The sequence below is a fragment of the Vipera ursinii genome (genome assembly GCF_947247035.1).
Source record: "Vipera ursinii genome assembly, chromosome: 10".
NCBI lineage: Eukaryota > Metazoa > Chordata > Lepidosauria > Squamata > Viperidae > Vipera > Vipera ursinii.
Window position 1 is genome coordinate 7,515,584 of NC_139520.1, and position 68,154 is coordinate 7,583,737.

The following is a 68,154-nucleotide window of genomic DNA, read 5'->3' on the forward strand; positions in this document are numbered from 1 at the left end:
GAACGAGAAGTGGAGGTTTTCCCAAAAGGGCTGCTAGGAAGGCTGGTTGGTACCCTCACAAAATGGCTGCCAGGATGGGTATGGCCAGTTTCCATTTTTCCCAGAAGGCAAATTAGGTGAAATGGCTTCCTGCCCTCCATTCCAGCCATGAGGGGTGCTTTTTTAGTTTAATCTTGTTTAAATTGGTCTTAATTTTTGTATTAATGTTTTAAAAATTATACCCTGTAAACTGCCCTGAGTCCTTCGGGAAAGGGCGGTATATAAATTCAATAAATTAAATTAATTAAATTAAATTTCCTTCATTTTAATTTCCTGTTTTTTAATTGAGAAGTGGAGCCACTTACAGCAAATGTAAGGACGCACCCTATTATTATTTTTTTTGTGGTACTGTCTAATTTCTAAGATATATGTGGCCTATCCACATCCTTGTGAAGGAAAGCAACTTTTCCGATTTTATATACCGTAATAAATAATGACAAATGAAGAGGAGGTCTGCCAGTTTGCCTGAAATTATTGACATAATATTTCTGTTACATTGTGACCATATCTAGAAAGAGATTAAGCAAGATTCCCTTTATAACCCCAAGATGGAGAATTAATAACTCACAAGAAGGATTCTGAAATTGGAATGAAAGTTCCTCCACCTTCAGAGTATTTAGCTGCTTATTTATTTGGAAGATTTATAAACAAAATGTATGCACAATTCACCTATTTCTCTAAGTAGCTTGTTTGGTTCACTTAAAAAAAATAAGAGTTCATCGTAAGACATAAAACCAGAAGCTACAACAGTAGCAAAGCGTAGGATATTTATTATGTGTTTACTGACTTATTTAGACTCATATCACACTTTTCTCTCAGAACTGAAGGCAGGATATAGTGAGGTAGTGCAATGCTTCAAATTGGATTCTGTGTTGTGTCTTGTGTGGGATAGTACAAGTGGACCTTGCTTAACAGTGGTAATTGGGACCAGAAATTCTGTTGCTAAGTGGCTCAATCATTAAATGCAACTTCATATCACTGCACCTGTTAGCAATGGCAATTCCAGCAGTCTTGGTTGTCATTAAGCACATTTGCAGGTGGTCATTAAGCGAGGGCATCACAGGATCACAATTAACAACCTTCTGTGCAGGTTTCCGCTTTGATTTTGGTTGTAGGAAGCTGGCAAGGAAGGTCACAAATTGTGATCACGCGACTGCAGGATGTCATACAAATAGTCCTTGAGTTACAACAGTTCATTTAGTTCAAAGTTACAACAGCAGTGAAAAAAGTGACTATGACCGGTTTCACACTTATGACCATTGCAGCATTCCCAGGGTCACATGATCAAAATTAAGACGCTTGGCCACTGACTCATATTTATGACAGTCGCAGTGTCCGGGGGTGGGTAGGTCACAGGATCCCCTTTTGTGACCTTCTGACAAGCAAACTCAATGAAGGAAGCCAGATTCTCTTTACCACCATGTTACTAACTTAACAATTGCAGGGATTCACTTAACAGTTTGTGGCAAGAAAGGTGGCAAAAGGGAATAAAGCTCATTTAACAACTGTCTTGCTTAGCAACAAAACATTTGGCCCCGGTGGTGGTTGCAAGTTGAGGACCACAACTTACAATTGCCAAAATCACAACCATGTGGCTGTGGGGATGGTGCAACAGCCACACCTAAGAGGAACAATTGTAAATCCCACTGGATCAGCCCTGTTCTAACTCTGAACTGTCACTGAACAAGCAGGGGTTAGAGAGACACTTCTACCTGTTTGCAATTCTTCAAAGCAGTTGTAGAGGGCCCACTGAAATGGGGGCTGCTTTAAAGATTTCCATCCAGGTATTCTTTCAATACCTGTTAATTCCAGAGGATGTTTCTAGAATCTGATCTCAAGATTCATACCTTGAGGTATGAAAATTTAGCATAATCTCCTGCATGCAAAATGTGAATTTTTCCAAGGGGCTTGGATGTTCAGAGAAATGCAGGTCTAACTAGATAGGTTTTTGTGGTCTGTGGGTCATACAATGTAGCTGCTTTTAATAAAAACAGATTTTTCTGCGGGAATTTCATTTAAAAAGGGAATTGAAATTTAAACAGCCAACGGGTGTCCCCCCCCCCCCCGCAGACGTTGGTGATCTGCCTGCATTTGGAAGACTTGTCCAATCGGTCACTATTCTTTAGAATCTTGTTTTCCAAATATGGCAACTCTTAAGATGTGTGGACTTCAACTCCCAGAATTCTGGGACTTGAAGTCCACATATCTTAAAGTTACCAAGTTTGAAAAACCCTGCTTTAGAAGCCATTTTTTTTCTTTAACCCCAAAATGTTTTGCTTCTCGGTAAACCCAGAAAACCAGCCTTATAATTTGAGATTGTGGCTTTCGACTCACATCAGCAGGGACACTTCATTTTGTGCGGGTTTGGCACTGTGAAGGATCCGATTATAACTTCTACAGCTTTATGAAATGGACTCTTCACTTCAACAATTTTTGGCCATATTCCTTGAGATCCAAAGAGGACTGCTCCTACGTTTTTAGGTTACCGAAATAGGCAGGTGAGCAGCGGGGAGCCAAACACAAAATACCTGGAACCAAAAAGCTTGTCAGTGGCGGGATGCAAATATGTGAACCCCCGATTCTCTGTGTGGATGCTGCTTCTGGACGTCCATTCTGGTCCTGGGCAAGAAAAAAATTAGCTACCGGTTCTGCCGAAGTGGTGCGAACCAGCTGAATCCCATCCCTGGAGCTTGTGCATTTTGGACAGGAGTCTGCATTCCACCTGCTGCTAAAGGACTCCTGAAATAGAGAGAGAGAGAGACAGACAGGGAGGGAGAAAAAAAAATCAGAACAGGTTAAGGCGCTTCCTGAAATTAAAGTTAAAATTGAGAAAGGGAGTTTTCTTCCTGATCTCTCTGTCTCCCTCCCTCTCCAACCAAACAGAAGACAAACCCAATCAGGTAGATGCAGCTGGGCGTGGATTTTATTCCAGCTCCCACCTCTACCTTTCCTGCAGGCCCAATGGCCTCGCCTGTTGGGAAATTGACTCAGGTCATGTGCTTCCACCGAGGGGCAGGTAACTTAGGAAAAAGAGAGCTAGGAAAAAAAAAGATTTTTTTTTAGTTTAAACCTAGGCTGGGTTCCTGCCATGATGTCAGAGGGAGACAAACGGACTGCTTGTTAAATTTTATCCCCCAGTTAGACCTGGGGAGAAAGAGTTCGCCTAAAATCCAGGTACAAAGGCAAATAGATAACACTTTTCCCCCCCTTTATTAGATGTTATTTGAATCTTAGCTACCTTCACCCTGTTCCCCTTCCCCATAGTTCTGGCTTTTCTCAGAGTGTCCTTTTTACATATTCCTTTTGATCACTTGGGGAAAGGGGTGCCCTTTATTTGTAAGTTTTTGTGTTTGGCTTGTTTTACACTTTTCTCTCTCTTTCTCTCTCCTTTTTTATTTTTTATTTTTTTCTCTCTCTCTTCCTTCTCTCTTCCTCCTTCCCCCCCTCCCCTTTACCTCTGCTTTTGATTGTAGCTGTTCCCCCCCCCCCTCTGTGGTCATGATGGCTTCTTCTCCGCACAGTGACTGTTTGGTGGTCTTGTTTGGGGCAACCGCTGGTGGAAATGGGGCTAAGCTGGGGTCCGATGAGAGGGAACTAATTCTGTTGGTGTGGCAAGTTGTGGATCTTCCCAGCAAGAAGGTATGACTTCCCAAACTCTTCATACACTGTTGGGCAATTTGCCAAAGAGAGGAAGAAAAAGGAAAAAGAGGTGAAGGCGTTTAACCGACATCTCTCTTCTCTCTCATTTCAGCCCATCCTACTGGGATTTCTGTCTGAGCAAACAGGGCTGGAATAAGCTTTGCTCTTCTCCCCCAAACTTGGCTTGGGGGTGGCGGGGGCTGGTGGGATGGGAGAAAGCAGGGAAAAACTATTTAAGTTTGGACCAGGGTGCAATTAATTAAAGCTCAGTTCAAATTTTCCCTTGAAATTGACGAGGAGAGCCAAATCCAGATTACAAAAATCCAGATTATTAAAGAATTAAATCCCCTCCTTCTCGGTCAGTAGAAACATTTTCATGTTTTAGAGACTCTAAAGACTTCTTGTAAAAACTGACCTTTTAATCATGTTTGGGATATTGGATATGTACCTTTTTGTTTCTGGGTTTGAAATCAGGACTGCATGTTTGCTTGGGAAACCTGCCGCTTGATACGGGAATTAAACTGGACTGGGAGGAAAATCTGTTTTTATGCAACCCAAAAGAACTAGGTCCAATCCCTATGTTTACTTTCTTCCTCGCCCCCTCCCCCACCCCAAAGTGAATTTCAGATGAATAATTTGAAAAGAAAACAGAGGGAGGGTCAAGGGCTGCCCCGGGGATCCCTAAATCGAGTCCATTCTGATGGGATCATCTGATTCTTTTTTCCCCACTAGAATGATGCGAGACTTGCAGCCGGGTCTCTTAAAAATATCTATATTTTTATGGGAAGGCTGTGAATCTGTTTGAAGGCAAGGCCAGGGGGTACCTGAGATGGGATGTTTGCGAAATTAGCCATCCCTTCCAATTTCAATGGAGCCAGCTGTGATTCTAGTCTCCCTTTAATACACATTATTTTTTACAGTCGCTCCATCCAGTTCCTGGAGTTTTACTTTTTTTTCCCCCTCCCCCTTTCCCTCTGCTCTCTTTGTTAAACATTTTCAGGTAGGGACGCTGCACAAATGCCTGGTGAAGGCAGACAATCTGGAACTCAGCGAGCCTTGCCGAGAGCTGACAGGGTTAACCCCCGAAAGCCTGGCCAAAGCAGAGCCTCTGGATCGGGTTCTCCAACAGGTGAGGGTTAACTTGTGAATGCAGGGAGCAGGGTTCCAAATGATGCAATCAAGCAAAGAGGAGACTTTCGCTTTGAAAATTGTCAAGCAACTGCAGTTGTTCACCCCTGCCAAGTAAAGCATGTTTGTTTTGCACCAAGGCTGGCTCGCACCATCTGCCACGTGTGCGGCCACATTGGATGGGGCCTGCAGTGGCTGAGTTCTTTTGAACCCCACCTTGGGGTTTGCAGCCAATCTGAACTGCAGTTAAGCCAGGGTTTGTGAATGTAGCCAACTTGACATTTATTCAGTAAACGGGGTTAAATCAAGCCTAGCTTAGTTGTGTGGAATGATCACTGTCGATAGTGTTTAGTTGACCGGTGACGAATGCTTGAAGTTGGTACAGCTAGAAAGTGCCAGTGTGAGGACAGTCCGTAGTTAAAACATCTCACCTTCACTATAAATTACTAGTTTACCATCATGTGCCCAGTCTTTCATCATCCGAGGGAGTGTCTCTTTGGTGTCTACCTGATATGTACCAACTCTTTGTGTTACCTGTCAACCACACCTCTATGACGTGTCCAGAGAATTTTTTTGTTGTTATTATTGAAAATCCTGGCTTGGTATTGTGTGAATGTAAACCAGTGTATGAGCTATTTTAAAAACATAAATGTCCTAAGAGTCATTGCTAAGAATGACTATGACTGGAACTTTCGGTTAGCAAGTTCACGTTGACCCATTTAGATATAGATGAATATATGAGTTGCGTAACGTTGAACACAGTGACCAACCTGCATGTGCGAATTCACTTGGAAATTTTTTAGATGAGTTGTGTGGCAGTTTGGTTTAAAAGCTTTCAAGGATTGCAATAAACTTCTGAAATGTGTAACAGAAATTTAGCATCCTTTTGTGCAGCAGGGGTCCTTCAACCCCTGGGTCACGGACCAGTACTGTTGTGTGGCCTGTTAGGAAGCGGGCTATGCAAGTGGCAGGCAAGCAAGTAACGCTTCAACTAGGTTGCACACAAAACCATCCTCTCCTTCCCCCTGCCCCCAGTCTTGGGAAGACTATTTTTCTTCTCAAACCAGTCCCTGGTGCCAGAAAGATTGGAGACTGCTGTTCTGCAGCAAAGTTGTATAGGAGCCAGACCACAGCAAGATATCCCAAAGCATACGGGAAATGCTTCATTAAGTTCAACACATTTTAATAGTGTCAGTTTGATTCAATCTCTTTTCTTTTAATGATGCCAGCCTTTCAAGGTAGGCCAGATTAGGAAAAAGAGACCAGGTGGATTTCCAAAATTTTACTCTATTGATGTGGCATTGAATAGCAGAATTTCAGGAGCTGACAAAGGTTCTCTCTGTCCCCAAATTGAATCAAGGAAAAGGCTATTCCAAAATTCTTGTTCACACTTCCTGCTTTCTCAGGAGTTAGTAGCTGTTTCCCATCCCTTAAGCCCAGGGGTCTTCAAACTTGGCCCTTTTATGACCTGTGGACTTCAACTGCCAGAATTCCTCAGCCAGGCACACGTGGGATTTGAGGTCCACAAGTCATAAAAGGGCTGAGTTTGAAGATCCCTGCCTTAACCCATCCTCAAGGTCATCTCTGCATTCCTTTACAAAATAGTTTCCATCCTCCAAAAACATTAAACATGAGAAATCAGATCTAAAGCCTTTGGGGACAGCATCTGTCCTGAGGACAATCACCCCATCTTTGGGGACGTTTTGGTACCTGTGATGTGTTTGGATCATGCTTTTTTGGGTGGGTGGGTGACAAGACTCCGATTTCTGAACAGCAATGGAGAAAGAAGGAAACGGCACCCCATTGGATCTGAAATACAAGGTGGTTTTCCTCTAGTTCTTTGCTCCAGACTGAAAAGTATACAGGGAGTCCTAAACGACAACAATTGCGCCCAAAGTTTCCGTCAATAAGTGGGACAGTGGTTGAGTGGGTTTTGCCCCATTTTCTGACCTTTCTTGCCACAGATGTTAAGTGAATCATTGCAGTTAAGTCAGTAACATGGCTGTTGAGTGAATCTGGCTTCCCCATTGACTTTCCTTGTTAGAAAGTCACAAAAGAGGATCACGTAATCCCAGGACACGGCAACCGTCATAAGCCAGTCGCCAAGCATCTGACTTTTGATCACGTGACCCTGGGGATGCTGCAATGGTTATAAGTATGAAAAACGGTCATAAGTCACTTTTTTCAGTGCCACTGTAACTTCAAACAGTCACTAAATGAATGGTTTAAACTAGAGGACTATCTGTATCTGTCTGGCTCCTTGTTGACCTATAGCTGATTCCTGACACTGAAGGCAAATTCCACTGCTTAAATTGGGCTTTCTGAAGTCTCTGTGAGGAGTAACCTAACCCCTCCAAAAAACCCACCACCCTTGCAACTAATCATAGATTTAAAAATTCTCAGTCCAATTCTTGACCCAGCTCTTCACCGTTTGTCTGAATTCCTCAAGGGAACTTGCCCAATAATTGTGCAGTAACTTCTCAAAGGCAAGGCTCTCTTTGCAGAGATGGCTGTTTTCTTACCCAAAAGCTCCTGGAAGATGTCCCTTCCTGGGTGCTTCTCATCATTGAAGAGAAGATTGTACCCCCCCCAAAAAAAGACCCCAACCATTCAAGACCTTCTGGCTACTTTGGAATAAAATAGATGCAAATCTCCTGCCTTCTTTTCTTGGATAGTTTCTCTGACATAGTTTTCTACTTTGAAAAAAAAAATTAAAAGCAAATTCTCTTTTGGTAAACTGAATGATAGGAAAAATGCAAGATGATCGTTAAGAAGTTGGCAAATGGGTATATTTCTTTGTGATCAGGATCCTCTTTTCTTCCATTTTCCTGGAAATCTGACATGTGGATTGCTGTCTTGAATTCAAAGCTTGCCTTTAGAAGTTGTGAATGCTCCATCACTGGAGGTTTTCAAGAAGAGACTGGACAGAGATATCTGAAATGATACAGGTTTCCTGTTTGAGCAGGGGGTAGGACTAGAAGACCTCCAAGGCCCCTTCCAACTCTGTTATTCCACATTCTGTATAGATTCTACATGAAATTGTCTTCTTCTCGCCCATTTTTCCAAACAATCCACCGAAACCATCTCTGTGATAATCCAGGTTTTATGCTAATCTAGTAACTTTACTCTTTACAGGGGCTGGAACTTGCTGTATTAAAATAGAATAAAAGCAAATTAAGCTGAGGACTGGATAGTGCCAGATGATATTTTTCCTAATTCCCCAGTAGCATAGTGGAGATGCCAATCTGGCCTTTAAAACAGGCCTCTTTCATCTGGCCTAGGGCTCTCATGTTACAATAAAGCCGGCTAGATGTTTATGTGGTAATTAATTGAATATGACGGGTCCTTGGTGCTCTCTGAGTTTGGTTGTTTTCTTGCAAACGTTTCATGACCCAAACTAGGTAACATCATCAGGGCTATCAGGATTAGCACTGATGATGTTACCTAGCTGGGTAATGAAACATCTGCAAGAAAACAACCAAGCTCAGAGAGCATCAAAGACCCCTCATTTCAACCCTGAGCTACGAGTGTTCTCCTTCATTGTTAACTGACTGTTCTTTTGTATGCTTTTCCGCCATCTTGTTTTTCATCCTCCTTTTAATTTAAATTTATTGCTTGTAGTGGTTTTTATAGATTGTTTTATTATACGTGCATATGAGATGGACGGCTGTACAAATCCAATCCAGTAAATCTTAATCATCTAGGTTCAAGAAGGCTGACTTAGGTTTTTAGGAAGTTGGATTGCATGCTTGGTAGTATACCACGTGATTCGTCTGTTCTGGCTTAGAACAATGTATGAATTACGCTTGGTACTTTTCTTTCTGACGTCCTTGCAGGATACCGTTGCTCCTTCTCTGTGTGTTGTTATAAACACGAGGAATAGCTAACTTAGCTTGGCTAACCTAGTTCAAATCACATGTGAATGTAAATATTTGCTAACCCTTTTCCTTCCTATGTGTCTTTCCATGCTTGGAGCTGGAAACCAGAGGAAAAAATTGAAAGTAGATAAATGCAGCTGCAAAGCTTTGTTGAATGTGGGATTATTATTATTATTATTAGTTAGCTTCTCCTTTGAATCACTGCAAGTGGGTTTGCTGAGGAGGTAAACCAGGTTAGTAGGTTGCTGTTTCTTTGACAAGTATCTGTGTGGAAAATAGACCTGAATGTGCTGTGTTGTTTCAAGGCTGCTGTTTTTTTTTCTTCTTCTTCTTCTCTTCATCCTGAGCTGAATCACCCTTAATTATAGGAGAACAGAAGCCTCTGGAAAAACTGAAGTATTTTTTTGGTGGGGGGGTGGAGAAGGAGGAGCCATTTGTTATATTTCTATTCTTTCACTCTCCAGTTGAATAAATTTCACGAAAAACCAGTTAAGACGGCACAGTGAGTGTTGGTGGCTTGGAAATTATTCCAAAACGAGTATTCTGGCTGCAAGTTAGATCTTGCCCTGCTTCTTTCAACCAAAGACAGCTGAAGCAGCTTAAATACACTTTGCCGTTCTTCTGCCTCCCTGCCTCTCGGTCACACTTCTTAAGCAACACAGCATAATTACGTTCAATACTTTTATTAGACAGTATCCTGTTATCACCAATTGCAACTTAGGTTTACCCACCCTTAGTGGATTTGCCCGCCTTTGCTTGGTGTACCAAGTTACGGATTGTTGTAATTGTGAATAATGGGAAAGGCCACAGTTGGCTGGGTACACAAATTAAATTATGCTACGATTTTTTTTAAAAAAAACAAGTTGTACTGCACAGAAGAAGCCCCAGTGAATAAGCTAATTAATGCATGATGAAAATCACAAACCATAAATCATTCTTCCCCCCTACCCCACTTCAAAGGTTAATGCAGTCTTGGAAAGCTTGCCTTCTCTGGCCCCTTGTTTCGTAAGGCCACAGTGACTGAGTTCACACATTTAAGTTCTCAAACGTAGCTTGTTGAATCAGCCAACTAGCTTCACAAATCGTTCCATCTATAGGTTCATGATTTTTAAACCCAGATTGCTGAATTCACATGAACTGGTTAAGCCAAAACCAAACTCCAGGCATCTTCGGGTACAATGTGATATGTACACCAAGGTGATTCAAGACCATCTATTTTGTAACAGAAATACAATGGACGTTCTTGACCGTTTCAGGATTCCTTTGCCAAATCTGAAAAGGAGGTTGTGCAAAGTCAGTGTGCTAAAGTAAGGAGAGCTTTTAGGAATACCGGTAGTCCTCCTGTTACAACCACAACTGAGCCCAAAATTTATGTTGCTCAGTGAGACATTTGTTAAGTGAGTTTCGCCCCATTTGACGACCTTTCTTGCCACCGTTAAGTGAATCACTGCAGTTGACAAGTTAGTAACCTGGTTGTTAAGTGAATCTGGCTTCCCCATGGAATTTGCTTGTCAGAAGGTCGCAAAAGGGGATCACATGACCCTGGGATGCTACAACTGTCATAAGTGAGTCATTGGCCAAGCATCTGAATTTTCATTACACGATCACGGGGAGGCTGCAACGTTCGTAACTGTGAAAAATGGACATAAGCATAAGTCACTTTTTTCATAGCCTTTTTAACTTTGAATGGTCAGTAAGTTAACTGTTGTAAGTCAAGGACGACCTGGACCAATAGAAGACAATATTTGTACCTCAGGGTTGAACAGTGACATCCTTGGTGCCCTCTGAGCTTGGTTGTTTTCTTGAAGACATTTCATGACCCAACTAGGTAAGATCATCAGGGCGAGAAGGGAGTGGGGTTTGCAGGAAGGAGGAGGAGGAGGAGGAGGAGGATGGGATCCTTGGTGCCCTCCGAGCTTGGTTGTTTTCTTGAAGACATTTCATGAGTCAACCAGTTAGCATCATCAGGGCGAGAAGGGGCCATGGTTTGCTCTCTGCTAGAGAATGAATGAAAGGTTTGCCAAAAAAAAAACACCCAAAAACCCCCAAGCTCAGAGAGCACCAAGGACTCCAGACTTTTCAAAAAATGTTACTGTTCTTGCCAAGGGTCCCGCAAAAGACCAAATACAATGCATGACTTTGGATGGGGAAAAAAATGACATGTATCATAACCACGTCTGGTCCTGCGAGCTGGGGTTTAGAAAGGGAAAGTGGGCCTCCCGGCGATTTAAGTGAGCAGACCTTGGGCAGACTGAGGAAAAGCAGTCAAATGAGCCCCACCCTCTGCAGGGTGTTAGCAGATTGCTCTTTGTCCTGGTGAACGAAGCCGGATTTTTGTGGAATTAGTTAACCTGAACAATGGGAGTGACACTGTATACTTTGCATTGTAAACACACAGGCTCCTTCAGAAATACTGTGAACCTTGAGATCGGCAAAAGTATCCATGGGAATGCACAGTCCGAAGACTTGCAAACGCATTTCTTTGTTTTTATCAGAAAGAAATACAAGGGCACCTCAACTTACATCCACGCTTTCCATTGCTAAGCACAGCAGTTCTTAATGATCTTTTCCCAATTTTATGCCTTTTTTTTTTTGAACCACTATAGTTGTTGAGCAAATCCCTGGGAAAGTTGCAAGTGTGGTCGCATGGGTGCTACAACCGTGGCCGTGGTGGGATTCAAATAGATGAACCACCGGTTCTCTGCGTGGATGCTGCTTCCGGAAGTCGGTTCTGGGCCTGGGCAACAAAAAATTAGCTGCCGGTTCTGCCAAAGTGGTGCGAACTGGCTGAATCCCACCACTGAACCATGGTGAATATATGCCAGTTGCCAATTTTATGGGTTTTAATCACATGACTGTTTCAGGATGGTCATCAGTGCAAGAGAAGGGCTGTCAGTCATTTATTTCAGTGGCGATGTAGCTTCCAAAAGTTGATTCATGCATTGTTGTAAGTTGAGGACAACCTGTATGGAGTTATTATTATTCAGTGTTAGCCTGAAAAGGAGCCATGCTGAGGAAGGTCAAAACCATTTACAACCATACAGTGACTGGTTGAAGTTACAACAAGCACTGCAAACAAGTGATTTAGGACCAGTTTTCACACTTACAACCGTTGCACCATCCCCAGGGTCACGTGGTCACAATTTAGGCGCTTGGCACTGTATTTATGACTGGCATGTATTTACGGCAGTTGCAAAGTCCCAGGGTCCGCGTGCTCACTCTTTGCAACCTTCCTAGCTGGCTTCCGACAAGGAGAGTCAACGGAGGAAGCCGGATTCACTTCACAATTGCAGTGATTTGCTTAACAACTGTCGCAAAAGTCGTAAAACGGGGCACAACTCACTGAGCTTTGAAAACGTTGGATTCCGTTGTTCGTAGTAAGTCGACAATGTATTAAGGAGGCTTTGCTTAGCAGCAAGAGCAGTTTGATTTATGCAAGGTAGTTCTAGGCTGGTTCCCTTTCCTTGTTTCTATCCACACTGAGTCTAGACCAGGGGTAGGCAACCTCGGCTCTTTTATGACTCGTGGACTTCAACTCCCAGAATTCCTGAGCCAGCCATGCTGAGGGGAAAAGGAGAGATTTCCATGCAGAGCCACGCCGGCTCAGGAATTCTGGGAGTTGAAGTCCACGAGTCATAAAAGAGCCGAGGTTGCCTACCCCTGGTCTAGACAATCGTCTGTCTAGGCATCATCTGTCTCAGCAGAGTGATAGAAAATGGCTAGTCTCTATTTTGCATTGTTGGAAATGTTTTCTAGTGTTATCTACGGGCCTATGTTTATTTAGAGATCTTCAACTTCCAAGCTGGCTGTGAAGACGCTTGTGCTTTTTTTATTGACCGTGTATACTTTATTTAAATGTTGTCAGCTAACTCTCCCTGGTTCTTTTAATCCCCACTGAGGATTTTCTTGTCTGTTGGTGGATAATTGAAAACACGGAAACCTGTTTCAAAATAGGAGTTGATGTAAGGTCAGGTCCACGTTGGGAGACGTTTCAATATATAAGAGACGGCTGCTTTATGCTGTCAAGCCAAGTGCACCATCTCTCAAAATAAGGTGTGGGTTGCCCTGTTTTATGGTGTATCCTGAATGGAAGGGGTGAAAGCATCGAGATGTTTCTTTGGGAAGAGGATTTCTCTGATTTAAAGCAAAAAAAAAAAAAAAATCTTTCATATCCAGCTTGATTCCTGCTGTCTACCTGGACAGAGCCAGGCGATTCTTTGGCAACAGTAAAACGTCGTGTGTCTCTTGCCAAGAGTTGTGCTTTGCTTCATTTTGCTTCTGTTTTTTAAAGTTTAAAGTGCTGACCTGGAAACCAGAAGATGGTGAGTTCTAGTCCTGCCTTAGCCATGAAAGCTGGCTGGGTGCTTTTGGGCTAGTCCCACTCTTAGCCCACCTTACCTCACAGGGCTGTTGTTGTGGGCAAAATAGGAGGAGGGAAGTGTGTTGGATATGTTCGCCAACTTGAGTTATTTGTAAAGATAATAAATACCAATAAATAAATATAAAATAGGAGGAAAGGGTATTAGATATGTTTGCCATCTTGAGTTATTAAAAAAAATAAAGGCAGGAAAGGAACAAAGAAGCAAATTAATAAAACGTTTGTTAGAATCCTCGTATTTCTTTGTAATTCTATCCAGATGTTGTCCAGCCATGCTTAGCTTTTCAAGCTCAGCTAATAAGATTTTAGGTGCAGAAAAACTGCTCAGTAGGTGGGGGTGAGCATCTCAGCTGCAAAGTTCTGTTAGTGGAGAAAAGAGGCAGAGTTGTAGGTGCAGACCAATGGGACGTATTTGACTGGAATGGTGTAAGTTCTCCTGCTTTGAGCAGGGGGTTGGACTAGAAGACCTCCAGGGTCCCTTCCAGCCCTAGGATTTTTTTTTTAATCCCATTTATATCCCGCCCTTCTCCGAAGACTCAGGGCGGCTTACAATTTAAAGCACAAATCAATGTGCTTAGCAATAGCCTTCATGTCCATGTTCTCTGGACAAACGTAATGAAACATTAATCTCAGGAGTCATTTATACCAAGTACAGTAGCTTAAAAGAGAACGTTACTTATTTAAGTGTATTAAAAATAAAGAAGCTCTTGAACAGTGTTTAATTTGCATTGTAACTGTTTACTCTTATAAAGATGTATCGTACAGGTGGTCCTTGACTTACAACCACAATTGAGCCCAAAATTTCTGTTGTTAAGTGAGACATTTGTTCAATGGGTTTTGCCCCATTTTACGACCTTTCTTGCCACAGTTGTTAAGTGAATCACTGCAATTGATAAGTTAGCCAACCCGGTTGAAAAGTGAATCTGGCTTCCCCATTGACTTGGCTTGTCAGAGGGTCGCAAAAGGGGAATCACATGACTTTGGGAGACAGCAACGGTCGTAAATACGAACCAGTTGCCAAGCCATCACATGACCCTGGGGATGCTGCAAAGGCCGCAACTCTGAAAAAACAATCCTAAGTCTCCTTTTTCAGTGCCGTTGTAACTTTGAATGTTCACTAAACGAACTGTTGTAAGTCAAGGACTGCCTGTACTGGGTTGTTTTTCTTTGTCGTATTTTTTTCACTTTTTAAAGTACTTTCCATGTGGGGTGGGTTTTCTGGGGGGTCTGTTCACCTGTTATTCTATCATAATTATCTTTGTTTCATTCCTGTTTTTTATTGGTTTTAAATAAATAAATAAAGGTAAATTGATAAAGTAAATAAAATAAATTACGGTAAGTAAATAAATAAGCAAGGTAAATCCCCAATCGTGGAGCTGAGGATTGAGGCTGGTCTACTGGGACCATTTGTGATGTGGAATCCCTGAAGGACCTGGGCTGTATAGACTTATTTTCTGCTTGGCGTGGTCTACGCCTGCCTTATCTTTTCCCAGTCAACACGTCTCTTTACCGCCTCCTCAAAGGAGCTCAGGTTGCTACACGGGGTGTAAAAACATATTGAAGAGGTTGGTTGGACGGCATTCCTGTTTCTCAAGTGCCTTTTTGCTCCTTCCTAAGCCTGGTGCCATCTAGACGTGTAGGGTTACATCTGCCAGAACGTCTAGTCAGTACAATCATAGAGAGTCGGTACAATCATAGAGTCAGTGCAATCATAGAGAGTTGTTACAATCATAGTTGGTACAATCATAGAGAGTTGGTACAATCATGGTACAATCATAGAGAGTCAGTACAATCATAGAGAGTCGGTACAATCATAGAGAGTCAGTGCAATCATAGAGAGTCGGTACAATCATAGAGAGTCAGTGCAATCATAGAGAGTTGGTACAATCATGGTACAATCATAGAGAGTCAGTGCAATCATAGAGAGTTGGTACAATCATAGTTGGTACAATCATAGAGAGTTGGTACAATCATGGTACAATCATAGAGAGTCAGTACAATCATAGAGAGTCGGTACAATCATAGAGAGTCAGTGCAATCATAGAGAGTCGGTACAATCATAGAGAGTCAGTGCAATCATAGAGAGTCGGTACAATCATAGAGAGTCAGTGCAATCATAGAGAGTTGGTACAATCATAGTTGGTACAATCATAGAGAGTTGGTACAATCATAGAGAGTTGGTACAATCATGGTACAATCATAGAGAGTCGGTACAATCATAGAGAGTCAGTGCAATCATAGAGAGTTGGTACAATCATAGTCGGTACAATCATAGAGAGTCGGTACAATCACAGGCCATGCTGTCCGTGAAGGATAGGAGTTGATTATAATTAGAAGATGTAGGTTTGAAAGGCGACCACAGCAAGTGAGCTTTTGATTTGTCTGTCATCAGACTGTACTTTTAAGTAACCGAATAAGAGAATAACAGAGCTGGGAGGGACTTGGAAGTCTTCTAGTCCAATCCCCTGTTCAAGGAAGAAGACCTATATACCATTTCAGACCAGTGGCTGTCCAGTCTCCCTCTAAAAGCCTCCTGGCTCTCCCCCACTGAACCCTTTTGCATCTGGAGATGTTGAAACTTTGCACTTTGAAACCGTTTTTAGTGGGACTTGATGCAAGTATTGCCCATTTCTGGTTTTTAAACTGTATATACAGAGGTGTGTCTGTACACGTGGGATGGATGTGGAGTTTAATAACACAAAACAAAACAAGTGTCAACTGTTTTCCCTTGTATGTTACTTCACTAGGACAGGGGGTAGGCAACCTTGGCTCTTTTATGACTCGTGGACTTCAATATCCAGAATTCCTGAACCAGCCATGCTGACTCAGGAATTCTGGGAGTTGAAGTCCACGAGTCATAAAAGAGCCAAGGTTGCCTACCCCTGCCCTAGGATGACGGCTTAACACTCAAGAGTGGCTGGGCGAAAGTGCTCTCGGTCATGCATTACAAGCTGAGGCTTCATTGCCCGTGTGACCATAGCATTAGCGAAAGGTGCTTCTTATGAGCACAGGGAATACTACTACTGACCGTTTTTCAGGGTTATGACCTTTGCAGCATCCCCATGATCAGGTGTTCAATATTCAGATGCTCGGCAACTGGTTCGTATTTGTGTGGTGGCGCAGGGGTTAGAATGCAGTAATTCAGCTCACTGTCAGCAGTTTGATCCTGACAGGGGTCAAGGTTGACTCAGAATTTCCATCCTTCCCAAGTTGGTAAAATGAGGAGTCAGATTGTTGGGGGGGGGGCGAAATTCTGACTCTGTAAACTGCTTAGAGAGGGCTGTAAAAGCACTGTGAAGCAATATATGTCTAAGTGCTGTTGCCATATTTTGTGATTTTGGTGTGCATAGCTATGGCGAGAGGGTGGTGTTTATTATAGCAAAACATTTTGAGCACGTGTTCCCTCTTTTTGTTTTTCCAACTTCAACTCATCTAATATTCACCCTTGCACCTGCAGCAGATCGTAGCTCTGAAGGGGGAAACGGGCACTCCAGATGTTTCTGAACTCTCTCCTGTGCTATTTCTACAGCTGCTGAGAGTTGAGATCCAGGAACATCTGGCATGCCACAGGTTAAGTAGGGTCTCTCCAAAGACATCTTTCAATTCCCACCAAAAACAACACAGAAAGCAGGAGTCCATGGCAACTGAAGATGATAGGAACTGAATTAGAACACTTCTAGAAGGGACCAGACTGGAGAAGGAAGAGATAAACATACTTCAGGTGCCAGATTAGGATATTGTCTTCAAACAACACAAAATAACATGCTTTCTTTGAGTTTACCAGAACGTTCCATCAGGTAGCAATGGATAGTGTTGAAGTGAAAGAGTAGTCGTAGACATACTGTCTGTCCAACGAAAGAAGATTGTAAGCATCCAAATTGTGTTTTAATGATTTGGCTCAGGTGTCACTTTGCAACCTGGATTCTATCTGAGAATCTCAAGGATGATGAGAGCACAACGCTTGTCATGACTGATCCTCAGCTTACAAAACAACGAAATTATAGGTTTCTATCTTTAGGGAACAGATGCATTTGGGAAAACTAAAGTAAAGCAAAATGGAGTAGTTTTTATTATTATAAAGGAGGAGATAATTTTAAGTAATTGATAGGATTAAAAACAAAATGGAAGATAGATTGGGTAGCTTCAGCTAGATGTTGGAGAGCTGTATACCTAAGGAATAAAGTTTTACATTCAAGTATTAGAAATATCTGAACATTCTTCAAGACTCACAGATAGCAGAAAATTGTGTTCTCTCTCTCTCTCTCTCTCTCTCTCTCTCTCTCTCTCTCTCTCTCTCTCTCTCTCACACACACACACACACACACACACACACACACACACACAGAGCCACACACAAAAGTACTTGTCCTTTATATAAAGGTAAAGGTAAAGGTTCCCCCACACATGCGTGCTAGTTGTTTCCGACTCTAAGGGCCGGTGCTCATCTCCGTTTCAAAGCCGAAGAGCCAGCGCTTGTCCGAGGACGTCTCCGTGGTCATGTGGCCGGCATGACTAGACGCCAAAGGCGCACGGAACGCTGTTACCTTCCCACCGTAGTGGTCCCTATTTTTCTACTTGCATTTTTACGTACTTTCGAACTGCTAGGTTGGCAGAAGCTCACTCTGCTACGCGGCACTCGGGATTCGACCCGCCAAACTGCCGACCTTCTGATCGACAAGCTCAGCATCCTAACCCACTGAACCACCGCGTCCCTTGTCCTTTATATGTCTCCATGCGAAAGAAGGATAAATAACAAAATCTTCTAATTATGAATTCTCTTTACTTAACTTGCAGGATTTATCATCTTTCCCTCAAATTTTTTGAAATGGGTGTACACTAAATGTTTACAACATCACTAATTAAAAAGCAGAGGTACTGAAATGGCAGACAGGCTGGTTCTTAATAAAAAAAAGGGGGGTGCGTTATAGCAAGACAGCATTTGAGTTAATGGTTCTTATAAGAGACATCAGCTTGTGAATGAACGCCATAATCATCTCACTTATGAACAGATGATTGTATTGCATTTGCCTCTTAGCATTTACCAAGGTCCAAGCCCTACCTGATTTTTTTAAAAATAACTCTTTAATCAAAAATAAGTACGGTAAAAGGAAATGGCTATGCTACAATGAGCCATTATCAGCCTAATGTTCATTTCATGCACTCAACAAAGCTTTGTGTATATTCTCATTTCCTGAAGCCAAAATGAAAGATTGCCCACCCGCTCAGAAATCAGACAAGTTGGTAGAAAGTATCCTGGGAGAAAAGGAGGAGGAGGAGGAGAAGGAAACTGTCTAGTTGGCCTCCTTATAAATTCTTGGCAAGTGTTCATATTCCAACACACCAGCCATTTTGTGAGATTGCCCCAAACGTGCTCTGAGAATTCCAGATGTGCTTTCTGTTCTCTAAAGATTGTGGCTCTACGATTGAAGAGATTGTACAACTTGAATTGAAGAGGGTCACCTCCATGCCTGTCCAAGGCTAACCACTAACTCACTACCAGCTAAGCCTGCAGGAAATGGGCAGGAATTGGGGGTAGAGATGCAAAGTTTAAAACAGAAAGGTGTGTGTGGTTTCCTTTCTGAGATTCTGGCAAGCTGATTAACTAGTTGCAATTTCCTTTCAGGACAAACCTGTTCTGCAGCCTGTTTCTTCTTCCTCCTCTACCTAAGGCTGGTTTTTTTCCCCTTCTGCCTAGTTTTCACGGTCTCACAAAACTCTTTGCAAAACCATTTGATGGTGTTTGGGAAGGAGGACAAAAAAAAAAGAGCGAGCAGATATTTGCCACGACTCTTGGGAAAGTCTATCCCAATGTAAGAGCTGTTGTTTTCTCTGACATTTTTGCTTTTTGTCAGGGAAAAAAACAAACAAACAAGAAAAAAAAACAAACAACCAAGCAGGAATGCTAACTCTGCTAGATTCCTTCCCTTTTGATTAAAAAACCCGATTTGGTTTGGGCAAAAATGCCACCTCACCAGCTCTTCAGTAGGATGTAGGTTACTTGGATCGGGGCAGGTGGAAACTTAAAGTTGATTAGATATTGAAATTTTCCCCTTTCTCCATTTGACCCGGGGTGGTACTAAAGTCTCCTGCCTTGAACAGGAGGTTGGACTAGAAGACCCCCCCCCAGCCCTATGGTTCTATATTCCATGTTCTATGGATCGATGTTCTAGGGTTCTAGAGTTCTATAATACTATGGTTCTGTGTTACTATGGTACAATGGCACAATCGTACTATGATTCCATGATTCTACGATCTTGAATCCGTATTTCTTTGACTGGCTTGATCCTTAGAGAGTTTTGGGAAGAGGTGTGCAGGGATCCTAATGCTTTTGCAAAGAAGGCAATATGTATGCGTGGTCTACTTCCTTCCTTCCTGGCTCAGCTTTGCCCTTACAAAGAGTGGGAGAGTGTTGGGTAAATACGGCAGACGGGACGGTGCTTTGCAATCAATACCGCAGAGCCTGTGCTAAAGATCACATTGCTGCAAGGCCTTGTCCTTGAGGGGGCGGGGAGGTGGAGGGAGGGGCAGGCAACCGGCAAACAGGGGAGTGTACAACAAAGGCTTTGTGCCTGTGTGTACATGTGTTTCTGTGTAACTTGTGCAAAGCCCTTTCGAACCGGTTATTATGGGGTCATGGTGTTTTGCAAAGCTGTCTCTTGGGCTCCCACAGAGAGAGTTGGGGAAGATCTCCAATTCCACAAAGGAAATGATAAATAGGTTTCTATGTTTTCTTGCTTCTTCCTCTCCTGCCCCAAACTCCACCAGAGGTAAAAAGGGAGGCAGAGGATAAGACTGGGGGAAATATATATATATATATGAAAGGATCCTTTGCCGGCTTCTCTCATAACAATCCATGATCCAAATACAATCAGTATCCACCTTTTCAGAAAGGTCTTCCAAGATTTGATATTTTAACTTTGACATTCATTTGATGAGTCGACTGGGGAACGTGGCTAATTATGCAGCCGCTTAATCCTGTTTAGTATTTCTGCCCCTTTGTTGATTCTGCAAAGGGGGTCTTAAGGGAGTTTTGCTAAGTGTGTGCCTAGAAGATTTCTGCCTGCTGGAGATTTAAGGTGAGATACAAGAAAACAGCCTTCCTGTCTAGCCATTTTGTAGTTTCATGGCGGACTACAATTCCCATTCCTCAGAAGCATCATACGGGGGCTAATGAGAGTTGTGATGCAACACAAGGAGGTTGTTGGTTATGGAAGACTAGAACAGGGCTTTCTGCAAATACAGAATATGGTTTATATCAGAAGGGCCGGTCAGTTGAAGAGGATGGCTATTGTAAACACTACGCCAAAATGGTGCTGTTTATCATTATTTTTCTTCCTGATACCCAAATTGAGGCTATTGTTTCAAAATCTTGCTTTGGTCACACCTAAAAATCTGATAGCCAAAACAGGAAAATTGGGGTAATTCTTTTTTCAGCCTATCAACAACTCCTTTTTAGGGGTTTTTCTGTTTGGGGGAACAGAAGGGGGGGAAAAACTTTTCCTCGTATTTGAGTTTTCCTGAGATATTTGTATATGTCAAATCAGATGACAGCACTTAAGGGAAGGGACCTGGAACACGCCCACCCTATGTAATTGGTGGAACAGGCAGATACAGCCAGTCCTGTCTCTAGTGGCTAAGGCACCAGGCTATAAACCAGGAGACTGTGAATTCTAGTGCTGCCTTAGGTATGAATGCTAGCTGCGTGACTTTGGGCCAATCATCCGGAGATGGCGAGTTCTAGTCCCGCCTTAGACAGGAAAGCAGCTGGGTGATTTTGGGCCAATCACCAGGTGACAGTGAGTTAGGCATGAAGCCAGCCTGGTTAACTTTGGGCCAATCACTGGGAGAGGGTGAGTTCTAATCCTGCCTTCGGCAGGCAAACGGCTGGGTGACTTTGGTCCGGTCACTTTATCTCAGCACAACACACCTCACAGGCTTGTGGTTGTTATTGTTGCTGTGGGGAAAATAGGTGGAGGAAGGAGCTTCAGGCACGCTTTCTCCTGCCTTGAGTTACTTATAAAAATAATGAAGAGTGGATTTAAAAGAAAAATCTAAATCTACTGGGCAGTCGGTGATCGTGCAGATGCCCTGGCCCTGGACAATTCAAGGACCTTAAAGGGGATAACCCAGCACCTTGGATTGCACCTGAAAAAAAAAAAACCAGCAGGGTTGTAATCTGGGTGAAACCTGGAGCACCCCAAACTGCTTTTGTGTATCTATGATGACTGGGCAACCCCTGCCCACCTTGCCAGGAGCTCAAAGGGAAGCATGACGTCAGGTGGACAAAAGAGGCTGGTGGCAGGAAAAGGACAACTCTGCCAGTTGGGAGGGGGTCTTTTACTCTTAGCCGTGGACCCCGTGGCTATAAGGGTAGGGCTGCGTTCAGCCTGTCAAGAGGGGAAGGCACCAGGCAGACAATGGCAAGTAACCGCTTGCTGTTGACAAAAATAGGACTGGCCTCTGAATGGGGATTAGGCGATGCTTTGCTTGCTTGACAATATGGAAAAAAAAGACGGCCTCAAGTCAAGCACCCCTCCGCTCGGGATGACTTCACAAAATCGGCTGGGCATTTTCCTCCAGCAAAAAAAGGACCGGAGTGCTTTGCTGGCTTCTGGGATGTTTTTGCGGGGTGACTTCCCATCTCAATATGAAGTCAGTGAGAGGGATTCTTGGTGCTCTCTGGGCTTGGTTGTTTTCCAAGGACCCCACAGTTGGCCTTCTCTCCCCCCTCCCCTCCCCTCCCTCTCCTCCCCCCTCTTCTCCAACTGCTCTCTTTTTTAGCACTAATGATGTTGCCTAGTTTGGGTAATGAAAAGTCTGCAAGAAAACCACCAAGCTCAGAGAGCGCCAAGGACCTCCTCCTTCTCCTCCTCCTCCTCCTCCTCTTCCTCCCCCTCCCCCTCCTCTCCCTTACCCCACTCCTTTCTGGCATGATGAGGTTACCTGTTCTGAGATTCTGGGAGTTGAAGTCGACCCATCTACAAGTTGTCAAGATTGAGAAACGCTGCTAAGCAATTCTGGGGAGTTTTATTTCGCAGTTATGTCTACTTCTACAAATCCCTGTTCCTCAGCACCATCCCGTTTCTCCCTCTTTATCCGTGTGATGTCGCTTTGGCTGCATCAGCCACAGTGTTGAAGTTGCTTTCATCCCATACTAAATAAAGGCAGTGCATCTCCTGGACTTTCAGATTTTCTTGAGTCAGAAACCCAGCAGTTCTTGCCACAACAATGTTGGCTACAAGGATGGAAATTCCAGCCCAATTAAATCACAGTTTATACTATCACATTAGTAGGAATAAAAAAGGAATTTTGCATGCTTTGCTTTTTTTCTTCCCCTGGACATAGATCAGGGGCTCAGAAATCTTGCATTGAGCTCTCATTGCTTTCATATGCAGTTAGTCCTCGACTTACGATCATAACTGACCCCCAGAATTTGTGTTGCTAAGTGAGACACTCAGTCACTAGGTGAATTTTACCCCATTTTATGACCTTTCTCGCCACAGTTGTTAAGTGAATCACTGTAGCTGTTAAGTTAGTAACCCTGGCTTCCCCCTTGAATTTGCTTGTCAGAAAGTCGCAAAAGGGGACCACGTGACTCCAGGACACTGCAAGTGTCGTAAACGTGAGTCAGCTGCCAAGTGCTTGAATTTGGTCACATAACCGTGGAGATGCTGCAACGCTTGTAAGTATGAAAAACGGTCGTAAGTCAGTTTTTTTCAGGGAGGTGGTAACTTTGGTCATTAAATGAACTGTTTCAAGTCGAGGACTATTTCTAGTCCTTAAAAAAAATATTAGCTTCAGCTTCGTGCTGTGCATTTATTACATACCATAGCTTATCAGCACAAGATCCTGAGGCTCTTTTATCAACCTGGTGGAATAAGTTAATAGAGAAACTAAGGGCCAGGCTCCACAAAGGGAGAAGTTAAAAGATTACTTTGCCTTTCTTTATCTTGCCCAAAAATCTGGAGAACTCTAATCCTCTTTTCATATGGGATGAGCCTCCAGGCTAAATGGGTTGCAGATATAGAAACATTTTAAGCAGGGTTTTTTTTTAAGAAACACAGGAGTGGAACAAGTCGTTCATTGGAAACGGTGCTACCCAATCCCTTCTAAAACACGGAATAATTACTCTCTTTGGACATTGTCATAGCCGTAAAGATTACGGGTAGTCCTCAACTTACAACAGTTTGTTTAGTGACTGTTCAAAGTTACAACAGCATTGGGGGAAAAATGAACTTACAATTGTTTTTCACGCAACCGTTGCAGCATCCACGTGGTCACGCGATCGAAATTCAGCCGCTTGTCGACTAACTCATATTTATTACAGTTGCAATGTCCTGGGGTCATGTGATCACCCTTTGCCACCTTCTCAGAAGGGCCTGGCTGAGGAATTCTGGGAGTTGAAGTCCACAAGGCATAAAAGGGCCAAGTCTGAAGACCGCTGTACTAAGTTAACAACTGCAGTGGTGGACTTAACAACTGTGGCAAGAAAGATGATAAAATGGGGCAAATCTCATTTAACAACTGGGTCACTTAGCAACAGAAATTTTGAGCTCAGTTTAATTTTAATTTAATTTAATTTATTAATATTTCTATACCGCCCTTCTCCCGAAGGACTCAGGGCGGTGTACAGGGCAAGAATAAAACACAGAGTTACAAAAATTAAAAGGTAATTAAATACATGCCCATAAAAACAGTTGATACATAATAAAAACCCCAATAAAATGATAGTAAAAACCCCACCAATCCCCCCTCAGGCCAGGCCGGCTTGTTCGAACAAGTATGTCTTAAGATCGCGGCGAAAGGAGCGAAGATCGGGCGCTGTCCGGAGCTCAACCGGTAGCTGGTTCCATAGCTCCGGGGCGCCCACAGAGAAGGATCTCCCCCTGGGGGCCACCAATCTACATTCTCTGACCGGTGGCACCCTGAGGAGTCCCTCTCTGTGGGAACGCACAGGGCGGAGGGAAGTTGATGACGGCAGCAGGTGTTCCCTAAGGTACTCCGGACCCCTGCCATGTAGGGCTTTAAACACCATTACTAGTACCTTGAATCTCAAGTTGTGGTCATAGGTCCAAGACAGCCTGTGCCATTCTGAAGACATGGGCTGAAACAGGTTTGCAAATCATCATCTGTGGTTTAAATGGGGTAACTGAATTAGCAAAGCCCAAACAGAGGTGGGAGGCAGCTGGTCTGGAGATGGGCATGCACAGATGATAAGCAAGGATCTGAATCGGTCTGCATCCCCTAACCTAGATGTGTTTGGAGAGATTCCAGACCTCAATAACTTTTGGCCAAACATATCTGAAGGGTACAGTATCGGATTAAGGAAATTTTATTTAAATCATAAACAAACCACTGCCAAAATCAAAAACAGCCCAAATGTGCAGATGATGGGTCACAGGAATAGAGAACTGCAGAAACAGTAGCTGCTGGACAGAGCCGCCTAAAGAAGCTGTATTTGTATTTTTCATAACTTGTAGGTACGTGTCTACATGTATGCAAATTTAATGAAGATCTGCACAGTTTGTTCTATATAATAGTAGTTACTTAATTCTGCAGAGAGTTTGCTGAGTAGGCACTACTAGTGCTAGTCTCTGTTAGGGATGAGCTACCTCTTATTTGTAATTGTCCTGTTCTTCCCATTCCTGAAATCAAGAAGGGCTCAGTCCTAAGGTTCTAGATTTGTTGTAGGAGGAGTGGCAGACCCTGTGGTAGGAGTCAAAAGGGGAATCAGCCTAGAGTTTCTACATAGCCACAAATGGACTAAGTCAAAGCCCTCTTGAACGCCATTGACTTTTATGCAGCATCAAAATAGTGCTGAGACTTGAGTAGATGACCTACATACGTGAAATTCCAATTAAACTGATGCATAATTACTCGTTCACAGGAATCTACTCAACTCACAGTTAGCACTGAATGAGGAACTGCCTTGGGAATACCAGGGGGGATGGCTTGACTGGAAAGTCAACACAACTTCCTCATCTTGAAAAGAAAGTGGTAGATGATCTCTGCAACATGCCAAGAAATGGTGATTGCTTGGAATTAGTCACTCAGAGTCAAGCTTGAATGAGGATGTCTCTATTATTCTTCTCCCTTCCCTCCTTCACATCTGTGGTCCTGACTTTTGTCTACTTCCTTCCACATTTATGTGTAGGTGCCCGATACTGATTGCTTAAACCAAAGATTGGGTGTAGCTTTTAGTCTGACATGAAAAGCCCCGTTTTCTCTTTTCTTCCTTTGTTGGCTGGCCTACGGACTAATCTTTGTACGTGCACAGTTAAGCAATAGATAAGACCTTAAAACAAAGGAAGAATATTATTGCTCCACTGTGAAATTATTGAACCCAAGTGCTTGTAGGATAGTCTTCTACAGCCTTAATTTCACTTTTTAGAACTGAGTTGAGTGACAATAGAATAACTTCCCCCCCATTGGCAATCCTTTTCACGGTTCCTCCCATTTTCAGCCCCCAAAATGGAGGCAGTTCCTGCCTGTAGGAACATAAGCATGACCTGTCAACACGCCTTCGGTGTCTTCTGTTGACAAGGCCTACCTTGGCTCAAACAAGAGACAGTCAAAGCCCAAGTTTTGGTGTCCATCTCCACGTTTACATTCGGTTGGCTGTAAAGCAACAACATACAATGAGCAGCAGAAAATGCCCTTTAAACAAGGCGAGGCAAACCTTTTGCAGCTGCTGAGTGGCATAAAATGCGTGCTATAGTAGCATAAAGAGTGTAACACAAGGAGTTGCTTTGCTGCAAAGGGAAAAAAGACAGGTGCTGGCCCTCCGCCAGTCTCTGACTGGCTAAACACGCCACACGGCTTCTCTACACTCCCACTAAATGGCCAAAATCTCGTTTAACTGGTTTTGGAATCTGCTGTTCCATCACGTTTTCTCTCCTGGGCTCAAGCCTTTCATGTAGCTTAAGCTTTTTTAAAAAAAAACAACCAAAAAAAAACAGCGCTGCATCTTGACAAATGTAAAGAATGTTGCACAGGATGTTGTGTTCGCACTGGCCACAGCTCAGCCGAAGCCAGCAGGTTAAGGAATGTTTTAATGTAGAGGTAGTCCTCGACTTACGACTGCAGTTGGGCCCCAAAATTTCTGTTGCTAAGTAAGATATTTGTTAAGTGGACTTTTGCCCCCGTTCTATGACCTTTCTTGCCACAATTGTTAAGTGAGTCACCGCAGTTGTTAAGTTAGTAACACAGTTGTTAAGTGAATCTGGCTTCCCCATCGATTGGCTTGTTGGAAGGTCACAGAAGGGGACCACAGGACACTGCAACTGTTGTAAATGTGAGTCAATTGTCAAGCATCTGAATTTTGATTCCTTGACGATAGGGATGCTACAACGGTCATAAGTGTGAAAAACAGTCGTAAGTCACATTTTTCACTGCTGCTGTAACTTTGAATGGTCACTAAATGAGCAGTTGTAAGTCAAGGACCACCTGTACAGGCAGCCTCAGTAAGTGGGTTAGATCCTAATTCATTGAGGCTTTTGGTGGACTGTCAGGCCAGATTTGCATTCAAACCTCCATTTGGCATGAACTTCACTAAATAATCTTTGGTTACTGACTGAGTTTCAGGAGGAGACAAGCTTAAAACAAACACACACACACACACACACACACAGAGAGAGAGAGAGAGAGAGAGAGAGTCCGAGAAAGAAAGAAAGAGACAGAGAGAGAGACAGACAGACAGAGAGAGAGAGAAAGAGACAGTAAGAGAGAGAGTCAGAAAGAGACACACACAGAGAGAGAGACAGAGAGACAGTCTCAGAGAGAGAAAGAGAGAGAGAAAGAGAGAGAAAGAGAGAGAGAAGAGAGAGAGAGACTATAAAGCCCCAAGTTGTGGGTGCTCCAACACTGGAAGTTTTTAAGAAGAGACTGGACAGCTATTTGTCCAAAATGGTATAGGGTTTCCTGCCTGAGCAGGGGGTTGGACTAGAAGACCTCCAAGGCCCCTTCCATCATCATCATCATCATCATCATCATCATCATCATTATTATTATTATTATTATTATTAATTGTTGCAGCCTCTCCACAGCCATGTGGTCAGAATTTGGGAACCTGGCAACCAGCATGTATTTGCAGCATCCCATAGTTATGTGACTGCCGTTTATGGCAGCTTCCGCCAGTGAAGGTCAACAGAAGAAGATGAATTTGTTTAACGGCCACGTAATTCTCTTCAACTACATTGATTCACTTAACAACTATGGTTAAAACATGAGGCGTGACCCACTTAACAATCTGTCTTGCTTAGCAGTGCAAATTTGGGTCTCTGTTGTGGTGGTAAATCAAGGACTATCTGTAGGTGTGCTGGTAAGACACATCAATCAATCAATTTATTATTACAACCAAAGGACAACACATAAATTAAACGTTCAAATAAAACAAAACTAAACAGAACCAACACAAGAAGACCTAGCAATATATTACAATTAATGTTGTAATCAATGGGTGACCCAGGTCTGCCTAGTTTTACAGACAGTATAACAAAAACTAGCTACCTTCAGAAAAACTGAATCATACTGGCCTGACAAAATAAAATACATTGAGTATAGTCTAATGCTGGATAAAAACACGTAATAAAATTAATTATAAAAGATTATTTAAAAGATCTAAAATGTTTGTTTATATTTCTGGCGAATTCCCAATGCTGCTGTGCAGAATCTAGCCACCTGCATCGGGATCACCGCCTGCTCATCCTTAAGCAGCCACTGGAGATAAATACTTTCTGAATGACCAAGATACCTATCAATTATGGGGAGGATATGGTTTTTCCGAATAGCTCTAGAGAAGGAACATCAAAGGAGTATGTGTCCCATGGTCTCCACCTCTCCTGAGCCACAGGAGCAGAGTCTTTCAGCCAATGGTGTCTTTTTATACTTGCCGTACAGGGCGGCCGATGGAAACGCATGGCACCGTGCAAGTGAGAATGCTTTCCGGTGATCGGTAAGACACATGAAATCCTGTTTTACTGGAAAGCAAACATCACTATTTTTCAGTCAGGACTGTTTTCCTTGTTTGTTTGTTTGCCTGTTTATTGGCTTGCTTAAGGCTTTGGTGCTCAAGTCAAAAATAATTCTAAGCCTTAGTAAGTATAGATAGATGATAGATAGATAGATAGATAGATAGATAGATAGATAGATAGATAGATAGATAGATAGATAGATAGATAGACGGACATAGACATAGACATAGACATAGACATAGACATAGACATAGACATAGACATAGACATAGACAGATATAGATATATAGCCAGAAAGAAGGCTGTGAAAATATCTACAGATCCTTCCTGGACATAAACTGTTTCAACTTCTTCCCTCAAGATAACCCTATAGGCATTGCACACCAAAACAACTACACACAAGGACAGTTTCCCCCCCCCCCCCCCATGCCATCACTTTGCTAAACAGCTAAATCCCAAAACACTGTCAAACTACTTAGTAAGGCTGTATTATTCTTCTCATCTTTCCTGTTACCTAACTTCTTATGATGATAACTTTGTTGCTTATATCTTACGATTTATATTAATTGTTTTATTTAGTACCCTACTATGATTTGTTGCTTTTGCTTATTTAGTATCCTATGACTATCACTAAGTGTTGTATCTTATGATTTATTTTATGATCATGATTTATCACTTGTTGCCTGTATGCACCACTTGTTTGCTTATGCACTGGAGACAAATTCCTTGTGTATCCAAACACACTTGGCCAATAAAGAATTCTATTTTATAATACTACGGTATGTGTAACATTGAGAGCAGTTGTTCCCCAGCTTTACTGCAAGAAAGGTGTTTGGATTTGTTTGTTTTTTTCAATCAGCAAACAGAACATGGTTTCCAAGTACCTTTTGATCTGGTGGCTACCCAATAGATTTGAAACTGCTACATGAGCAGAAGGTAGGAATGTGCACACTTTGTGGTTGATTTCATTTATGGCACTTGTGTGATCTGATGGGTTTTAGGATAAGCACCTTATGTGAGACCCCAACTGTTGCAGTTTGTAAATCATGGTTTATGGCTTAGCAGGCAGTTTGAGCCCAGCCTTTGTGGTTTATTCAATGAATCAAAGTTCATTAAACCAGAGCTTGGTACTGTGCAAACTGGGATAATGAGAGAAAAAGAATAGTTTTAAGAAAATAAATAAGATGGAGAAGACTCCCCATTTTCTTCTTCAGTTTGAAGAAACTTTGAATTTTATGTGCTATAGCCCTGTGTCAGCTTGACCTCAGTGGCTGACGCTTCAGTTCTGCTTTCCACAAATTTTTCTAAGTCATTCTGTGTCTGCACTTCCTTCCCAAAATATATTTACCCTTCATTCAATTATTCTCAAAGTGCAAATTTTATTATGGCTAGCAGTTATAACATCAGTTTAGATGATGGGGGCTGAGGGCTACACTTGGAGTGGACAGTGGGGACCAAAATAATGCAGAATCACCTTTTTTTTGGTCTTGTTCTTCTGCTACATGGAGAGATCTGGAAAGAAGTTCAGAAAATCTATGCAATTGTTCAATCCTGATTCAAGCGTCTTTTCCTTACAAAGGGAACAATTGATCAGTGGAACAGCTTGCCTCCAGAGGTTATGGGTACTCCATCACTGGAGGGTTTCAAGAAGAGATTGGACAACCATTTTTCTGGAATAGTTTAGGGTTTCCTGCGTGAGCAGGGGGTTGGACTAGATGACCTCCAAGGTACCTTCCAACTCCGTCGTTCTGTATTCTGTTTGAATTCTCTCTATCCTAGGTCCAATAGAAGAGACTTCCAAATCTGATTATTTAAGCAATGTATTTCCTTGAGAGGGAAAAACACACACACACACCCCTTAATTCAAGGTACTAGTAATGATGTTCAAAGCCCTACATGGCATGGGTCCGGAGTACCTCGGGGATCACCTGCTGCCGGCGTCAACTTCCCTCCGCCCTGTGCGTTCCCACAGAGAGGGACTCCTCAGGGTGCCACCGATCAGAGAATGTCGATTGGTGGCCCCCAGGGGGAGATCCTTCTCTGTGGGCGCTCCGGAGCTATGGAACCAGTTACCGGTTGAGCTCCGGATGGCGCCCGATCTTCGCTCCTTTCGTCGCGATCTCAAGACGTTTTTGTTTGTACAAGCCGGCCTAGCCTGATGGGGGATTGGTGGGGTTTTTTATTCTTGTATTCTTAATATTATCTTTGGGGTTTTATAATTGTAATAAATCAATTGTTTTAAAATCGGGCAATTATTTAATTTTCTTTTAATATTTGTAACTTTGTATTTTATTCTTGCCCTGTGAACCGCCCTGAGTCCTCAGAGAGAAGGGCGGTATAGAAATATTATTAAATTAAAATTAAATTAATTCTAGTCATGAATATGTCTTTGCAAAACCGTAGAAATTAGTTCTGCTTCATGAAAATGACAGCGCAAACTTTCCCCCTTCCTTATCAATTCCCATTCTGTCCCTGTGCTCAAATAACAGCCGTTTACACACCCACAAAACAAACTCCAAGAAAGTGCAAGAGCCCAAATTATGTTTCTGTCAATATTGGCATCCAGACTGCTTCTCGGAGGGGAAGACTGCTGAATTTCAGTGTTTTGCCACGAGGCAGGCATTGCAGTGCACCCTTTTAAAAACTTGCACACAACTTTCAACCCTTGTTTGCTTCCATCTGTGAATTACTGCACTCTTTTCCAACAGTGCAGGGCTGGAGACCCTTTTGAAAGTTAAACCTATAAGGGTTACAAGGTGGTAATAAAACTGCTCATGCCTGAAATGCTAAAGAAAGAAAAAAAAATTGGGGGAAAGGTTGGTTTTCTTGCTTCTATCCAGAAACTACCATCTTTACTCTAGAATGAAGCCTAATGTAATCAAACCGGTCAGTCCTAGAGGAGATCAACCCTGACTGCTCTTTAGAAGGCCAGAAGGCCAGATCCTGAAGCTAAAACTCAAATACTTTGGCCACCTAATGAGAAGGAAGGACTCACTGGAGAAGAGCCTAATGCTGGGAAAGGCTGAGGGCAAGAGAAGAAGGGGACGACAGAGAATGAGGTGGCTGGATGGAGTCACTGAAGCAGTAGGCCTGAGCCTGAATGGACTCCAGAAGACGGTAGAGGACAGGAAGGCCTGGAGGAACGTTGTCCATGGGGTCGCGATGGGTCGGACACGACTTCGCAGCTAACAACAACAACAACAATGTAATCCTAGATAAAAAGCTCCATTGCCTGGAGCTAATTTAGAAATTGCAACTGGATATAGATCGTTCCTTGACATATGACAACAATTGAGCCCAAAATTTATGTTGCTAAGTGAGACAGTTGTTAAGTGAATTTTGCCCCATTTTACAACCTTTCTTGCCACGGTTGTTAAGTGAATCACCACAGTTGCTAAGTTAGTAACATGGTTGTTAAGTGAATCTGGCTTCCCCATTAACTTCGCTGGTGAGAAGATTGGCAAAAGTGACCACATGACCCCAGGACATGGCAACCGTCGTAAATATGAATCAATTGTCAAGTGTTTTAATTTTGATCACGTGACTATGGGGAGACCGCCACAGTCGCACATGTGAAAAATGGTCAGGAGTCACTTTTTTTCAGAGCCATTGTAACTTCGAACAGGCACTAGATGTACTGTTGTAAGTTGAGGATTACCTGTGTTTCCAACCCTATTAAGTTGTGAGATGGGAACTTAGGTTGCAGACTTGTAAGTGTGAATATTTTTCCCTTCCCTTTTCAGTTCAGCCAACTGGTTTCCAATGACCTGAAAGTTCTGGGAAGGAGCTCATACACTTTCTGCACCGATGGCCAGCCCCTTATTCGACAAGTTCTCCATCCAGAAGCATCCAAAAAGGTAAGCTACGAATGCAGGGATAGGCAACCTCGGCTCTTTTATGACTCATGGACTTCTGACTCAGGAATTCTGGGAGTTGAAGTCCATGAGTCATAAAAGAGCCGAGGTTGCCTACCCCTGTACTAATGGGATCCTGGCTATAACTCAGGACAACCCAGGGCTTGCTGATTTTCTGCTGGGATTCCCGGTGCCCTTCAAATCTGAAATTAACAATACAGTGAAACTAGCATGGCTAATGGCCGTAATAACTTGAAAATTATGGGCTACCGATTACAACACATCCTCTTCCTTTGAGTTTTATTTTATTGTGAAATCAACATTCAAGCTCAACCCTTTTTTAAAAAAAAAATCCTCTATGTCAGTGTATCTTAACGTTGGCAGTTTGAAGATGTTTGGACTTCAACTCCCAGAATTGCCCAGCCAGATGGCTGGGGAATTCTGGGAGTTGAAGTCCACATATGTTCAAATTGCCAACATTAAGAAACACTGCTCTTCATTTTACCTTTTTCCCAACTGGACACAAGAACTCTAATTTCTTTAGATCATACAAATAAGGCACTACAAAAAACACACCCTTGACTCTTTTTTAATCTAGCATAAGATCATGACTTCTTCAAGTCAAACTGAAGAACTCCTTGTGACTTATGCAGATCATAAATCAAGGAAACTATGCATCCGAGGTTTGCTATTTCCTTCTTCTGGGGATATATATTTTTTTTCAACTTTTCAGTGTGGTTCACAGCCCTAGGATGTCCTTACAGGCCTGGAGTAGCACTTGAACAAGACTGACTTCAGTGAACTTTTCAAAATTACACAAGCACAGACATATTGGTAGAATCAGTGCTTATTTTGTAAAAGAAAAAGGTGCCGCAACTCACATGTGTCATACAACCCGCCTTGCCTACCCTACAAGGTTCCATCCAAAAAAGGTGCCGGAACTCGGTTCTGAGCGTTCTATGAGAAAAAAAGCCCTGGGTAGAATGTATAGATAAGTGCCCCCAGTCTGGCTAGTTTTAAGGCAATAGGATTAGCATAACTTTTGGCTAAGCTTTCTAATTTGCAAGCGAAAAGAGTTTTTGAGTTGAAGACTGGTGTTTCTATTGATGATCCACAGAAAAAACATCTTTGTTACTGTCTTCAAACATATTCTAAATACTAGAAGAATCCATGACACATTGCATCTAATGGAATCAGTTCAGTGGTGCTGATTTTGATTGAATTAAGATTCTATATTTAGTCTAATTTAACTAGCGTAATGGTCTTAATCTTCTCTAACATCCCTTTGTTTCCTTCTCCCATCCAGGAACACTTGGGAATTGCAGTTTTAAATTATTTTATTTTTTTTATTTATTTTAATTCCATTTATATCCCGCCCTTCTCCGAAGACTCATTCTATGTTTTATGTTTCTATCTTTGCTGATAATTTGACAAATTATAGTTCCTAAAATACTAATGGGCAGATCAGATTTATAATAGAAATGTGAGCTAAGCACCTAGAAAGCCTTACACAAACAGAAATTTGAATGCACCATTAAAAAAATTGTTTCCATTTACAGCTTTATTTTCATATGAAAGGCACCTGTAATCTAGATTTGTAGGAAAACTTAATTTAATCATTCTGACTTGAAATTAATCCCAAGCACCTTTGACTGAAACAATCATTATCTATCACTCCTCTGTTCATTCAACCATCCTTTTCCTTCCTCTGTTTCTCTGAGGTGCACACGATTTCACGTAATATTTTGAATGTGAAACACTTCGAGCTTGAAAGGGGCTCATCTGAACATATTGGAAGGGTTTGGAGAGAGAAACCAACCACCCCTTAGTAGCAAATTCAAGATGTTTTGCCTACTATTAAGGGCAAAGCTGCTTAGTCCTTTCCTTTTGCTTGGAGTAGAACATATTGGTTAATGATTGGCAAATAAATTGCAATGAAAGGGTTTCCATGTTGCTCACTTTGAAAGAGCTTTATGGGACAAACTTGGGGAGAATCAAGGTCCAGGTTCTGGAATGTTCCAAGGGATTTCCATGAATGCTCTACATTATTTTCGTCTATCTATCTCTCCATCCATCCATCCATCCATCCATCCATCCATCCATCCATCTATCCCCCATCCTGCCTGCCTTTATTATTTTTACAAATAACTCAAATAGGCAAACAAATCCAACACACCTTCGTCCTATTTTACCCCACAAAACAATCCTGTGAAGTGGGCTGGGCTGAGAACAAATGACTGGCCCAAGGTATCTATCCAAGTTTCATGGCCAAGGTAGGACTAGAACTCATGGTCTCCAGCTTTTAAGTCTTCTGCCTTAACCACTAGACCAAACTGGCTCTCTTTTGTAAAAAAAATTAAAATAAAAAAAATCAACCAGTAACACAACGAATGAATTCAAGTAGAGATTGGGCAACTCTGGAGGAGTTGAACTCACGGTCTCACAGTTTAGCCTGGTGTTAAACTGCTAGACTCAGTTGGTTCCAAATATTCATTATCTCCTTTTTATGTTACCCCCATTACAGAATCTTCTGCTGTCCGACTGTTTTTATTCATTTTATGATCTACGGAAAGAATTTCATGACTGCTATCCCAGCTCAGCCGCCGTGAAGGATCAAACTATACAATCTATGGCAGAATGTATCCTTTGCAAAGTTGTGTCATAAGCAAAGTGGGATTTCTGACCTTCCAGTAGTTGTTAAGTGACAAGCCCTTGGCTAGGCTGGTTGGCTCATGCTGAGAGTTGTAATTCTGTCATAGCCAATACACTCCAGCTTCTCTACTTCCGACCTCCCTTTTTTTTCTAACACAGGGATATTTTGAAGCATGAAGTGGGCTCTGGGTGCTACCAAGTCTTAATCCGAGTCTGTCAAAATGCAGATGCATTCATCATAAAGATGAAGTTGGTCTAAACATCAGTGCTATCAAGCGTTGTAGATAAATGCAACAGTACCTAGGAAAGCCTCAACACACATAATCTTTTACTCACAGTGGAAATCATTTTGTTAAAAATATGAAAAGAAAGCACAGATGTGCATAAAATACTCATAGGCAAGCTTTTTGTCTTTGCAAATCCTGGAAAGAAAGGATCCTGGAACTGTGGGATGCAGGGAACGCTGTGCAACGAAAGCTTCTTAGCCACATGAAGTCAGGATCACATCAAAGCAAAATCAAAGCCTACCAGAGAGAAAATCGTGTCAGACCAGGATCAGCTGGCAGATAGTCCCTTAGGGTCCCTAGCTAGTGAAGGCGAGGGATCTAGGGTCCAAACCATAAACATCCCTGTTTATTTTATTTTATTTATCAAATTTATTGGCTGCTCATCTTTCCACAAGTAACTCTGGGCGGCTTACAATATTAAAAAGTAAAACTATACAAATGGAACACTACAAAACTATAAAATGTAAAATGCAAAGTACGATCGCTAAAAGCTGGGGGAGGGAGCCCCTAGGGTGAGGAGGAGGAAGGTAGCAATCTGATATTAAACTATAAGCCCACCTCCAACATCAACCCTCTCCTTTGGAGCCCCAGGCCAAGTGGTGGAGCCAGGTCTTTAAGCTCTTACAGAAGGTGAGGCCGGTGAGAGAAGACCTCACTCCCAAAGACAAGATGTTCCAGATAACAGGCGCAATGCCAGAGAAGGTCCTTCTCCTGGAATTTCCTGGCCAATAGGGCCCGCACCATGCCTCCTAGGTCAGCAAGGGTGGGACAGGCCAGTTTCAGTGGGATGAGATGGTCCCTCAAGTCTCCTGGACCCAGGCCGTGCAGAACTTTAAAGATGTTTACCAGCACCTTGGCTTGTACCTGGAAGCAAGCTGGCAGCCTCTGTAGCTCATGGAACAGTGGTGTTTCATGGGCCACACTTGGGGCCCCAAGAACTGCCCACAGTTCGTAAGCATCTCTGTGGTTGGTGAAATCCTTTCCCAGTCTTTTCTTAAACTTATCACCTAGATGTCGGCTATGGGATAGATGAAAGCGAGGAGGACTTTGGAGTATGGCAAGTGAAAGCCATGGTAGCCATTGTTTTCAGCATGCTTCCCGATACGTGCAGTAAGTGAAAATCTGAGTCTCATGCTGGGCCTGTTTTTCTCCTCCATCAGAAGCATCTTGTCTCTCCTTGGTGTATGCCCAGGCTCTTTCACCTCTTCATTTCGGTCTGTTGCAGATCACAGGTTTACCACCCCAGAAACAGTGAAGTACAAGTACGAAACAGGACCCTGGTAAGTGTTTTTCCCCTCATAGGATGGCACCAAATGGAAGCTGGATGGGTGGTGGTGCTGGCGGCGGCTGAGATGACTCTGGAGTACCTGGAGCCTGGTTTTAATCTTGTTTCCAGCCTTTTATTCCTGGGAGGGGAAAAACCAAGGATAGCATGGAAACATCCCCACTTATCTTAAACTTTGTAGAAAACCCAAAGTTTTGGACCTTGGTCACCATTTTTCCTTCCTTCATATTTGATTTCCCCCACACACACACAGGGCTTCCTAAATGCCAAACATGATAAACGTATTGCTTTTGGGAGACAACACAAAGGGTGACCTTTAGAGAAATATGCAAGAATCTAGGCTAAGAGGCCAAAGCATTCTTTAAGCTCTGGGAAACAAGATAATAGCATAAAAGCAGTTGAGGGAAAGGTCTTCCTGATTTGTTATTGTAATCCGGCTCAATAAAGTGTTCTTCTGGTTTTCCTGTGGAGTTGATTTTCTGGTTTGGTCTACCTGGTTGGTCTGACACTTACTTGGGTCTTCCACTGTTGTACAACACATTGGGCTAAAAGTTTTCTCCAACAATTTTGGATTGGTTTCTGCCAAGGGCTGTGAATATTATTGCAATACAGGCTGTGCATGGACAAGAGTTCATATTTTCTCAGTTTTTTTGTTATTTTTTATCTGTTTATTTGGAATAGTGTCCAATAGAATTTTCATGAAAAGTATATGGAATAGGAATAGGAATAGGAATAGGAATAGAATAGAATAGAATAGAATAGAATAGAATAGAATAGAATAGAGAATAGAATAGAATAGAATAGAATAGAATAGAATAGAATAGAATAGAATAGAATAGAATAGAATAGAATAGAATAGAATAGAATAGAATAGAATAGGCAATGGGATATAGAATAGAATAGAATAGAATAGAATAGAATAGAATAGAATAGAATAGAATAGAATAGAATAGAATAGAATAGAATAGAATAGAATAATGGAACTGCCTGTTGAGGACTGCCTGTAGTATGGTAATAAAGAATTGTGTCAGATTAATTGCTGATTTGTATTATCCTCTCTTTCTTTTTGTAGTAGTAAATCAGAAGCAGTGGACAACGAAACGGTCATACGTGCCCGAGGGCTTCCATGGCAGTCTTCGGACCAAGACATAGCTCGCTTTTTCAAAGGCCTTAATATTGCCAAGTAAGAAAGTTGCCGATGGAGATTCTCGATCATCCAGGTCATGGTTGTCCCAAAGGTGTTATTTTTCCAAAAGGCAACTGGACTTTCTTGGTGTTTTCTTTGAAAACATTTCACTTCTGATCCAAGAAGAATTAAAGAAGCTTCTTGGATGAGAACTAAAATGTTTTCAAAGGAAACACCCAAACACTTTGGGACAAGTAAGAAGATTGGGTTAATGCTGTCTGTTTCTAGCTGGATATCAAGGACCATTTTACTCTTCTGTTGCTACAAGTCCTTGTGTCTTCTGCCTTGGTGATCTTAGATGTAGAGAATTCAGGGCGAGAGTTTCGTATGTAAAATTTGGGGACCCTCACAAATCAGTGTGGACAACAAACCTCTGAAAAACATGAAAAGTTGCTGGGTGATGTCTTTATCTAGAACCATTGATGTCAAGACGAGAATGTTGTTATGTTCAGCTTTCTGCAGTCAAGACAGACAAGGAAATAGCTGCTGTTTCTTCCAAAATCTGGAAGGAACAAGCTCTTTTAGATTAGGTATAATCGCATACCAACAGAACTAACTGACTCTGCATTCAGCCCACAAATTCTGTCTTGGGGCTGATTTCCAACTGCTGATAAGGTCATTGTGGTTTAACAATCTGGCTTAAGTTTTGTACTGTCTCAGTACTTTGCCACCCCCACATTTTTATAATCTGATGTCCTGAAGATTTCAACATTTCAAGTTGTTTTGGTTAATTCTAATTAAGCCAACGCAAAGCTGTGATCTTGTTCATCAGTTTCATTATGATTGCTTTTTATAGGCTTCTGGAAGTTCCAATTCTTTGTCCTGTCCCCCCACCCCCCCAGTACCCCCTCACAATGGTTTAAACACACTAAAAGCCATTTTTAGCTTTTACATAGTTGGAGAAGGACTATTTCCTCACAAAATACTTGAAATGGACATCTAGAGCTGAGAGAATTTCACTACAATTTAAACCCTATCTTCCTAACTCACATTCATTGCCTCCTCTTTGAATGAGATGGAAGTAATTTTAATTTGCAACCTCACAGCTCTTCCTAGTGATTTGAGAGCGCATCCCATTGATTATTAATATAAGAGGTACAATTTTATTATTTTTATTGCACCGTTATTGTGTGTGGCTTTGGAGCAGGATTGAAATCTTACCATCCAAGACCCAGTTGCCTCAATAAGCTTATCCAGATCTTAAAAAATGACGCCACTTTGGAAGAAAGCTGGACATGGTCTAGTTCATTCTCTCTGGGGGTGTCCTTGCTTCCCCTTTCTTTTAGAGGTGGTGTGGCTTTGTGCCTCAATGCTCAAGGAAGGCGAAATGGAGAGGCATTGGTGCGGTTTGTCAGCTCTGAACAGAGAGACCTGGCTCTGGAGAGGCACAAGCATCACATGGGAAGCCGATACATTGAGGTAGTTTACTTAGCTGTGATTGATTAATTATAACTAAATAATTCAATGTGATATATTGGGTGTGTGCAAAGAAGATGTAACAGTCATTGACTTGTTTCCTATTTATTGAAATACTTTACATGGCTGTCCATCTCACTACCATCTTTCTGGACAGCTGACAATGAATGAAGACTGAAATTATAATAAAAAAAATCAATGTCTTATATGCCAGGAGGCCAAATAAATCATTCCAGCTTATGATCAATAATAATCACAAAGCAAAAATGGAAACCAACTAAGAGACCTTCCCTATCATACCTGACCAATAGCATGAAGGAACAACCAAGACTTTATCATGACTAATTGGATAAGGGCCATCCAAATCTCCAACTACCTTCCCTTTGTATACTGGTTCTACTGCCAATAAGATCGCATTGAAGGGATATGGAGTGTGACCATCCTGTCAATTACTGGTGGGTCAAAGAGAAACATTCAGAGTGATCCTACAAATAATTTGGCCCTTGGCCATACAGGGCTTTATTATGATAGCTATAATCTTAAACTACACTTGGGAACGTGATGGAAGCTAATTCCTCTTCTTGAGCAGTGGTGTTATATGAATGTTTTATAGATGAATTAAATATACATTTACACGAGTACTTCTAAATCTACAAAATAAATGTTCTCAAGATCTCCTGATGTTCCATTTTCCTTATGGAGCACTGATCTGGTAGTTCCAGGTGGTATCACACACCACTTCTGGAAAGCTAGATTGGTGTGGTCTGGAGGAGAAGTATCCCAAGGTCTTCCCAAATATTATGTCCTAATAAATCTAGATTTATAAAGGGTATCTTGTGTCATTTTAAAGACAAATGTGTATATTATGCTAACGTAACTCATCAAACATCTTGATATCTGTCACAACTATTGTCTTTGCCTTATTTTGTTTCAGGTTTACAAAGCCATGGGAGAGGAATTCCTGAAAATTGCTGGTGGTGAGACCTTTAGAATAAAACCTATTAAGCTTGTGATCCAAACTGTATTGCGAGAAGATCTTTTTAAGCGGCTATAAGAAATAATATAAAAGCCGACATACCAAAATTCCTTTTTGGTTCCTCAACATGGACATCACCAGGTTTGGGCTGGGGGATGGTATACAAGTATCTTATTGTTAGCTAAATAGTTGGGAGTTGATTGAACAGATTCAGAGATGGAGAAAGTTGTTTCAAATAGACCAGAGCCAGGAGACCAAGTGTTTGATAATGGCTTTGTTGGTGTGACTTAATGAACTAGCCAACTATACTTTAGCTTACCATGCTGTGCAAACTCAGATTAATGATTAGTGATTAGTTTCAGAACCGGAAACTAATCACTAATCATTCATCTGAGTTTGCACAGCATGGTAAGCTAAAGTATAGTTGGCTAGTTCATTAAGACATGCCAACAAAACCATTGACTCAATTCTGTAAGCTAACCACAGACAGGTGTATTGTTTATTTATTAGATTATATCTCGTCTTTCATTTGTACGACCCATCATAGTACATGTTTTGTTCTCTTCTTCTAATATCCTTAGAATAACAACCCTGGAGATGGGTTGGGAGGATTGGCTCAAAGTCACCCAATCAGCTTCTGTGCCTCAGGGAGGACTAGAATTCACAGCCACCCATCTCCTCATCCAGCACCTTCACCATTATACCAAAACCTAGAACTAGAAAGAATTCTCAATTTCCAATTTAAATTTGCAATGTTTTCTTCCTCAGGGTTAAGTATAGGACATAAGCTTAATGGTCATCTCTTCTGCGTAGGCACCTCCAATGAAGTTGCCCAGTTCCTCTCCAAGGAGAACCAGGTTATCATCCGGATGCGGGGCCTCCCTTTCACCGCAACACCCGAGGATGTGCTGGGCTTCTTGGGCCCTGAGTGTCCCGTCACTGGCGGCAAGGAGGGCCTCCTCTTTGTCAAGTATCCAGATGGCCGGCCAACTGGAGATGCCTTTGTGTTATTTGCTTGTGAAGATTATGCGCAGAATGCTCTTAAGAAACACAAGGAGATCCTGGGCAAACGCTACATCGAACTCTTCAGAAGCACAGCAGCTGAAGTCCAGCAGGTTGTAGTAGATGCTGAATTCTGGGCCTTTGGGTCTCTTTCACCTTTCTTCATTGGGCCTCTCTAGGGCTAAGAGTCACAAGGAACTGGTGCAGAGATCCAGGAGGAATGAGAGTTGTTTAATCCTAGGATAGGACATAAAACAACCTTTGGAAGTTATCCACTGATGTTCAGGGCGATGAAATGAGTTGGATGATTTTTCTTCACTTCTCCAGAGGAGAAGTCAGCCCCAGTAGGAAAACCAAACCATGAAATCAGCTCCACAGGAAGACTTAACACTCCTTTTAATTGAGATTAGCTATAATAAGAGAATCTGGCATGTCTGATTATGTTGTACTTCCTACTGCTACCATTTATAATTCAGTGACAGGAAGACGTCTGTCTGAGCCACTTCTGAACGTTATCTCATAGTTCCAGAGTTAAAAGATGTTCCAGCCCTTTTGCCTTGCTAACAGTTCCTATGTATTTCCAGCAAGGTCATCTTCCCTACTCTCCAGAGGGGAAACTTCTGCCCCAGTTTATCAAGGGCAAAAGCTCTTCCCCTTCACATCACCAGGAGGAATTCCTCACGATGTCTTCACTTAAGCCACGAAGCATAGTTTCCAAGCCAGAATAGCTAAAGGCATTCATTGCAGTAGTCCATACACACAGTATCGTGCCTTAGCGTGATAACCTGGCCCTACTGTTTTGTTAGGATTCTTTCTGTTCACGCTTTTTTGCAAAGCGCTTCAAGCAGAGGTGGTGACATCATTTGATTTCATCCTTCTGATTCCAAATAGGGAATATAATCAACAGAGAGAGGGCCAATCAAGGATTCCCCATTCACAGAGATAGCAAATTAGTCTTCTCGGAAGAGGAGAGAAGGCAATCAAGGCTGAATTCCAGAGAAGGCAGTCATCTACACCTTTTCCAACAAAATTGCAAGCAAGGATCCCTTGGCACCACCTTAAAGCCTGGTTGGTTTCCTTGTGGCAACCGCCTTCCAGGCAGACTGGGGGAAGGTTGACCAGGTGGTCTGTAATCAACTTTAGGGCAATAGTGTCTCAGACAGCTGGCTGGTCTCCAGTTACTTCTCTCTGATGGTTGTCTGTTGGGCAAAGCCAAGAGGGACTTACTAGAAATATTCCCGGTGAGATTTGAAAAGCCAGGAGTTTGTTTGTGTGCGTGCGTGTGTGTGTGTGTGTGTGTGTGTGTGTGTATGCAGGGATTTCTCCAAGCTTATTATTTTAACCAGATGGAAGCTTTTGCTTGTGCTGCAAAGGAAAGTCTGAATGTCTTTGTAACAGAAGCAGAGACCTTCCTGAATCAGCTCGAAGCAGTCGCACAGACCAAAGGGGTGGGCTTTAAGGAATGGCTGCATTTGCACAGGGCTTGCCTTTGTGTGTGATCTCCAGGCAGGATTATTTATTTATTTTTTAGCTGCGGGTCGCTCCTTAAGATAACCCAAGAGCCTCGAAGTGATCCACAAGCCCCAGATTGCAGTCTACAGAGGCTTGTTCGTCTTGTTTATTAAATTTATATCCTGCCCACCTTGCGAGCTGGGGTGTTTTCCAAGTACAGTTTCTGCAAATTGCAGGGTTTCCTGCCATTTTAATATGGGGAAGAGATGACAGACTTAGGGTGAGCACAGTAATAAGCTTAGCAGCTACAAAACAAAAGAGTGCACACACAGAGACACACACATAATCAACCAGGGCCCGTCTGAGTGACGAAACCCCACAGAATGCTGAAGTGCTCAACCTCCAAAAGGACAATGCAAACTTCATATTAATACAGAAATAAAAGTGCTTTGATGTGAGATAGGAACCACGTTTGGGGGGGATCGCTGGGATAGGGGGTGAAGAGAAGAGGAAGGAGGCCCTGATTTTTTTCATAGCTTCAGCTTGCATTGTTCTGGCAAAACCCCTCCACACACACACCCCAAAAAAGCTATCTTTTGCACTGGGTACAAGGACGGCTGATGCAAATGGGGGCAAGAGGAGAAATCTGCCAGAAAACAATTGAATGGTGCAATTCCTTCCTGCCCCTGTTTTAATGATCCATCTGTGAAAAGTAGCTCAGGGTCCAGCGTGTATTGCCCAGCATCTAAGAAGGAATTCTGCACTAGGAAACACTATTTAAAGTTCTTCCCTCTCCCCTCTGGGTTAAGAATTAAACGTAGGCCAGACGGTTAGCCCATCTGGAAGTGTACTGCTAAGGAAAGCTGATCTGCTGGCTTCTTCAGCAATTAAAACAGTTACTGAACCAGCTCATCTTAATGCAGCAAGATCAGAGGCAGCCTTTTCACCTTGCGTGTGCTGCAGTTTTTAAGCCAGGTGTCTGGATTAGCCATTGCTGGCATTTGTTTCGGCTGGACCCGTTTATCCTAGTTGCCTGAACTGAGGTCACTCAACTATGAGCGGTTTAGTAACCTATTGATACAGGGAGCCCTCAGCTATTCATTTAATGACTGAAATTACGACCACACTGGAAAAGTGATTTGTGATCATTTTTCACATGACTGTTCCAGCATCCCTGTGATCACATGATCAAAATTTGGATGCTTGGCAACTGGCATGTATTTACGACGGTTGCAGTGTCCCAGGTCATGTGATCCCCTTTTGCAGCCTGATGAGCAAAGCCAATGGGGAAGCCAGATTCAGATTTAGAATAGAATAGAGCTGGAAGGGACCTTGGAGGTCTTCTAGTCCAGCCCTCTGCTCAAGCAGGAGAACCTATGCCATCTCAGACAGGTGATTGTCCAGTCTCTTCTTAAAAACATCCAGTGATGGGGCGCCCACAATTTCTGGAGGCAAAGCTGTTCCACTGGTTAATTGTCCTCACTGTCAGGAAGTTTCTCCTTAATTCCAGGTTGCTTCTCTCCTTGGTCAGTTTCCAACCATTGTTTCTCGTCCTTCCCGCTGGTGCTCTGGTGAACAACCAGGCCCCCTCTGCCTCGTGGCAGTCCCTCAGATTCACTGAACAACTGTGTCAATCACTTATCAATTGTGATGATTCCCTTATCGACCGTGGCAAGAAAGGTCATAAAATAGGGCAACGCTGACTTAAGAACTGCCTTAGCTTAACAATGGGGTTCAGTTGTGGTCATAGGCTGAGGACAGCCCTCGTCCACCTCCAAAGAGCTCTTCTGTTCTCATTCTTGGTGAACATTCTCCTTCCTCCAGGTTCTCAACCGATACATGTCGGCCCCCCTGATTGCTACTCTTCCTGCCCCCATCGTCCCGGTCATCCCTCCTCCTTACACCATCGCTGCTGGCAGCGTGCGAGACTGTGTCCGCCTCCGTGGCCTGCCTTACACAGCTGGGATAGACGACATTCTGGAGTTCATGGGCGACGCAACTGGGGACATCAAACCGCATGGAGTTCACATGGTCCTCAACCAGCAAGTATGAACATGTTCCATGTCCTCAAACTTTGGGAGCCGTTGGCTTCAAACAGGTGCTTAGAACCTGGGATGGGGTATCGCACAGAGGGGCTGTCCTAGGGATAGACTACAGCGCCCATAAACCAGAAGGTGGTCATGATGGCGTTTTCTGCCATCCCGTGAGCCTCAGCTTCCTTTTGTCCTTTTTCTGGACAGCTGGGTCCATTTTTTTAAGGAAGGGATCCATAATTGCTTCCCTCCTCCCAAAAAAATGTGTTGGTGAAGTTTATGAGATCTTCGAGGTTTTTTGAAATGATCAGCGCTAGTTTATCCCAAAGGCGCTTTCCCAAAGGCAAACGCAAGTAGATAAATAGGTACCACTTCAATGGGAAGGTAAGCACATTTCATCTGCCTCAGCGTATAATCATGCTGGCCATGTGACCACAGAAGTGTCTTTCAGACAATGTTGGCCCCTTCAACTAAGAAACAGAGATGAGCACCAGCCACTAGAGTCGGACACGACTGCGTAGAACTGCTTTCCCTTGATGTTAACACAATCTTGCAAATCTGAAAGTACGGTTTTCTCTCATCTTCTGAAGGTCCCTCTCGCTCCACTCAGTGTCCGCTGTGGGCTTTGCTGTCTCTTATCTGACCATGCACTTCTTCGCTCTATCTCTCGAGGTCTTTCTCACATTCCCCCCCCCCCACACACACACACACCAGCAGCATGGGCTACAGGCTGGAGATAATTAGGGTGGCAGGCCATCTCTTTGGAAAAGTGATTGAGCCAGTCTGGAATGCTGAATGTAGGTTTGTTGCTCTCTGCTTCGCAAGGCACTACTAGCCAATATTTTTCTTTCTTTCCTTCTTTCCAGGGCCGGCCCTCTGGTGATGCCTTTATCCAAATGAAATCTTCTGACCGAGCCTTTTTGGTAGCCCAGAAGTGTCACAAGAAAATGATGAAGGACCGTTACGTGGAAGTCTTCCAATGTTCAGGAGAGGAGATGAATTTTGTCTTAATGGGTGGCACTTTAAACCGTAGTGGCTTGTCTCCGCCCCCTTGTAAGTTACCATGTAAGTCTCCAGTCCTTCGCGTGCTGTGTGCTGCTCCGGGTTGACACGCTGGTAGGTGCTGTGGGGCAGCAGAATCTGGCCCATTTCTTTTGGGGTCCACCCCTCCCCCCCCGATCAGGAATCAGCTTTCTGGGGAGGGCAGGGGACCGCAAGCTGGGCGAAAATGAGATATGATTGGCTTTTCTCAAAGCTGTTCACAGTACGGAGGTGCCAATGTGGGCAATCAGTTCCAACACTGCTTTTCAAACAGGGATTGATTTTGCTTCCAGTTGGCTTGTGGTGTGTTGCTAGAATCACAGTGTTGCTTTCTTTTGGAGTGGAGGGGGGGGGGGAAAGATATTAAACTGACCAAAAAACAACAACGGAGGTTATCCGTGGCAATAGTAACGATGTTGACATTGAAGGAACAGAAAAAGAAAAGAAAAAAAGTGACCTGGAAAATTAAATCATATGCAGGTCTGTCCTGAAAGTTTAGACTAAATTGCTCGCAAGCCACGGGTTTCTTGCAAACAGACCTACAAAATCCTGGCTTATCAGTGGTATTAACCATTCAGGGTTGCAAAGCAAGTATGATTTTATCTTTCCTTTGTGATTGAATCATTTTTTTGGCCATCCACTATGAATGAGAGGTCTGGACATTCACGGTGTTTTCATAAACTCTAAATAAGAGGATCAGAGTTCAGATTATACACATTTTTCACACACCCAGTGAGAAGCCTAAAATCCTCTTAACAGTCTGATAGATTTTATACCTTCAAAAACGGCTTATTAGTTGAAAAATCTGCTATTTAAGGAAAAAGAGGGGAAATGTAAGGTCATTTAAAACCAAAGGGGAAAGATATATTTTATTAGTTTTTGTTTTTTTAGAAAATAAAATACAAGGGCACGATTCTCCTTATGGGTGAGATGGAGCGGCATATAAATTTTAAGAAATAAATAAAACATGACAGGTAGTTCTCGACTTACAACCATTTGTTTAGCAACCATTTGAAGTTACAAGGGCACTGGGGGGAAAATGACTTACAACCAATCCGTGCACTTATGAACATCACGGTCACAGGATCAAAATTTGGGCTCTTTGCACCCGACAAGTATTTAACACGGTTGATTGTTCTGGGGAACACGTGTTCGCCATGTGTGACATTCCCAGCTGACTTCCAAAAAGCAGTGGGGGAAAGCCAGATTTATTTAACTTCCATGCGATTCGCTTAACAATGGCAGTGATTTGCCTACCGGTCATTGCAAAAAGAGGTTGTAAAATAAGCCACAACTCATTTAACAACTGTTTTGCTTAGCAGTGGAAATTCTGGTGCCAATTTCTGGTAGTGAGATGAGGACTAGCTGTGTAAGAACATGCTTTAAAAATTTGCAATTCCCCAAGTTTCTCTTTTGTCCTCATTTCTTCCCTCTAAGAATCAAGAGGGTCTCTTTTTTGGGCTGCAGTTTTGCTAGTGCTATAAACGGATCAGTTTTAAATCCACTATAAATAAATGTCAGCTTTTGCCAACTTTCAGTAGCTGGGTTTGGAAGCCTTTCTGCTTTGTACTGCCCTGAGATTGATGTTATTTTAACCAAGGGAAGACTTAATCTACAGAGGCTGCAGATTGTTATTGAAGACCGAGGATCTCTCGGGACAAATCAAGAAGGAACCATGAAATCTGTTGGGTTTACGTAGCCTTGTAAACAGTGTTTCTGGTTGCGTTGAGCATCAAAGAATGACAATTTGTGATTTGGCTTTTGCGATGGAAAGAGGAAAGGGAAAGGGAAGGGAAGGGAAGGGAAGGAAAGAAGGAGAGGAGAGGAGAAAAGGAGAGAATAAGAGAAGGGATGGAGAAGGGAACAAAAGGAAAATGAAGGAAAGAAAAGGAAAGGAAAGGAAAGGAAAGGAAAGGAAAGGAAAGGGAAGGGGAGGGAAGGGAAGGGAAGGGAAGGGAAGGGAAGGAAAGGAAAGGAAAGGAAAGGAAAGGGAAGGGGAGGGAAGGGAAGGGAAGGGAAGGAAAGGAAAGGAAAGGAAAGGAAAGGAAAGGAAAGGAAAGGAAAGGAAAGGAAAGGAAAGGAAAGGGAAGGGAAGGGAAGGGAAGGAAAAGAGAGGAGAGAATAAGAGAAGGGATGGAGAAGGGAACAAAAGGAAAGGAGAAGGAAAGGAAAATGAAGGAAAGGAAAGGGAAGGAAAAGAGAAGGAGAGAATAAGAGAAAGGATGGAGAAGGGAAGGGATGGAGAAGGGAACAAAAGGAAAGGAGAAGGAAAGGAAAATGAAGGAAAGGAAAGGGAAGGAAAAGAGAAGGAGAGAATAAGAGAAGGGATGGAGAAGGGAACAAAAGGAAAGGAGAAGGAAAGGAAAATGAAGGAAAGGAAAGGGAAGGAAAAGAGAAGGAGAGAATAAGAGAAGGGATGGAGAAGGGAAGGGATGGAGAAGGGAACAAAAGGAAAGGAGAAGGAAAGGAAAATAAAGAAGGAAAGGAAAGGGAAAGGAAAGGAAAGGAAAGGGAAGGGAAGGAAAGGAAAGGAAAGGAAAGACATGGGAGGGAGAGAGCGGGGAAGGAAGGAAGACCGTTTTGTCAACCTAAATCTTGTTTTAAAGTTTCCTTTACTGAAAGCTCAGAGTAACATTTACACTACAGGAATCGTTTTGCAGCTTTCTGAGATAGAGGAGATTATACTCCTCTGTTTGGAAATTGGCACAGTGGGGACCTTCGGATCCTCGCCTTGCCATTCCAGCAAGACACTTTTGAGCCCAGAAGCCGAACACTGGGGACCGCTAAAAGGATTACTCAGAATAGACAAAGTGGGCCGGTGCGCTTTGTGGGAACTGTTGCTTCTCTCCTCTGGCTGACAGGTGTCCCCGAAACGACTTGTTCGTCCATTTCCTTCCGAGTCAACATCAGCTGCCCAGCAGAGCCTCTGTGGCTGACTTGCTCCCTGTCTGCTTTATCGTCCCTCTCCAGGCCTGTCTCCTCCCGCCTACGCTGCTTTTCAGACGGCAGCCACCGCCGTGATCCCAGCAGAAGCTGCGATATACCCGTCGCAAGCCCTCTTGCCTCCAACCAGGACTCAACAAGCTTCAGCTGCGGCTGCGGCCGCAGCAGCTGCGGCCGCTGTCACCCCAACTGTCACCTACTACCCGGCTCAGGCAGCTCAACTTTATATGAACTACACAGCTTACTACCCCAGGTACTGTGGGAGGCTGACGCATATTGGTCTGAGCCAGTAGTTACGCTTTGGGACCGCCCCCCCCACTCCCCTCCCAAACTCGAGCAAAAATCTTGCAACTCATTTAGATCACTGAGCGTTTCAATCGTCATTTGGGGTTGGTTGGTTTGTTTTTTTTTAACGTTTCTAGTCCTCACAGTATTTGAAATGCATTTTTAAGATGCTTAACGTTTAAAGATCTGGAGGGATGAGGAGAACTGACGTTGTTGATCAAGTGCCAGACAGGATGAAGTTTTACCTCTGAAGAACGTGATCAAGGACAAAATGCTGTATAAATCTGAAGCTGGGTCCTCAGTTTCCTGGATTATTAACAGAATAACAGAGTTGGAAGGGACCTTGGGGTGGGGGGGTGGGGGGGAGGTCTTCTAGGCCAGGGGTAGGCCACCTTGGCTCTTTGATGACTCGTGGACTTCAACTCCCAGAATTCCTAAGCCAGCCATGCTGAAGGGAAAGGGAGAAGTTTCCAAGCTGAGCCAGGCTGGCTCAGGAATTCTGGGAGTTGAAGTCCACGAGTCAACAAAGAGCCAAGGTTGCCTACCCCTGATCTAGTCCAACCCCTTGCTCAAGAAGGAGAGCTTATATGATTTCTGACAAGTAGTTGTCCAGTGTTTTCTTAAAAGCCTCCAGTAATGGAGCACTTGTTCTCTGCTTGAAATCCAGCTAGTTTTTGGTCATTTTGACTAGTTTTTTTTTTCTGCGCCTCCGATCTCCTGGCAAATGTTGAAGCCCACCCTTCTGTATAACAGCCAACATGGCCAATGTGCAGGAGTTTGAATCCTCTTCCTTGCTTTATCTTTGGATCTGGGCAGGTAACAAACTTGTCAATAAATGCAAAAGCTAATCAAGATTGTCTGAGGATCTGGAGCTGGGATAAGCTTCAGCCTCAGGCTTGTTTGGGGGATACTTACGTGTCCTCAGCGGTCACCCTGCCCCAGTTCCAGCCCTTCCCAATCTTTTCTTCCACCCCCAAGACTGTTGGGCAGAGAAGGGATCTTCAGCTGGGTCTCTTCGCAAGGTTCTGTGACTGCCTTCCACAGCTGGTGCACGGTGGAGGAAAAGCTGAGTTGGGTTTAGGGAGTTTGCAGGCCACTGCTGCACGTTTGTCCTTGGGTTCTCCAAAGTCACTTTTCCACCTTCAAATCCAAGCTGCAACATAGCCCTGGGACATAATTTATTTTCACACGTTCCTATTTTGTCCTTCAAAGAGCAGAAAGTACGCTGAGAGGGCTTGCTGCAAGTTTAAGAAGGGAACGAGTGCTTTTAGTGTCATGAAAAGGTATTTAAAAAAAAAGCAGAGGTACAAAATTAGTACAGGCATGCCAAAGAAAATATCCAAGGTCTGTTTAGAAGCAAATGCTGGAACGCCATGTATGTGAGGTCATCATTGGAACGGTGAGCCCAACTCACCCCAGCCAAATGCCCTCAGATTATGTTGGCTGCAGTTCCCAAACTTAGTAAGCATCTTAGCTTTGTCTGCTTGTGGGGCTCACCAGAGTGGAATCAATTAATCACGAAAGGATTTTGTGGGAAGTTCTCAAATTCCACTGGGCTTGTGGATTTTGGGACACCCAGAATTCTCCAGGCCACTTGGAGTTCACTGAGAATTCTGGGAGTTGAGGTCCACCCATCTGGTGGCACCCATGTTGGAAAAGTGGACATATATGTTTCACTGGAAGATAGTAGTAATGGGTGTGAACTAATTGTTGCATTGTTTTTTCACTCTTGGTGGCAACTTTTAAGATGTGTGGACTTCAGGTCTCAGAACGTGCTGGCTGGTATTATTGGAAGTACTGGGCTGGTCTAATCTAACTGGAGCAGCTTTAGAGGAGGATTTTGATGGCCAAGTTGGAGCAATGGATTTGCAATGACTTCTACAGTTCAACTTGCTCGGTTTTCTTTGCAAGCAAACGGCTCTTGGAATCATCTGTTCAGTTCCCGTGGATTTAGAAGAGGACTTATCAATCTTGGCAACTTTGAGATGTGCGGACCTTAACACCCAGCATTCCTCAGCCAGCGCTGGCTGGGGAATTCTGGGAGTTGAAACCCACACATCTTAAAGTTGACCCTTTAAGGTTAAGAGACATTGTGGAAGAGACTCAGTTCCCAAGTCTTCTGATCCAACTGACGTACCAATATGTGGGAAACAGCTCTTCGGTCACCATGTTCTGTTCCTCTTTCTTCAGCCCTCCAGTGTCTCCAACCACCGTTGGCTACATCACAGCTCCACAAGCCGCTGTTGCAGCTGCTGCCTCAGCTTCCCACACTCCGATGCTCCCTCAGGCAGGCGCTCTTGTCCGGATGCAAGGATTGCCCTACAATACAGGAATGAAGGAAATTCTCAGCTTCTTCCAAGGGTATCAGGTTAGTGCCAAGTCTTTGGTCTTGCTTCCCCTTTTCCTTGTAAGAAAGTCTGTCTGGGCAAGATGGCGTTTCCCAAATCTCATTCTTGAGAGAAGTTCAGAGGGTGCCGCGGCCTTTCTAAGAATTTCCAACATGAGAAAACGAAGACCTAATGTTAAATATTTGATGCGGCGGGTGTTTAAATGTACAGGTAGTCCTCGACTTACAATCACTTGTTTAGCGACCATTCAAAATTGAAATAACACTGAGAAAAGTGGCTTATGACCATTTTTCACACTTACAACTGTGGCAGAATCTTCAGGGTCACGTGATCGGAATTCAGACACTTGATTCATATTTATGACGGTCACAGTGTCCCGCGGTCACGTGATCCCCTTTTGTGACCTCCTGACAAACAAAGTCAATGGGGAAGCCAGATTCGCTTAACAACCGCAATTACTAACTTGACAACTGCAGTGATTCACTTAACAACTATAGCAAGGAAGGTCATAAAAGAGGGCAAAATCCAACTGTCTCACTTAGCGACAAATTTCAGGTTCAGTCGTGGTCATAAGTCAAGGACTATCTGTATCACCGAGTTAACAGGACCCATGAAACTTTTGTTTTTAGTGAAAGGGTGATAGGGCGAGGTGTCTGTTGTTGAAGAATGACTGTTGAATTAGAGACTATGCCGTTGGTGTGATGTTGTCATCACCCAGGTGACAGAGATTGGGTTTGGGCCTCGTTTGACACCACTTTTGCAATGACTTTATTGCCCAAATGATGCCTTTTGTCCATTTCCATCCCTTCAATTGCCAGGGACGTTTCATCCCCTTAATGCAAAGTCTGTCCCAACAAGATCTGGCAGAATAAGGTTTCACTCTACAATATATATGAACTCGGGTGTAGTCCAATAAAGTGGTATAATAAGCAAAGAAGGCAACCTTTTCTTTTAAAAAATCACTGTTTTTTTAAGGTTCTGGGTCATTTTATCTTCAAAATGACCTTTAAAACTCTGGTTTTTGATTCTTGACAGATTACTTTTTTCTCTTGGGGATACAATATGCATTTGTGTCCTTGCCTCTAACTAATTCTTGTTACAGTAGCAGTTTAACAGAGTTGGGAGGGACCTTGGAGGTCTTCTAGTCCAACCCGCTGCCCAAGCAGGAGACCCTATACCACTCCAGACAAATGGCTGGCCAATCTCTTCTTTAAAAAATCAGTGCAAAGAAGGCAAGTTAAAGTACCACGAAAAGCCCACTTTGCACACTGGGTCACTCAAACAACCTGCGGGGGACCCCCCCCACCCCCACAAAGAAAAGCTTTCAACTTTGTCCTGCGAGGCCTTAAATCCTACCCTGATACATCCTATACTATTTCAAATTGCATCCTATCCTGGTCTAGGCTGGAGAGAGAGAATCTCCAGTGAAGCCAGGGGATTGGGGGCTGATCATAACTGATGGAGCTGTGGGGTCCCTGGTGCCCTCTGAACTCGGTTGTTTCCTTGCAGACATTTCCTGACTCAACTACTGGCAGGTAACACAATCAGTGCCAGAAAGGGATGGGTTTTGCTCGCTGTTTATAGACAAGTGTCTTGCCCTGCCAATATTGGGGGGGGGTTATCATCCAAGACCACTCCCACCAACACTGGAAGGGCAAATCACTTGTACATAAATAGAGAGCAAACCCTATTCCCTTCTGGCACTGATTATGTTACCTAGCTGGGTCAGGAAATGTCTGTAACACCCCCCCCCCCCAAGCTCAGACAACCCCAGGGACTCACAGTTCAACCATGAGCTGACAAATATGATCTTCATTTGCTGGAGCAGCAGAGAAAGTAATGGCGGCTATTTCACTTTCCTGCTGTTGCTTTATTCCTAGACCTACTTCCTTCTCTGCCTTCCTTACACATACACACACACACACCTCTACCCACTCATGGCTGCTAAATATGCCCCGTCCTTATTGGACTCGATGAGTGGGTTAAAGCTTTTTTCAAGCAATATTTTTACAAAGTTTGGGACTCTTTCCTAAGTTTTCAATAACCCTCGTTTTGGGTACAGAATGGCCCATGTTGAGATTGAGCCCACCACTTGTGCATCACACACACACACACACACCACACACACACACACGTGTGCGTGTTTGCGTGCGTGCGTTTGTGTTCAGCAAATATGACAGTCACGCGTGGAAAGGGGACTTACCCTACTGGACAAAGACTAACTCCTTGCATTACTTTGGGACTTGACTTGGTGAAATGTATCTTGGCGTCTGCTTCGTCTCCCCCCTCCTCTGAACAAGGACAAAACTATGCAGGAGTTTTGGAGATTGCTTTCTCCTCTTGGCAACCTTTAAATGTGTCAGGGCTGCAACTCCAGTTTTTCCCACAGGAATTCTGGGAAATGCAGCCTCAGCACCTCTGGAGGCTGACAGAAAAGTCACGTTCCCCTGACAGCCTTTCCTCTTGAGAGTCGTTTATGTCCTACTTGAAGGTGCCCCCTGGTGGCAGACGCTGGTATTTACTGGCGAGGCATCTTTGCTCATGGCAAGAAACAGCTCTTACTATCCAAAAGGGTTTCAAGGTGCCTTCAAACATCTCTCTGCCTGTTCCAAGTTGAGGTTGCAACCTGGTCTTGTGGTGGGTTTTCCCTGCGTGAAAAAACAGTACGAGAATCGACCTTAGAGACCTTAAAAACATAGCTACCTTGACCAATAGGTGACGCTGTCCCTCTCATAACACTAGCACTTAGTCTTATATACCGCTTCAGAGTGCTTTACAGCCCTCTCTAAGCGGTTTACAAAGTCAGCATATCGCCACCACCCCCCCCCCAACAATCTGGTTCCTCATTTTACCGACCTCGGAAGGATGGAAGGCTGAGTCAACCTTGAGCCATTGAGAATCGAACTGCCAAACTGCTGGCAGTCAGCAGAAATAGCCTGCAGTACTACATTCTAACCACTGTACCATCAGGACTCATAACCTTGTCGGTGGTGGCTACTAGTGGAAATGGAGGTAGTTGAGAGCCAGTAGGGTATAGTGGTGAAGGTGTTGGATTGTGCACCATGGATGGACATTGGCCCAGTCTCTCCCTCTCAGTCCCATAGCTAGAATGGTTCACTATGGAAGCTTCTTGAGGGATTTTGTATCAGCCCCTATATTGGTATGTGGGAATGACCATGGTAGACAGCAGGGATGGCAATTCCCTGCTCTTGGGAAAAGTTGAAACAGGTGCTGGAGAAGGGACATAGCTGCAACATGTTGCTGTACACTTGCCCTAAATCCCTTCCTTTGTGTTTTAGTCATTCTGCTCTCGGATCTAAAGTCCTTGTTCCTCATTTAATGGGTGAGGAACCCTGCTCCATTTTGCATTGCTTTTGAACAAGTTGTCGGTGGCTGATATTGCTGAGCGAGTGAGCAGGGAGAAGAAACAGGACTTTGGTTGGGGGTTCAACTGAGGGAGGGGAAGAGCCGTGACTGTGGCTGGTGATGATTACCCTCTGTGTGGATTAGAGCATTGCTTGTGTGCAGAGCTAGTTGAAGTAACCAGCCAAGGAAACACTCTCAAAACAAACACTTACGTTCTTCTGACCCCTTGTTGTTGTACCTCATTATCTGGATGGGCGTCAAGAAGGCAACAAACCAAGAACGACGTCAACAAAGGCAACTGTGTGAGTGGTGAGGTGATCTCAAGTCATCTGCCCCATGCAGTGGATCCCATTGTCCTGTGGGTTGTGTTGAAGAAGCTGCTAGACTGGGTCCGTGTGACTGACTCCTGTATGTCCATATCTCCTTTTCCTTGAAAATGGGTGGGGAGACTATGTTCATTCTAAGGTGTTTTTAATCTGTCTTTTTTCTTTTATCCCTAAATAGAAGGCAAATCTTGGTAGCACCTAATTTCCCTTCTCTCTCCTTTAGAGGTGTTCCTGGTTTCCCCCCCCCTTTTCTATTCCTTATAGACAAAAGCAATATTTCTTTTACTCTCTCATCCTCCCTTCCTCCTCTTCTAACGCATGGTGAAATAAGGCTACCAGGAAGTCGTCAAGCTAGATATTTTGTCTCCAGGGTAAGATTCCAGAGACTGGGAAATGCTTGAGAAGATGCTCTTGACTCCAGCTTTGATGTATTTATCGGACCATTATGGAAACAGTACCCTAGATTAAGGAGCCCTGGTTGAATCTAAGATTGGAATTCTTGTGTTCGTCATCATAAAATGCCTTGCCTCCGATGCAACAGGAAATCATGGTTTCTCAGTGAATGAGTTCTCCTGATTTCCTTCTCTGAAAGCATTTTGGATCCTGGCTTGTTCTTTTTCCACTTACCCTCCAGCCGCAGTTCCAGATCTCCGCTTCTTCTGAAACATAAATTTGCCAGAAGCTTAGGCAATACTGATCCTGTGTTGTGTTTTAGAGGCCAAGGCAATCATCTCCAGTCGGGGCAAGCGAAAGAATGCGATAATATGAAGCTCCTTGTAGCTGGTTGCCTTTGCTTCCAGTTGTCTAAAGCCCCCCTGGGTTCTGAACTTTTGTCACCATTCAGCAGGTGTGGGAGAACACGGGTGTGTGTGTGTGTTGATTTGGATGTGTGGTACTTTCCATTGGTTTTCCCATCTTTTTTTTTTTTTTTTGCTCTTCACACTTCTAGTTGCATATTCCCACGGCTTTTCTTAAGTCCTGGCTAAAGCCTGATGGACCAACCAACCACACCAAGATGGATCCGCTTGCTCCTATGAAGACATACCTTTTAACGAATGAGCTTTTTCACAGATTTTTCCTCCTCACCGCCCCACCCACCCACCCACCCCCGCCCCCAAAGTCAGGTCTAATCAATGGCCAACAGCTTGTTTTAATGCTTGCTGATTTCAGTGGCCAGTTCTCTCTGGAAATTTTGAAAGCTTATCCCAGGGGCTTTCAAACGTGGCCCTTTTATGACTTGTCCACGTAGGCACTTGGAGCTGAGCTCAGCTTGAAGGCTCTTGATTACCCCTCGCTTCCTTTTGCTGATGGAAACTTTCAACCCACCCACCCCCTTTAAAGAAAAATGGCAAATGTTTTTTTTTATTGAAAAGTTTTTCAATACATTTTATCTTTAACAACCCCTCCCCCCACCCCTACCCAACCCTTCCCGACCCTCCCCCCCTCCCCTTCCCCCCTCCCCGTCCCCGACTTCCCAGAGCTAAATACAAGGTATAAAAGTAACAATCATAAACAGCCATATGCTAACAACAATAAGCTATTAAGTCTATCGCATTCTAGCTCATATAAAATGACTACAAGCAATACTAATATCACATCAATACTTATGCAAATGCTAAATGAAACTTTTTAGTCCCATATTTATTCTGGATGTAATCAATCCATTTTTTCCACTCCGTAATATAACGTTGTTGCGAATGATCTTTCAAGTACGCCGATATCTTTGCCATTTCCGCCAGGTGAAAAATGGCAAATGTTGATGGGGAGAAAGGTTCAAGACCCCTCCCCCCCATGTTCCTTCTCTTGCTGATCTTGTGTATCACACTTGTACTGTAGTATGCTCCTGACGACTACAATGGCCTCATTCAGCTGAACGACCAAGCAAGGAGCGTGTTACAAGCATCGAAAGACTGGGTTTGCTTGTAAGTGTTGTAACCACCAGAGAAGGTAAGCTTGGATTGGCCGAAGCGGAGCTCTTTGGTGGTGAATGGAAATGATTCTGCGGGGAGATGATTTTTTTTTTGTTTCCTTTTCCTTTTCTTTCAAAAAAAAAAAAAGAAAGATAAGAAAGGAAAAATAAAACCCCAAACCAACCAATCACGTTTCATCCTCGCTTCCTAGCTCGTGATGGGATTTTGCTTGCTAACACTTCCTTGCTTGGGCACCTTGCATGGCTCCACTAACCCAACGGTGATGTTGATCGTCTCAATCTGTTTGTGCTTCGGGATGAACATTTAAGAAAAAGGGGTCTTCAAACCTGGGCCTTTTATGACTTTGTGGACTTCAACAAGCAGAATTCCTCAGCCAGCTTGTCCACGAGTGATAAAAGGGCCAGGTTTGAAGAGCCCTGATTTAGGAGAATGTTGGGAGGTTGGACTTTTTGAAGTTTGCGTGGCATTCTCATTCTGGGTTTTTGGGTTGTTGTTTTTTTTAAAATGAGGGTTCCTTCCTGCAGCCGTCACCTACCAGTTTAGGAAGGATATTGTCTGACTAGTTAAGACTTGGGGGGTTTATTCGGTTAGGTTTGGAATCTGCTTCATGTAGTCTAGCTGCTGACTAGTCAAGTGGGTGAGGTAGAAGTATTGGTGGCCCTCAGCTTCTTCAAAAGAATGAGCCAAGCATTTGGAGTCCGCTGCCTAAAACACACTGGGATGTTTCTGTAGAAAACTGACATCTTTAGACGAGTTCTTTGACGACTGTTAAAATTTCCACTAGTGTTCTGCCCTTCAGACCCACAGCAACAGGTGCTCATGGTAGACACAATGCTAAACGTGTGGGGACGTGCATCAAATTCCCCCCCCCCTGCATTTCCAAAGCAGCTATCATAAAGAGATGTTGTTTTTATTGCTCTTTTTTTAATCCAGGGTTAGCTCCATGGAACAGCCATGAGCAGTGTCCAACCTAGGAAATTAATCTTTTTTGGCTTGGGGAAGACCATGCTTGCATGCCTATCCTTGTGGGCTATTTGAAAGAAACAGGCCAGGCTACATTTAAGATATCTGAGCATCCGTATTTGCAGTTATTTATATAATAAATAAGGGACGCAGTGGCTCAGTGGGTTAGGACGCTGAGCTTGCCGATCAGAAGGTCGGCAGTTTGGCGGGTCGAATCCCGAATGCCGCGTAGCAGAGTGAGCGCCTGTTACTCGTCCCAGCTTCTGCCAACCTAGCAGTTCGAAAGCACGTAAAAAAAATGCAAGTAGAAAAATAGGGACTACTACGGTGGGAAGGTAACACCGTTCTGTGCGCCTTTGGCGTCTAGTCATGCCGACCACATGACCACGGAGACGTCCTTGGACAAGCGCTGGCTCTTCGGCTTTGAAACAGAGATGAGCACCGGCCCCTAGAGTCAGAAACGACTAGCACACATGTGCGGGGGAACCTTTACCTTTACCTTTACCTATATAATAAATGAACTTACCATGGTTTGTTTTCCTTATTGTATAGCACAGTGCTTCTCAATTTGGCAACTTTAAGAGGTGTGGACATAATTAATTCCCAGAATTCCCAAGCCAGAATCAAATTCCACACATCTTAAAGTAAACTAAGGTTGAAAAATATTGCTCTAGCTTGTCAAATTGATCTTGGAACATTCAGAGTCACGTAAGTATGGATTAAAGTGGTACTTTTCTTAAATAACTTCAGACTCAGCTCGCCTGCCAAAGTGGACAAGCCATCTTCACAATACAGGAACAGCGTTTAGCACATTTACCATGAAACCCAGGTTTGGGGGTTAGCTTTTGGTTCAGTGTCTTTCCACAAACTTAGGAAAAGGGTTTAATTTCTTAGGCAGATTAAATACAGGACGTGCAGGACTGCAGCCATTGTCTCATAGGATCCTCTCCGATATGCTGATTTCAGTTCTGGGGAGATTTCCATTGAGACCCCAAAGGGGCCTTTCTGCTTTTGCGTTTTGCTAAGTAACTGTGCCTTACAATTGACCTACTTCCCTGAAAATAATATTGCATTACAGATAATCCTCAACTTACGACAACAGTTAGGACCAGAATTTTCATTGCTAAGTGAGTTGCACCCAATTTTAACAACCTTTTTCTTTTGCCATGGTTGTAAGTGAATCATATAGTCACTAAGCAAATCCAGCTTCCCCATCTCTCGATTTTGCTTGTTGGAAGCCAGCTGGGAGGGTTGTAAATGGCAATCACACACACACACACACACACACACACACACACACACACACACACACACGCTACAATCCTTGAGAATACATGGCCGTTGAGAAACGCCTGAATTTTGACCACGATTGTGGGGTGGCTGCGATGGTCATAAGTGCAAGGACCGGTCGCAAATCCCTTTTTTCAATGCTGTTGAAACAGTCAGTAAATCAATGGTCGTACGTAGAGGACTACCTGTATTTCCCCCAAATTGTTGGTTTAAATGGCAGAGGTTATCTTAAGTTTGCTGAGAGTATAACAATGAAAACTACCTTTTGGTCTAACATTTCTTTTTGGGCAGGATGGATTATACGAAATCAGCCTCTTTCCTTCCTAAATGTGATGCTTTTACTGTTGAATCTCTTCTATGCCCTTCTTAGTGTTTGCTATTTGGTGTGTGTGTGTGCGTGTGTGTGTGATTTAAAGTGTGTGACTAAAGATTACCAACTAGATCTCCCAGACAAGCAATTCTAGAAATTAAAGATCAGTATAGAAAGGAAGGCTATCAATGAAATTGAGAGTTCCTTGATGCTCTCAATTTGATGTTCCTTGAAGCTTAAGTTTTTTTTCTTGCAGACGTTTCATTACCCAACTAGGTAACATCATCAGTACCAGTGAGTTAGTGGGGTAATGAAACATCTGCAAGAAAATCCTGAGCTGCAAATATTCTTCTCCATCAGTATATGAAATTATAATCTGAAAGGGGCTGTCAGAATTAACAGGGCTGGAAGCGGACAAAGCCGTGGCTTGTCCAAGTCCGTTGGACTTGGGCATTTTATGGCCCCACCCCACATCCGACCCTTTGGCAGTCCCTCTCTGGCCTACTACATGAAGTCAGTTGGAAATCACATGTAAATAACTACATGCCATGCACACAATAGAATTCAACTGCTTTATTTTAAGTCAACTGCTATTTCCCCCCCCCCCCCCAATTTACGTAAGCGTGTGCATGCACGCCTACACACCTTCACAGCCCCGTTGGCTTGGCTGTCTGCAACAGTCCTATGTGGCCAGTTGGGAAAATGAATTACCCATGCCTGCTCTGGATTAAAGATCTGGCAGGTCAACCTGATAAGATTCCACCCTCAGGTATGGGATGCAGGAAGGTTTTTGCAGCTCTTCTCAGGACATCCATGTTAATCCAGAGAGGAGACCACCTATTTTCCAGGTTAACTTCAGCTCCGTCATGTTTAATAGGCTCTTAGTTCACACGGTGTCATCGGTCCCGAATAAGTGTCTGTCAACTTCTCAGCCTCCAGTGGGGAAGAGGGGCCGAGATGACACACACACCCCCCTTGGCTCCGTCTCCTCCACCTGCGCCCGGCTGCCCTTTTGATCCTCTTCCCTCCGTTGTTGCAGCTCCACGCGGACTCCGTCCTTCCGCTTTTCAACTTCAGCGGTCAGCCTAGCGGAGAAGCTCTGGTTACTTTCCCCAGCCTGGACTCGGCCAAGAAAGCTGTGTCTGAGCGAAACGGAAGCCTCTTGGGGGGCCACTGTGTGGACCTCTGCCTTATCTAGACCTCCCCCCGCCCCCGTGGATCCAAGTGTGGGGAACAAGAACAAACCTCCTCTTTCCTCTTCAAAGCAGCCATGTCTTCCCTGCCCTTTTTCTCCTCCTGGCCGACAAGAGCCCCAAACTCCTAAAGCAGATGAACCAGGGGAGAAGGAATGAGAGCTGTTCAATTGCTCAGATATTATCGAGAGAAACTCAGCTGAACTACTTAAAGGCTGTAGACTTTAGGCTGTTTTTTTTGTTTGTTTGTTTTATATATAAAATACAAATACAGAAAAACCATTTTGCATTCGCCATTTGGAGAGAAAAAAATGTTTTCTTTGAAAGTACAAACTTGCCAAACCTCTTTCTCTTATTTGGAGCAGAAGGGAATTCCATCTCATCAAAAGAGAAGAATCTTTTGTTTTTTTGTTCGTTCGTTCCCGTAAAAGGGGTCAGATCAAATTATATTTTCCTGTTCCCTTTCCTTACTTAAAAAGAGAAGAAAAAAAATGTTATGTCCAAATGAAATGACAGAATAAGCTTTTCAGTTGAAAGGTGTCGAATTGAATTATGTTTTCCCGCTCCCTTTTCTTAAAAGGAAAAAAAAATGTTATGTCCAAATGAAATGAGAAAATAAGCTTTTCAGTTTTTCTTTTAATTTGTGTTTTGTGAGGTAGAACCTAAGTAAGTAAAGCCATATCTAATTTTCAAACTGCCAACCCGTAAACTAAACAAAGGTAGAATCTTAGTAGGACAATGACAGCACATAAACACTGAGGACTAGTTAAATTATATATGTTGTTTTATTTAAACATCATAATGCTCAGATACTGTATTTTGTTTTTGCTCTAGTTCACATGCATGCCATTTGTTTACAATATTCATTTGTATATTATGACACAGCAAAGAAGTTGAAATCTAAGTCTAATTAGTGCATGTTTTTTTTTTAAAAAAATGTACGTATATACATGTTCAAAGAACATAGTTTTATGTTGTGTAGTGTGTGCCGAAACATCTGTTGTACAAGCACTAAATAATTTTGGTTTTAACTGTGCCTTGATCAGGATTCTTTCGAAATGTGCAATAACAACGGAGGAAACCAGACTGAGTCAGATTGGACTCTTGAGTACCTGTGAATGCAGGGATATTTTTTTTTGTTCGTTTGTTAAATAAACAACTCTCGAGTAGTACTTAAAAAGGAATCAGACCTGCCCTGGCCTTGAATTGGTGTATGCTTCTTTATATGATAAGAAATAAACGACGCTTGCAGGAAAATGGACTTGTCTCTTTAGCTTCTCATATAATTGAAGCCAGCGTTGCAAATCAGAACACATTTTGGGGTCCACTGGTAATTTAATTAGCACTCGGCATGTACAGAAGGTGCCGCACTGGCTATCGGTAACTGAATTCCAGCACAAAGTCTGTTTGAAAAAGAGCTTTTTCACACATACCATAGGCGGTTAAAACAATCGCCAAACTAATCTTTGGAGAGCCAATGGTGGTTAAGGAATCAGGTTAGAAATCAGGAGATGGTGAGTTCTAGTCCTGCCTTTGCCATGAAAGCTGGCTGGATGACTTTAGGCCAATCACCAGGAGACGGTGAGTTCTAGTCCCGCCTTAGGCATGAAAGCTGGCTGGATGACTTTAGGCCAATCACCAGGAGACGGTGAGTTCTAGTCCCGCCTTAGGCATGAAAGCTGGCTGGATGACTTTAGGCCAATCACCAGGAGATGGTGAGTTCTAGTCCCGCCTTAGGCATGAAAGCTGGCTGGAAGACTTTAGGCCAATCACCAGGAGACGGTGAGTTCTAGTCCCGCCTTAGGCATGAAAGCTGGCTGGATGACTTTAGGCCAATCACCAGGAGACGGTGAGTTCTAGTCCCGCCTTAGGCATGAAAGCTGGCTGGATGACTTTAGGCCAATCACCAGGAGATGGTGAGTTCTAGTCCCAGCTTAGGCAGCAAAGCCAACTGAGTGACTTTGAGTTAATCACCAGGAGACAGTGAGTTCTACTCCCGCCTTAGGCAGGAAAGCTGGCTGGATGACTTGGGCCAATCACCAGGAGATGGTGAGTTCTAGTCCTGCCTTAGGCATGAAAGCTGGCTGGGTGGCTTTGGGCCAGCTTTAATTTAATCAAGACTAAATGTCATTAAATAGAATAGGTGCACACTCTTCATTGCAAAATAGTGTTTTCTATTTGACAAATTGCCCACACTCAGATGTTCAGTCCTCAGCTTGGGATCAGCTCTACTACACAACGGATACAAGCTACTGTTGCTTGAGGACCATCTGTTCTACCAACAGACCACTAGCTGACGGCATCTTCTATTTGAACAGAGTCCTGCCTTAGCCCATTGGAAAACGCAAGAATCTGAAGGCACCCAGTTCCCACCATGGTCTGTGAAGCAATTCTAGCTACTATCATTCTAGACCAGGGGTCGGCAACCTTGGCTCTTTTATGACTCGCGGACTTCAACTCCCAGAATTCCTGAGCCAGCATAGCTGGCTCAGGAATTCTGGGAGTTGAAGTCCGCGAGTCATAAAAGAGCCAAGGTTGCCGACCCCTGTTCTAGACCAAAGAGCATGCATCTATTTGCCAGGCAAATCTTAATGCAAAAAAAGCAGTAGGCAAACCTCAGCAGTGCCAACATCCACCATTAGATGTCTCCTTCATACTGGATCTCAGAAATACTGGTCTGATCTAACCTAAGTAGAGCAGATCTCTACAGGATTCTGGTAGACAGGTTGAAGCGATGGATTTGCAATGACTTCCTACGGTTCAGCTCACTCAATCATCTTTGGAGCCTTGCCATGGGCAAGCTAGCATGGTTGTTGTGGATTTAAAAGTGTGTTTCTCAATCTTGGCAACTTTTAAGAAGTGTGGATTTCATCTCCCAAAATTCCCCTGCCAGCGCTGGCTGGCGAATTCTGGGAACTGAAGTCCACACACCTTAAAAGTTGTCAAGGCTAGACACCCCTGCTTTGAAATGAAAAAGCATCTCTTGAAGCCTGGGTTTTCACACAGCTTTCTGCACTGCATGGCGGAAAAGATTGACTTCCAAGAGATTTTTCCCAGCCTGCCAATCTAGCTTACCTCCTCCCCAGGCTGACCAAGTCTGAACAGCTGTTTTGAGATCAACCACAGTTAGCAGGGAGCTTTACCTTTGCTATGACTCTTTGGGAAGCCGCATCTATGAATGGATGGAAGATTTAAAATCCTTCAACCAAGGAGCAGGAGGAAATGAATCTGCTGGATAAACTATCCAAAAGCAAGTTCCTACTTTTCTTTTGCTCACAAATGGGAAGATGGGCAGATGTGGTGACAGCCTTCCGGCTGTCTGTCTCATTTCCACATCGTTCAGGCAAGGTTGCTCTGAATCCCACAACTCTCCACAATCTGTCGAGGAATCCCATAACAGACAAGGAGTGAATTCCCTGGAATTTGTAAGAACGGTGGGATCTGTCTGACAGTTGCCACTGACCTAAATAACGCAGCTGCTTGCAGCTGCTAAAATAAGCCGCTTCCCTTCTGTTCTAATTTTTTTAAGCAAATCTTTTTTTAAAACCCCTTTCTATTTTAAGATGACTGTCTTTTAAACTGTCACACCCAGCAGCGGCAACCTAGCTGATCTCAAAAAGCTAAGCAGGGTCAGCTCTGGTTAGGAATGGAATGGGAGGCCAGCAGAAAGAGCAGAGCACAAAGGTGGGGCAGGGGTCTTCAAACCTGGCCCTTTTATAACCTGTGGACTTCAGCTCCGAGAATTCCTCAGCCAGCGTGCCTGCAAATTTTATTGATTGCTATGGGATATTCCAGAATCAAAATCCACAGGAGTGGGCTGTTAGGTGCCCTCCCTCCATTAGCTTTTTTTTTTTAAAAAAAAACAAAACACAGAGAATTCTTTATTGGCCAAGTGTGACTGGACACACAAGGAATTTGTTTCTGGGGCATAAACTCTCAAGTGTACGGACAAACAAAGTGATCAAGTCCTAGATGATGAATCCTAAGATATAATCATAATCATAAGAGACAAGTGATAAATCCTAAGATACCAATAGGAAAGATGAGAAGGCAAGAAAGATAAGAAGAGGACATACCTCATTGGAATTAGAGAGAGGATCACAAGATCCATGAAAAAGAAAATCTGGTATGAACAAAGCAGTAGTCACATATAAACCAGTACATTCTCTTAAAAGTGAATCAACTACAGAGTATAACACAGGGCTAGGCAAACTCGGCTCTTTTATGACTCGTGGACTTCAACTCCCAGAATTCCTGAGCCAGCTATGCTATGCTATGCTGGCTCAGGAATTCTGGGAGTTGAAGTCCACGAGTCATAAAAGAGCCGAGGTTGTCTAGCCCTGGTCTAGCATAACCCAACTATTAGAGGCCAATAGTGAGGCTTCAGTAATATCGGAAAGCAAACCCCCAATTGGCTACGTTAAAAAATTTTAAATTCCTCTTCAGAAAAAGAAAAGTTCTGGTTACTGAAAGCGATGTTATTAAACAGGTTCTGCAAATATCTGATGTCCACGCAGAATAAACAAATAAAAGGGGACTCAGAAACTGATTTCAAGGGGGGGGAGGGGCTTAAATTAACTCATGGTTGTAGAGCTAAAATGTATAAATCCAGTATTTAGAAGATAAATGCCATAGCAGGCAAAAGATCTCACCACTCGCTGTTTTTTCTACTTCGCTGATTACAAAAAAAATTATTGCCCATCTTGCCTGTTCTGAGAATAGGAATTTTATAACACCTGATTACACCGATCTTTCTGAAACAAAAAAGTGCCAGAGACATAACCCACAACGTTCTGAATGAAGAATACGCGCATTTTGGTCAAATGTATGGATTCTTGCAAAATAGACAATTGTAGAGAAAATCCTTTTTTAAAAAACTTTTGCAATGAAAGTTAAAGTCTCCTACTAGCCCACATACAATCAATCATGAAGAAATAGTAAAGGAAGACAAAGTCTTGTAGCAACTTAGGTCTGCTAAAAATGGTATGACTGCTGTAGAGCTAATAGTTTTACTCTCCTCTCCTCACTCTTCCGAACAAATGAGTACAGATAAATAAAGACACAGACTCTAATATGCATTTTCTTTTTTATTTCAACACTATGATTCAAGAGCCTATAATGCTTTCCCTTTGTACTTCTGCATGTAGCACTGCAATCATAACTTACAAAAGGTTTAATACACAAATGTACATGAAATTACAATACAAGGCTCTGTAAACATCTAGAATGTAACCTTTAGTCTTAAATCATTATTGTCCCAAACTGTTAAATAGAAAATTTCAATTTGAACAATCTCCAAACCTCAAGGAATGACATTCATTCTATGTATCAAAAATAGAGCTTTTTTCCCAAGATTCGTTTGCATCCAAGCAATTGTTTTCTCTTTTATTCTTTGGTTTACAATGGATGGCAATTCCATTTTCTAATGAAGCATTTATTAGAAGGAGCGCCAAATTGTGATCAAACTTTGGTTAAACCAAAACAACTTTCAAAACGAGCAACGTATATATCTCACCTCCTTTGTGTTACAAAAGCCTCCACTCTTTTGCTATGAAAGCTATCATTTGAACGCTTTCCATAACTTTTTTTTTTTTTTTTAAATCGGACGCCAGCATCGAAAGCAATTGTAAATTTGGAGAGGCCAGCAACATAGATGCCAGTCACAGGCAGAAAATTGTAAATTGCATAGTCTAACGGAGATCATGTGCTTTTATCTCTATTACATTACACAAGGTTAACAGTCTTACCTAAAGCATCACACAAGCTAAAAAGTATATATATTAAGACCCTTGTATTGAAGCTTTTACAAAGGCAAAAAAACCCACCATTATAGTACTCAACTTCTATAGCTTTGCTTTAAATAGGAAAGCGTTTCTATGTCTACAGGCATCAGGTATTTCAAGGCAACAGAAGGTTGAAGACAATCCACTAGTCCCTTTGCTGCAACCTCTCCATCTCCTTCAGCATCTCGCCAACCAGGGGAGAGGCGCTCACACTGCAGTGCCAGGAGGATTGCTCACTTAGTGCATAGTAAGTCAGGACTGTTTGGGGTGCCCACATTTTTAGGTACCAATACAAATTCACACTAGGCGGGAGAACTTTAAGGGAGAAGAGGCGATACCAATCAATCATCCCAGAGCCCAATACAACTCTGAAACTTCACATCTGACCCACTCTGTATGAGAGAACGGAGATAACCTTGGAAAAAAAGGAATGCAAGAATTGCTAAGTAAATCTCAACATAACCTTGTGTGGGGGGAAGAGGGGCTGAGAAAGAAACTCTTTAATTCCACCTTGATCCACCTTGAAAGCTCTGTCAGGCTTTCAAAGATCATTAGGATAGCCTCCAGCAAATAAAGGAGAGTTCCTTGTAAGTCTTGTTTCCTCACCTGGCCAAAGCTGGAGAGCTTGACACATTTTAAGGGCTGAAAACGGTAAAAGAGGTGGTAGCACAGAAAAGACCCTGAAAGTCTTAGGACTCCTGAAAAGGGAATGAAGTCCTCTGGTGTGCAACTAGCCACAATTTACTCTGCATGCCACGAGTTGCATTCGTTAAATAGAAGATGAATTTACTTCTGCTTGAGATGACCACTGTTTGGTTTCGAACGCTTACGCGTGGCCATTTTGACTGCTGTGGTACAATCAAAAGGATTGTCATTTTGGATCTTATAGGACCTCTGAAATGAAGATAAAGAGATCCACTGTGGTGGGGATGGGCAGGGAAGGGAAGAGGATGCTGCGCCAACTTAGGAGTCACCCAGATGGCATGCCCACTTGATCCAACACTCAAGACAACAACTAGAAAGAAGGAATCTTTCTTGACATCTTAAAAGCTGATCATTTTTTTAAAAACAAACAAACATTTGTTTCAGCCACCATCTTAGTGGGGTCCTTGGTGCTCTCTGACCTTGTTTGTTTTCTTGCAGATGTTTCATTACCAAACTAAGTAACCTCACCAGTGGATGATGATGTTACCTAGTTGGTAATGAAACGTCGGCAACAAAACAACCAATCTAAGGGAGGCCACATTTCAACCCTGAGCTACAAATATTCTCTTCTAATGACATCACCGTTGTATTTTAAAGAGTCAAAACTGTATGATTAAAAAAACAACAGATAAACAGTTCCAGGAATTTTTTTTTAATACAAACTATTTTAGCACTCAAGGCAGGTGTCTCCTGAACTGTGCAAACACATCTGAATCTGCTTTATTTTACTTCTTCCTGAGATAGTGGGGCTAGTTGCAGACTAAGCAGTAAATGTGGCCTGCCGATAATTACAGTTAAGCAGCCCTCTTAATAACCAAATTGTGGTTTTGAGTTGCCCATGTTCCTTTTCATAAAAAAGTGGAGACTGCTTCAAAGTCAAGATGCTTGCTGTATGAAGACAAGAGACTTCAACCCTTTACCAGCCTGTTGCAAGCAGCGTGCCGCTACAAAACCTATCTTCTTCCTATCAGTTAAGACTTAGGTAGCTATAAAAATTAGCTAAACAATGACAGAAAACCGTACACCAACTATCTTAACCCTTATGGTTCTCAAAAATCCTTTTAATTGTCTTTTCACTTTGCAGCCTCGTGACCCATTTGCTTACCTAAACTCGAAACATCTTGATTTTCATTCTACAGAGGAATTAACTACTTAGTAGAAATTCTCATCGGCCACGGTTGGGCTTTGTATCTCTCGTGTTTCAAATCAGAGATGGAAACCACCACCACCACCCGCTCTATAAATCACACCGTGGTGGGAAATATTAACCTAACATGTATAGGTGGTCACAGGCAGCTTCACCCTCAGTGGTCACAATGCAGACATGATGTCCCTGTTCAGCAAGCTGCACTGTGAAGTACGTATCTTAACGTAAGAAGGCCTAGCTACAATGATTATTTTTTTTTTAGAGGATGAAAAACAGTAGGATCACTAAACCGTTAAGAAAAGATTTTAAGAAGCCCATATAAATGCCAACATACATTTTCAGACAC

General features: G+C 43.1%; 1 protein-coding gene across 1 annotated transcript; it reads left to right on the forward strand.

Moving 5' to 3' along the window:
- Positions 1–2,973: 2,973 nt before the first annotated feature.
- Positions 2,974–60,232, forward strand: ESRP2 (epithelial splicing regulatory protein 2). Its single transcript, XM_083370466.1, has 17 exons — positions 2,974–3,213; positions 3,513–3,678; positions 4,679–4,807; positions 31,778–31,891; positions 34,413–34,527; positions 35,839–35,937; positions 36,053–36,107; positions 37,185–37,295; positions 38,585–38,717; positions 39,649–39,691; positions 40,504–40,805; positions 43,969–44,190; positions 45,044–45,242; positions 48,189–48,414; positions 50,637–50,814; positions 56,323–56,433; positions 60,020–60,232. The coding sequence occupies exons 2-16, from the start codon at positions 3,538–3,540 to the stop codon at positions 56,410–56,412; spliced, it is 2,157 nt and encodes a 718-aa protein (XP_083226592.1). The 5' UTR covers positions 2,974–3,213; positions 3,513–3,537; the 3' UTR covers positions 56,413–56,433; positions 60,020–60,232.
- Positions 60,233–68,154: the final 7,922 nt, after the last annotated feature.

Coding starts and splice junctions, on each gene's coding strand:
- ESRP2 (XM_083370466.1), top strand. CDS start 3,538: ATGATGGCTTCTTCTCCGCACAGTGACTGTTTGGTGGTCTTGTTTGGG. Junction 3,679..4,678: donor TGGATCTTCCCAGCAAGAAG/GTATGACTTCCC, acceptor AAACATTTTCAG/GTAGGGACGCTGCACAAATG. Junction 45,243..48,188: donor GCCCCCTTGTAAGTTACCAT/GTAAGTCTCCAG, acceptor GTCCCTCTCCAG/GCCTGTCTCCTCCCGCCTAC.